The 57,391-nt window shown below is 40.9% G+C and overlaps 2 protein-coding genes across 2 annotated transcripts; one reads left to right on the top strand and one right to left on the bottom strand.

The window, feature by feature from the left end:
• Nucleotides 1–3,046: 3,046 nt before the first annotated feature.
• On the bottom strand, nucleotides 3,047–9,302 carry commd8 (COMM domain containing 8). Its single transcript, XM_086273702.1, has 5 exons — nucleotides 9,202–9,302; nucleotides 8,007–8,162; nucleotides 7,188–7,340; nucleotides 3,760–3,915; nucleotides 3,047–3,308 (listed from the first exon to the last, which is right to left on the bottom strand). Exons 1-5 carry the CDS (start codon nucleotides 9,265–9,267, stop codon nucleotides 3,288–3,290), a joined length of 552 nt encoding a protein of 183 aa, XP_086129828.1. The 5' UTR covers nucleotides 9,268–9,302; the 3' UTR covers nucleotides 3,047–3,287.
• A 104-nt stretch (nucleotides 9,303–9,406) lies between these two features.
• Nucleotides 9,407–51,528, top strand: atp10d (ATPase phospholipid transporting 10D). The gene is made up of 23 exons (XM_086273701.1): nucleotides 9,407–9,835; nucleotides 15,613–15,998; nucleotides 16,467–16,661; nucleotides 22,512–22,716; nucleotides 23,749–23,834; nucleotides 24,206–24,312; nucleotides 26,957–27,088; nucleotides 27,242–27,354; nucleotides 27,511–27,763; nucleotides 30,586–30,800; nucleotides 32,324–32,497; nucleotides 34,588–35,233; nucleotides 35,370–35,467; nucleotides 38,212–38,338; nucleotides 38,420–38,604; nucleotides 40,942–41,221; nucleotides 41,419–41,495; nucleotides 41,817–41,942; nucleotides 42,828–43,028; nucleotides 43,854–43,934; nucleotides 44,067–44,171; nucleotides 44,930–45,117; nucleotides 51,099–51,528. Exons 2-23 carry the CDS (start codon nucleotides 15,718–15,720, stop codon nucleotides 51,280–51,282), a joined length of 4,059 nt encoding a protein of 1,352 aa, XP_086129827.1. The 5' UTR covers nucleotides 9,407–9,835; nucleotides 15,613–15,717; the 3' UTR covers nucleotides 51,283–51,528.
• Nucleotides 51,529–57,391: the final 5,863 nt, after the last annotated feature.

Here is a 57,391-nt window from a genome sequence, read left to right as displayed (position 1 = left end):
CTTCATCAGATGAGAAGTAAAGGCAACAGGCCTGAAGTGGTTGGGCTCCCTGGGGTGTGCGATTTTTGGCACCGGAACGACACAGGAAGTCTTCCACAGTTCAGGAACCCTCTCCAGGCTCAGGCTCAGGTTGAAGATGTACAGGGCCACCTGACAGAGCTGGTCTGCACAGTCCCTGAGCAGTCTGGAGCAGATTCCATTCGGACCTGCTGCCTTCCTTGCCTTCGTCCTCTTGAGCTGATTTCTCACCTGATCAGCTGTGAAGTAGATGTGAGGCTGGGCTGGAGTGGGGGGTGGGGCTCGCTTTGTTGTGGATAGATGTGTGGATAGGGGTGAAGCAGGGTTGTGGTGAGAGGAGAGCTCAGGTGACAATGGCATTGCATCCGGAGGGGGGGGGGGGCGGCAAATGGAGGGGGGGGGGGGGGTTAATGGAACCTGGGGGGTGGGAGAGGTGATCAGTGGCCGGAGGCGGAGGGCTTTTACTTTGGTGGCCTCAAAATCTCATCTCTGCTTTTTGCGGATGATGTGGTTCTGTTGGCTTCATCGGGTGGGGGCCCCCAGCACGGTTTGCAGCCGAGTGTGAAGCAGCGGGAATGAGGATCAGCACCTCCAAATCTGAGGCCATGATTCTCAGCCGGAAAAGGGTGGAGTGCCCACTCCGGGTCGGGGATGAGTTCCTGCCCCAAGTGGAGGAGTTCAAGTATCTCGGGGTCTTGTTCGCGAGTGATGGGAGAAGGGAGCCGGAGATCGACAGACGGATTGGGGCTGCAGCTGCAGTAATGCGGACGCTGCACCGGTCCGTCGTGGTGAAGAGGGAGCTGAGTGTAAAAGCGAAGCTCTCAATTTACCGGTCGATCTACGTCCCTACCCTCGCCTATGGCCACGAGCTGTGGGTAGTGACCGAAAGAACGAGATCGCGGATACAAGCGGCAGAAATGAGCTTCCTCCGAAGGGTGGCTGGCCTCTCCCTTAGAGATAGGGTGAGAAGTTCGGCCATCCGGGAGGGGCTCAGAGTAGAGCCGCTGCTGCTCCACATCGAAAGGAGCCAGCTGAGGTGGTTCGGGCATCTGACAAGGATGCCTCCTGGGCGCCTCCTGGGTGAGGTGTTCCGGGCATGTCCCACTGGGAGGAGGCCCTGGGGCAGACCCAGGACACGCTGGAGAGATTATATCTCTTGGCTGGCCGGGGGAACGCCTTGGTATTCCCCCGGCCAGCCGAGAGATATAAGCTGGAGGAGGTGGCTGGGGAGAGGGAGGTCTGGGCCTCTCTGCTTAGGCTGCTGCCCCCGCGACCCGGCCTCGGATAAAGTGGATGAAGATGGATGGATGGAATTGGAAATGAGAGCACATAGATTAGCAATTTTCACTGTGATATCAAAATGAAATCTTACCTTCAAACAATCCAAATCACGAACCTTTCCAATCTTTATATCTTTATATCCTAATTCTTAAGCCTTCCAAGTTTACCATTCCTACTAAATATGATAAATTAGTCAGTGTTCCTGCTGTGTATATGTTTAGTTTAGTTCTGTGTCTTTGTTCCTCTATTTAGTTATTGCTTCTCATTTCCTGACATTGCTTCTCACTGTGCCATTTATCTCTTGTCCAGTCTGTTTGGTTTTACTTCCTCCCCTGCTTCTTTGTGTTGTCTGCACCTGTGTTAGTTTGCCCCAGCTGTCTGCACTTCCCTCCTACCTTATGTGCATAAGCAGTCTGCTGGTTAATTACAGAACAATCACCTACTAAAGAAGTACAGGTGAATGAGCTTGTCCCTTACTGCCTCGCTTCAAACCAAGACATTCTGCTCGAAAAGGTAGTTGAGCTCAATGCAATGACGCAATTCATTTGTTGTCAAAATGAGTTTTCATCTGCAGCTCCTCACACTGTAGAGGGCCCAGATGTCCCCTCTGCTCACTCTATCTCCTCCACACAGAGCCCTCTGAAACAGCTCTGCCTTCACCTGAAATCTTCGCCGCTGAGCTGGAAAAAATTCAAGGTTTTTTAACGAATGTATGTTAGTTTCCAAGCAGCTTCACTGAACGTGTGAACCTCAGATTTTGCTAAACTAACCTATAACCTATACAATCTCTTGACAGGCAGAATCCTACAATGAGCACAGGTTGTCATAAACTCAAATTCTGAGTTGTCGTATGCCAAATTTATTAACAAAGGGTGTGTTTGTTAAAACACCTACTTTGATGTAACTGCTCACTGCATGTACAATTTGCTGCAGCAAAAGCAAATTGTGGTGCATTATTCAGTGGACTGAAGGGTGGAAGGAAAAAACACTTGTGATGCTTTCTTCCATGGCTTGAGTAACCTGCAAAACATTTACCTGTTGCCCTTGATTAGCTTGTTTCTTTGTATGTCAGGCTTGATGACAACCTCCGAGAACTGCTGCTCCCAAGCCGCTTCCTTAAGAGCAACGAACCAGTAGAGACCACCCGGTGGATGCCTTTAATTGTCTATGTTAGATATATTGCTAAGATTTGCAACTGATAACAAATGAGTGTTCTATGTCTTGTGTTTATTATTATTATTACTTACTATTAGTTACTGTTGCCTTTCTATCATATCAAAGCAATTTGACTATTCTCCTCTGACCTCGGGCATCAATAAGGCCCAGAGAACTACTATTCAGTGAATATTTTTCTTTACTTTGGTGATTCTCTGTAAACCTGAAAGAAATCCCAGTTTCTGAAATATTTAGACCATTTAGCACCAGCAACCATGACACACTGAAAGTCACTTAAATCACCTTCCCTCCCATTACGGAGCTTGGTGTGAACTTCAGCAGGTGGTTTTGATGTAAAACATTTCTTAAAATGTATTTTCACTTTTGTTACATTTTAGATACCAAATGTAGATTAGTAATGTGTGAATATGGGAGTGCCAATTTCATGAAAAATGAAATTAAACAGACTGTAAAATACACATAAAAGTGAAAATTTCCCTCGTGAAGGGAAAACTAGTTTATCTCTACTTTGGATTTACATGTCAGTTAATACTGCTGCTAAAATCAATAAACACCACTTAATTCAACAGTACAAAATGCAAAATAAACATTTATTGAACATGGTGCAAAAAACTAAAAACAAAAGGAAAACAAAGTGTAGGTATCCAACTGCTCCAGCACATGACGGAACATTCATCACATCATTATGGCTGGAACCTACAGGACCCTGTCCAAAATATGGGAGCTCCTCTTTCACACACTTGAGGAACATAATATTCCTCCTCTGGATGCTCTGTGGTCTTCAAGGAGATTAGTAATCCACAATTTTTCCATCATTTCAGCTGCAACACTACCTGCAAGACATGAAGACCATTAAATCATTACGACTGGGTTGGGGACTGTGTCAACTTTCCCTGTGCCTGGGTGCGTTCTTCTTGGTTTGTCCCACAGGCCAAAGACAAGCGTGTTATGTTAACTAATGATCCTAAACTGGCAGTAGATGTGAATGTGAACACAAACTGACCACATGTCGAGGGTGTATCTGGCCTTGTGAGCTGTGTGAGGCTCTAGCCCTCTCGTGACACTGAATTCGATCAAGCAGTTAAGGAAATGGATGAACGAATGGAAGTGCAAATATTTACTGTTTGCACAAATACTTTGGAAATAATTTCACACCCAAGATACTTGCATATGTTTAAATAGATGCTGCAAAGGGCTATACTACCATATGCGCTCCTAAGAAAACTGTATATAGTAGTGTTATAGTAGTGTGTATATATCTCTAATGCATTTAATATGTTTTACCTTATTAGCAGACTCTAATGAACTGATGAGCATGCCTAGCTCATCTCTGTTCATCTCCAAAGTGACAGGCCGCAGGACTCCATTTTCTCGCACATCTAGACTGAGACTGAGCAGAGGCGTGTGGAGAGATGATATCTTATCACTGGACAGAGCTAACTGAAGGAATAGACGAGAAAAACAACATAGAAGAGATGAAATGTCTGTGCTTACAAGGAAATCTGACAATGAGTATGATCTTTGTCAAACCGATGCTACCAGAATAAACAACAATGTTAAGAATTCAGCTCACTGACTCATGCGGCTGTCTTTGACCAGTCAGTGGGATAAAAATTGCCTTCTACAAACACAAATGAAACATGAGCTACAAATGATCCCAGTGTTGCTGACAGGTCGACAGGCCACTGTGCTCTGCCAATGTTTGTTTAGAATTATTTTTGCTTGCCGGAATTTGTGATTGCATAAAATTATCCATATAATCCCTTATCAGTAAAGTTTTATATGGTGGTAGTCATGAACAAGAACAACTATCTGGAAAGGTTAAGATTTCATATTATCATTTGAAATAGTGATAACCACCTCTGCGGGAAAAAAACTTCTGATTTCTATATGATCGAAAACCTCAAAGCAAAACTACTAAAGTTTGGACACACCTACTCAATCAAAACTAAGATGTCAAAACTACAAAATAAAGACAAAACATTTAGCTGATTTATTTGAAACGTAATATTTCAGATTCTAGATGACCCGGTTCACGAGGCTGGGTTTTTTCAGTAACTAAAACATGTTAAGTTTTAGAGCCTCTGCCATTCTCAGTGTAGTTAAGGCTATCACTTGTGTTTTGTAGAGGGAGTGTTGGTACACATCACTAACAACAACTACTACAGAAAGCCATGACTACACTACCAGTAACATGTTTGTTGGAATTTAACAAATATTTTATACAATCTGTAGAAGAATTAATGCAAAATTTCAGCTCTCCAGTTGTAACTATTAAAAATAGCCCTATCGATTCATCAGACTCATTTTTTATTGAAGAGGTTAATGAAGCAGAGGTCACAGAGGCTATTAAGAAATTATCAGATTCTAGGGCAAAGGATGTTTATGGCTTGGATTCTTGTTTTATTAAAAAATATAGAGATTTCATGACAAAACCATTGACACATCTTATAAATTTATCAATAAGAAATAGGACATCCCCAACTGACTGGAAAAGGGCTGCAGTTACTCCGGTCTTTAAAGGAGGCGAGCGTGATTTGATATGTAATTATCGTCCAATTTCCATACTCCCTGTTCTTTCGAAGGTGCTTGAGAAGGTTGTGGCAGCACAGTTAATTGATTACTTAGAGACTAATCAACTGCTTCATCCAATGCAGTTTGGTTTTAGACCAAAATTTTCCACAGAAATGGCAAATTGCTGTTTTGTTGAAAATATTAAGTGTAATCTGGATAATGGTAGTGTTGTGGGTGCAGTGTTCAACCATGACATACTTCTTTCTAAGTTGATAAAATTTGACTTTTCAAAGAAAGCAGTTGATTGGTTTGAGTCCTATCTCCACAAAAGAGAGCAGTGTGTGAGGGCTGATAAAGAAGAGTCGTCCATGTTGGAAAACAGAATGGGTATTCCCCAAGGATCTGTTCTTGGCCCGTTGCTGTTTAGTTTGTTTATAAATGATTTGCCTACCAGCTGCCCAAAAGCCAACTGCCAACTTTATGCAGATGATGCAGTTATACACGTAGCACCTGGTGAAGCAGCAGACACCTTAACGGTACATCTAAATGGTGTCCAGCAATGGCTGGAACAAAATCATCTTGTACTGAATTTAAAAAAAAAAAAAAAACAGTTTCTATGTGTTTTTCGATTAGGAAACGAAATTCATCTGATGATTTTAAAATCAACCCAGGGAACGAAGAAATAAAGGAGGTCAAAGATTTTAAGTTTTTAGGAATAATTTTAGATTCACATCTTAAACTTGACAAGCATGTAAAGAAGATCTCTAAGACGGTCAACGCTAATCTGAATTGTTTCAAGTTAATTCGGCACTATATACCCACTTCAGCAGCTCAGTTATTCATGCATTCTATGATATTTTCGCATTTTTCATATTGTATGACAGTTTGGACCCAAGCAGCACCATCTACACTTCAGCCTGTGGTTTCCTTATATAATCAAACCTTAAAAATAATGGATAAAAAAAAATCGGTTCGGTGGCATCACTGTCACATTTTACAGAAATATAACTTACTTAGTTTTAAGAGTTTTAATCATTGGTGTTATCTTAAATTAGTTTTTAAATGTATAAATAGGATGGCCCCAGAGTGTCTCAGTAGATACATTCAGAGACAAGACAGTAATCGTGTTACTAGGAGTAAGGTGAACGGCAACTGCAAGATATTATATCGCAGATCTACATTCGGTCAGTCAGCTTTTTCTATAAAGGCTTGCCACCCGTGGAACACACTTCCAACCAATATCAAACTGATTACAGACATTAGATCCTTTACATTGAAGGTCAAAGTGTGGTTAAAGGGAAACCAAAGTTGTAGTCATTTTATCTGATGATTTTAATTTTATTTTAAATTATTGTCTATCAATTGTAATTGTATTTGATGTAATTTGGTTTTATGAAAATATATGTTTTATTGTAATATGTATTTATTTAGATTGTGAGCCCAACAAGGGACAATTGTTGTAAATTAGCAGTAGCTATAAACCTGTGTGCGGTACATCAGTCTCATGTCTTGCACTTGAACTATGTATAACTGCACTGTCCCTTTTAAATAAATAAATTCTAAACTATGAATGAACACATATGGAAATATGTAGTAAAAGTGTGAAATAACTCAAAAAATGTTTTATATTTTAGACTGAGAAGCAGTTACAGCTGAACGAGTCTCCTCCTCCTCTACTGCGTAGTACTCACAGGAATCAGACTTTTTAAACAGAGAGCTGATTCCAGACATTCCTGTGCTGGGAGTGCCAGGTCGAGATCCACAGCTGTAAATATTCAGATGCTTTTGCTTCTTTTCATTCAGTTTTGAATGTTAAGCTACGATGTGATATTTAAATTAGAACGATATCTGCAGTAAACAGTAAGTCAGTTTCACTAGCTGGCACCACATCCTGGCTAACGATGGGCGATGAGGAAGTGTGACTGGTGCTGTGGTTTGGGGAAGGCCTCGAAGGGGACTGGCGACGGCTCTCGGGCCGGGCAGATCCCCATGTACTAACGAGAAATGAATGAAGGAAAGGAAGAGAGGAGAAGACAGGGAAAAATGGGGGGGCAGGGTGGGGCATGAAAATGAGAACAGCAGGTATTGGAGAAGGGGGGCTTTTATAGCCTGAGGCCGGAGGGGGCATGAAGGAGGAGTGGTCCCGCTCCTGAAATTCAGATGATATCTCCACTACATGCTGAAAAATAACGAGTCACCTTAAGTTGCCAATCAAAGTCCTGCAGAGTAGCAGAGGAGATGGAGTTGGTTCTGTCCAGCAGGGCGCAGCGGATCTCCTCTTCTCTTGCTCTGAGCACACTCAACACAACCTCAGCTTGGCTGCTGCTCACATCTGACAACTGGGACAGCACCTGCAACACAATCGGCCAGAGAAGACCTGAAAATCTCACCTAAAAGAACCCCACTCACCATGCATCGAGCTGGACTGTACCTATTATTAAAAGTAAAGACAATTTCTTCCTATATTAAACTAGGGTCACGCTGATGGTTGAAACCAAACATTCAAAGTCTCCGTTTCATAAAAGCTGACTCGTGACATGTAACATTTGTAAAATCTGAACAGAACCAGCTGTTTAAAATAGATTAGTTCTGACATAGTGCTTGTCTAACCTACATGAGCTTTATACAACATGCTTCAATTTCATATTCACCTTTCTCGCTTTTGATCCAGTGACTGCATCAGAGAGAGCAACTTGGGGTTCAGCACCTTCCCCAAGGATACTTTAGCACGTAGACCGAAGCAGCCAATCACCAACCTTCTCTACTTCCTGACTACAGCTCACTCCCACACCTGCTATTCCCACCTGGTCATTCGTCATGTTTTTTTAGCAGCAACTTTGATCACAAATGGCTGTATTATCATGTTGGATGGATGGTAATGCTGAGTGAATGACCAATCGACTGCATGCAGCAAACTGTGGCTAGTTTGTTCAGTCCCTATGTACTCAGAAACTATCATTGCACCAGAAACCACACACTCCAGTTCATATCCTTTCCAACCTGTTTCACTTTCTCACCACTTCATCAGAGATGTTGTTGACCACTGCCAAACGGAACAGAGCTGTCAGCGAGTCCAGCAGCTGCAGCCACTCCTGCAGGCTCCAGGTGGCGCTGTAATCCCCCCTGTGAGGAGGCTCCCGCCCACACAGACTATCCACCACCCTGTGGCACAGCTAAACACAAGGAAATACTGTGAGGATCCTAGTTTGGCGCTTGGTAGTGCGACACATGAAACATTCTACTAGGCCTATTAATTTACATATTTGACATTATTGTGTTGTTCTTTTGACTGCTTCCCTGTAGGGGTTGCCGCAGGAGATCATGTGCCTCGGTTTCACCCCATCCCTAACCTAATCCTGTCCTCTGAGGTCCTTCTGTTTGGTAGTGTGTCATCAGTCACAGTAAGTAGGAAGGATGGAAATGCCCTTCATTTTCTTTGCACTAATAAACACTGCCATCTGTAAGCTGCAACCACCAACGAGTTTTATTTTTTTATATTCAGACATATCATCATTATTGCAAATTTCTTTGAAATATTGCGATATGATTTTGTGGCTGTATTGCCAACCCTTATATAACAACCCTCATGTAATAATAATAATAATATTACTTTGTACTTTCTTACTTTGAGCCTGCACTTTTTCACTTTTACTTTAAAGTAAAAACGTTGTTCAAGTACTTTAGGTCTTACTGAGTGTTTTTTCACCCAGGCATCTGCACTTCTGCTGAAGTAAAGAAAGTTTGTACTTTTGTCACCTCTGGTGACATTAACAGCACCAAAGAGCCTCCTCTGTTCCTCTCAGCTCGGATGCAAATGAGTCGAAAGTTGCACTTCCCCATAAATATAATTTGACACCTTATCACCAGCTACATCAGTCATGTGACTTTTCCTCCAGCAATCCACCCACGGGCTTTCACCCCATTCTGTCGGGGATACCTACCTTGTCACGACACCTGTCTCTAATTCCTAAACTGCAGCCACCCCATTATTAGTATGGTGCTAGAGGTATAGATGCTCATTCAGATAACACGATGTAGCGAGAACATTCAAGAGCAATATGTGGGCAATGGATGGGCTGCTAAACAAATGCCTTCGCTGAAATATCGGAGCTCTCATGGAGAAATCTAAAACATATCTTAGTATTTACCGAGGTACAATCGCCCGTGGCTCTGGTGGACATTTAGAAAACTAAATCACATTTCACGACTTACTTTTCGGCAGTCCTTGTTAGCTAATGCACTCAGTAAAACCACCATGTTTTCAGTTAGTTCCGCCATCAGCACTACTGATCAGCTGATGTCAGTCACGTGACTTACATGGATGCGTTCAGAACGCTTCGGGAAAAATAAACCCAAACATCGCAATCGCCTCCAAAGAGTTCAAGCAAATAGTTAATAGACAGAAAACCCAGGAGAAATGTTTTATGCGGATATATATCAAGAGTAAAACTGTCACACTGATGACAGCCTAATAATGTAGTGTAGCCGCGACCGCTGAAAATGTGGAAACATTTTCAGGGAATTCCCACAGTACTTCCGTCAGATCATTTGGATGAAAAAACGGAAACCCCCTGGTTCATAGATTAAAGATGGTTCGCAGACTATTTCAGTTAAAGCTACTAACATGCTCCTGCCATTGAAGACAATATGACATTTGTGCCTTTGCATTGGGAATTCGGTTGGACGACACTCCGCTGTAGAGCGAAAGGTTTCGTGGCTGAGCGACTATTTCTCACATCCTGCTTTGTTTCTCGGTACTGTCTGTCGACGATGTGACCGAATCTACAGGCTGCATTTACTGCTGGTAGTAACTTAAAATTGGGCGGCGTGAGGAAATAAACAGCAGGTACGTGTTTTCTGTCGATAACTGCTGGAGAAAAATGTCTGTTTCTCAGATAGAGGCGTGAACGCACTCGGGGACTTTGTCCATTCATTACAGTAGCAACGAACAACTGTAGGCCTCTAAGTTGCTGGACGGAGACACTTTCTTTTGTAGTTGGCCGAGTATCGATACCTCTGTGTAATCGCTTAACACAGCTTGAGTGTACAGCTGATTGTGGTAGCTTAAAGCTGTTTCCACAACTTCGAGTATGGAGTCGTTTAAAGTCTTTACAGTCTCTTTCACTTCTAAGCAGAGGCAGACATTGATACACCCGGGGCTTAGCCTTAAATGGTAGTATGCATGTGTGATGGGGGGATTAATGAAAAGAAAAGAAAGATTAATTGGCTCTGTTGTGAGTTTTGTTCAAAAAAGAATGACTTCATATAGGGAAAAATATATATCACATCTGCAGGACACCTTAAACTAGTTTTTTAATTAAGCAGCAAGGCAGAACAAAGTCGGGGCTGTATCAAGACACAAGGACTAAACCCCAGTTCAACCAGACCCAGAACTGATCCGGAATTAAAACAGGACTACAACAGTTCAAAATCAGGACTACTGAGGACTTAACCAAGACAGAACCAGAATCAGAACTAGATGATAGTAGCACTAAAAATCATCATAGACCTGCACTACACTTATTTTTTAATTCTACCAAAGTCCAATATTTAGATTGAGAAAAGTTTATATAATTATTTATCCTTGTTGTGCAAACAAGCTGCAAAACTTAATAAATGTAGAAGTTGAAAACTAACAAACCTAAAAAGAAACACTAGGTACGAGATACATGAGGACCTGTGATACGGTGATACTTTTGGTAAACAACCATTTGACTAACATGTGTGTCTCACCTGCTCTTGTTCATCTCTCTCTCTGTGCTGACAATCATCAAATATACAGATATTTACAGACTCTTCGGATAAAAACACTTTTTTAATTGTAACATCAAATCAGACTAAATGTTTATTTTTTAGATAAATATAAAACACATTTGTTAACTTTAAGAGTAAAGAGATAAACTGTCTGTATTTCTTAATTGCAAATGGCACCAAATTGTATTCAAACTTGAGCCACACTTATGGAGCTCCACAGTTCTTCTCCTGGTGTTTTGGTTGACATCTCTTGATGTTCCCATGTCACAGAAACAGCCTCTGTGTTTTGCCTTATATGCATCCACAGCTGTGCCACCAGTTTACTCACATGGACTCTACTAACCAATCAGAAGCTTCTTCAGCTCAGAATGGAATCGTCTGGAGTTTTTCTTATTAATTAAGAATAAACTTAGTGTACATGTGCTCCTACATTTGATGAAAGTGATAAAATAGAAGCTCTGTCTCTCTTTATTCTGACATTTAACTAATTCAAAAGATATTTCAATATTTATTTATCCAAAACAAAACAAGTTTACTCTAAATTGATGTTGTGCAGTAAAAAAATGTTCTTGTGTTTTCCATAAAGTGTAAATATCTGGTTTCAGCTGTGAATATACTGCTGTGTATTGAAGTTCCTCTTGTTTTGCATAGAAATATACTGAACAACATACAAAGCATAATATATAAAATAACATCTACCAGAGTTTTTTCTTTGAAAGAAGCTCCTTATGTCCATTCTTGTATATCAGTGCATTACTGAAACCGATTTATTTAGCCGTGGAGGGAAACAACTGAAAATATGAAATAAACACACGTGTAAGCTAAGACTCTCTAAAGAAACAGCATTGTTGTTGTTCGGCTTTTCATTTGTTGATTCACTTGAAGAGCAAGTAACGTAACATGGGTCAAGTGATCACTTTGATATCTTTCATGATTCACCGTCATATTTACATTATTTGTACAGTACGAATGATTTGCTTTGGTACCTGGTCGAACTTCAGTTCTCCTCTGTCTGCCTGGCTGCGTTTCTCCAACAGCTCACTCGCAGGCAGCAGCTGCCCCGCCCCCTCGCTCAGTCACTTAGTGTCTGAGCTCGGATCATACCAATATTAGGGGGGATTTACGCACAGTCGTAAATTCCCACAGTGTGCACTATGTGCTTCGAATATTGTGTGTAGTTTTTGTTTTATACACATGTCAGCCAGGCATCTAACTATGAAAAAATTACACTCCAAAAGACCCCGGGCTTCTGAAAAAACAACCCGGGCTAAGTTGTGCAAACAGGCGTGGCTTAACGGTGCCGTGCAGTAAACGTTCGTTTTCTATTTGAGGTGCTGTAAAGACTTAAATGGGGACTTAATTAATCTGTGGTGTAAAGGTTATTAGTCGTAAAACCGATGGTCATTAGGGTCAATTGTTTAAAACAATTACCACAACTCATGTTCTGGAAAGGCCGCAAACGGGTCAGTTATTTTTGCAGAAGTAGTGTAGAAAAACCGCTGTATGGTTCGCACCAGGACGTGCACACCATAGTAAGCTGAAGCTTGATTTAGACTTCTGCGGGAAATCGACGTCCTAACTCCGTAACCGGAAACTGCTCCGTACACCGCAACCTTCCACGCCTTTAAAGTCATTTTTGTGTGCTGTGACCCGACGTGTAGCTACATTTCTGTGGAGGTGCACGTCAGGTCACGTAGAAGGTTGCAGTGTAGGGTTTAAATGAGTTACAGTTACAGTGAAAGTTACGACGTGAGAGTAATAATAACACGTGTGCCTTCTGTGCCTCACCGGCCTTTTGTTTTTCATTTGGCGTGTACAGCAAAATGTGCCATAAAACCCTCACACAACAAATCAATTAAACTGAGCCCTTTTCAAAGTGATCAAACATTAAATTATTTTCAGGATTGTAACCATTTAAATGCCAGTTTAAGCATTTGAATTGTTAGTATTTTATTGAAAAAACTCACAAAATCCAAAATATTTTCCATATAATAAATAGTTTGGTGATGGGGTATTGGTGGCGACTAGAGTCTTGGACATGTCAAAGATGAGCAACACAATTAATTTGGTTGCATTACTATTTTTTTGTCTAGTGCTCTCCACACGTTTCTGGACAAAAACGCTCCATTCACTCCTGTTCAGTATAAAACCATGCATTCTGTCATGTCAGGGTTTCATTTCAAAGAAAAGTGGTGATGTTTGACATTTTTACTGCGTTCCACCAGTTTCAATCATTTCCCCTGGTGGGCCAATGTATGACATTCTTGTATTTTTGCCAGTCATATTACGGAGCCGTGTGACCACCAGGGAGCCCCGAGAGTGATTTGGAAAGATTTATTGTGCAAACCACAACAACACTGATAACTTCAATAACAGAACCTGTGAAGTGTGAACAAATTTGATGGGCTTTGAATATGTGTGTGTTTGAGAGAAACAGATAAATGGATTGAGAGAGGATGTGTGTGTCTGTGTGTGAGTGTTTGTAGAAAAAATATTGCTATATGAGGATTTTATGGTAGATTTTGTGTGTGTACATTTTTCTTCAGGAAGGTGTGGAAAGGATGCAGAATTTAAGGATGACACAAGGATTAATAATAATAATTCACAATAATCCTTAACATGCCCGGATCATCCAGTTAACTTCAGTAATTAACTTTCTCCAAACCATCAACGTGTATTTCAGACCCCATTCCTACAAGACTGCTCAAAGGAGTTCTACCATTAATTAATCCTTCAATCTTAAATATGACCTATTTATATCTATTAATGGGCAACATACCACAGACCATTCACTTAATAAGCCATAACGTTACCCAGCAGCCTTGGCCCAATTAAATTCTTGAAAGAGTAGTTATCAAACAGCTTAATGATTATCTGCAGAGGTTTTAGAACTCATTAGAGTACAAAAAGCATTAGTGAATGTTAATATGATCTTATGGGCAAGAACAGTGGACTCATCTCTATGCTTATCTCGGTAGACCTCAGTACAGCATTTATTACTGTTGACCATCATATTTTATTACAGAGACCAGAGCATATTAAAGGTCATTAGCTAACGTGTTTGAATCATATCTGGCTAACAGATGGCTAATATCTAATCCAGTTTGTTCATGTAAAGGAGGAGTCTCCTCCAGACACTAAGTTTAATTATAGAGGGTGCTGCGCTAGGCCTAATTCCTAATAATGTACATTACACATGCTCCCCTTAGGCAGTATCATTCAAACGCATAGCACACATTTTCATTGCTATGCAGATGACACCCAGCTTTGTCTGGTGACACACACTGATTGAACTGGAAACATGTCTGAAACACATTAAGGCCTGGATGACGACCTGCTTATAAGAACTAACAATCTGTGATGTTGAAGCAATAACGTGCAACTAAAAGCGTGCTTTTGAGGTGAGTCCACTTAGAAAAGGAATAAAAACATTTCAACATATTTAAAATGCATTAATAAGTAAATAAACACACATTTTCTCTGTCGGGGCAGCAGGGGCTCTGCTGCTGGTGGCAGCCCGGCTTCTTCACTTACAATCAGCCAAAGTCGCTCCTACAGTTAACCTCTGGAGTAGCTTGCACATCATCTTGCTGTACATTGTCTCAACAAATTTTTCAGTGTTTTCCTGAATTGGCTGAACCAAAAAAAGAAAGAAAAAAAATTATATTGCTTATTTGTTTGTTTTCATTTTTCGCTATCATTGCGAACCCTCCTTCAGCTTGTTTTATTTGTTTTGTATCATTTTGCTGTTGTGAGGAGGAATGCTTCCAGCTTTACATCCAGGTACAGAGTGTAGATGTGCCAGTCATTCCACTCAAAAGTGTTATTTAATGTTTCATACTTTTTTATACAGCAAATGGGGAACTGAGATCCTCTGCTGTTCAGAAGAAAGGGTTTTATTGCCAAATGTTGAGCAGGTTTACAACATTAGGAAATTGCTGCGGTGCTTCAGTGCAAACATACTGTCATAAAAATATAAAAATAAGAATTAAAAGTACTAAGTGGATAGATATATACATGATATATACATGAGTGCAGGTGGTGATCAGTGCCAAACATGGAATGATGCAGTGGCAATAAATGGCAATAAATCTGCCATTCAGATGTGCTACTAGCACGTCAGGCCTCCTCTTAGATGCTCAGAGTTTCCGTGTATTTCCAAACTGACATTGTATCATCATGAAACATAAGGGGAACTTCTTTAATGGCAGGATTCTCGTGGTGTCACATCGTTGGCATTATGCTTTTACCCCATTGATAAGAAATAGTTTTCCTTTATCATCTATATTTTTACTCAGTCAATATGTGAACGTCTGTATTTATCAACACAATACACTCAAAATTGACTTCATCTGGTTATCATGCATAAGGAACCTAAAATCTTTACACACACACACACACACACACACACACACACACACACACACACACACACACACACACACACACACACAGGTTTGAATGGTTTAAACATCAGAATTATTAAATTCTAACGCTTATATTCTTATTCAGTTTTACTGAGTCTTGATTAGATTCCTGATTTGATTAAAGCAGGATTAACTATCGGTAGAAACTCACACAGTCACAGCACTCCGTGTTACGTTACACCCACAAAATCTGGATTTGATCAGAATCAGAATACTTTAATAATCCCTAAGGAAATGATGCATGTTACAGTTGCTCCAAGACAACAACAGTAACACACTAAACAAATTAAACAATACAATATATTACAAAGTTTAGAGCGAATTCTTATATTTTGTAATATATATAAACAAGTAGTTCAATATAAATATCAAGAATATTACATAGGCAATTGACATTTAACTCTAATCTGTAAAATAATAATTTTGTCGTTTCTCCTTCTAGGATGGTGACTTTGTAAAAGATCATCGTGAAGCACACAGAAGCCAAAGGCCATAAAAAGCCTGGCCTCGGTACCCTCACAGCCTACCTAGCACATCTGCTGCATAGATGGAGCGGCTGCGCTGGGTGCAGCAATGCTGTCGGCAGCTGCTAGCAGGAGACTCAAGGCGGGGTTGGTACTCCAATGGGCTGCCCAACAGCAGCTTGCTGGACACCCACAGCCCTCGGGGGAGGGTCTGTGGGAAGCAGAGGACGGTATTTCCCCGCAATGGGCGTCACCAACAGGATTATGAACGTGTATCCAGAAACTACAAAAGCAATGCAATCTCCACTACCAAATACACCTTCCTGACTTTCATTCCCATGAATCTGTTCGAGCAGTTTCACAGGTCAGACCTGACAGTTATTTTGTTTTTCAAACATACATATATATATATATATATATATATAACCATTTTTGCTTATCAGCACTGTACTTTTCATTTCTTTGATTTCCTGACTTTTAACAATTTTAGTTACTACAGAGGTTGAATTTAAATTCTTTACAATTTGAGATTTAGATAATGTCGAGCTTCTGGGAGGCTCACCTCTTTGTTAGCTGTGTGATATGTTTTGTCTATTACACATCTTTTCAATGTAGTCTTTGTGGATTAAATTGAGTCAACTGTTGTTGGTGCCATATAAATAAAATTGAATGAAACTGAACTGAATTGATATGTAAACTGGATTAACAGAAGATCCGTACTGGTTATCCAGTACAGCACATCCATTATAACTGGTCACCACTCATTTGGCTTCACTACTGCAGTGACTATATTTTGTTACTTCCATGTACTAATTTGCTCCTCTCTCTGTAGGGCTGCAAACCTCTATTTCCTGTTCTTGACATTGCTAAACTGGGTGCCAGTGGTTGAAGCCTTTCAGAAGGAAATTACTATGATTCCTCTGCTGGTGGTTCTCATAATTATCGCCATCAAAGATGCCCTGGAAGACTTCAGACGCTACTTGTTTGACAAGAAGGTTAACAACAATGTAGTTCGAGTATTCTGTGGGTAAGTGAACCTTTTAGTTTAAGGACCAGTTCATCAGGAAATGCAATTTTCTTACTTGCATTAATATAGATAAGAATAATCCGTGGACTAGAATAGAATAGAATAGAATAGGCCTTTATTGTCATTGTACATTTACAGCGAAATAGTGGGTGCCCCACACCAGCTGTGCTGGAATAAAATATAAATAGCAATCAGGAGAAATCTTTACAATCAAGAGGGATATGTGAGGCACACATTAGAGAAAAAGTTGCATACTGCTTGGAAGTAGTGCAACAAAAAGGAGTCCTTATGTGAGCGGCCTGAGTGATGAGGGTAACTCAGATCATCAGGATTCAGATTGGTGAGACGAGTGGGCAGGGGTGGGGAGTGGGGGGATAGTGTTTGGTAACCAGAGGAAGAAGCTGTTAGTGAGTCTGGAGCTATGGGACCTGATTGACCTGAGGCGCCGACCGGAGTCCAGCAGATCAAACAGGTGGTGGGCGGGGTGTGAGGGTCGCCTGTGATGGCGCTGGTTTTCCTGAGACAAGAGGAGCTGGCGATGGCCTCAGTTGTGGCTCCTGCGTAACAAACATCCAGGCACCCTAGGAGGAGAGCACGCTCTCTCCACTGAAGAGCCGTAGAAAGCCAGCAGCAGCTCCTGGTCCAGGTTACTCCTCCTCAGGACACGGAGGAAGTGCAGCCACTGCTGGGTCTTCTTTACCAGGGCGATGGTGTTTGTGGGTCCACCTAAGCTCTGTGGAGATGTGGGTGCCCAGAATCCTGAAGGTGGAGACAGATTCCACCCGTTCTCAGGAGCACAGATTGCAAAAGTACAGACTTTGTTTAGTTAAGTAGAAGTACAGATACCTGTGTTAGAAAATACTCCAGTAAAAGGTCCTCATCATTGAAAGAGTGTCCACTGGCCTGTAGGTGTAAATAGACTGCAGAGTCCTGGCCTGACGAGGTGGCTCTTCTGTGTTGGGCCATCCTCTTAGCCAGAGGTTGTTTGGTTTCCCCGATGTATAAATCCTGGCAATCCTCCTGCACTTAACAACTATGTTACTCTGTTTGTGTCGGGGGACCTGATCTTTGGGGTGGACCAATTTTTGGCGCAGTGTGTTTTGGGGTTTAAAAGCCACAGAGACCCGGTGTTTAGAAAAAATGCGTCTCAACTGCTCCGATACTCCTGACACGTACGGGATCACTACAGGTTTTCTCTTGGGCAGCGGTTGTCTGTCTCTCCTGGATCATCTGCAGCTTTCTTTAGGAGCCTTCCCAGCTTTGACAAAAGTCCAGCTGGGATAACCACATTTACTCAGGGCCTTCTTGATGTTCTTCTGCCTCCCTGGCTGCTGTGTCTGTGGGGATGGTGTTCACTCTGTGTTGTAGCGTCCTGATGACTCCCAGTTTGTGCTCCAGTGGATGATGAGAGTCAAACCTTAAATACTGATCTGTATGTGTAGGTTTACTGTACACGCCAGCTTTAGATGTCCCCCATTACTGATGGAAATCTCACAGTCTAAGAAGGCTAACCTGCCACTTTTCATATCCTCCCTTTGATGTCTTGGTCCACCAAGTTAATGTGATCAGTGAATTGTGCAAATGTCCTGTTTATCAGGTTGGGGAAACCTGCAGTCAGCTGAGATTGAAGAAGTCCCATTGATGTATCAGTCTTTACTTTGAATTCTCTGCATTATTGCTGAGTACTTCTGAGTACTTTCATGCAACATTTCAATAACACAAGTTTGTATATTTTGGTATGCAGGACATTTCACAATATGAAAAATGATCAAAACAGATAATAAACAAATCCCACGTATGATCCATCTCTGAGTGAAGTTAGCGCTCTTTCTTTTCTCTCCCTGTCAAATACAGCAACTGGACCTTTACCTAGCAACACACCGTGCGACAAACTGCAGACAGTTTGTGTGTTTGCTGATGTTTGTTGAGCTGATAGAAACGGTGAATTTAAAATGACCTGACACTTAAAAAGAACATCACTCCCCTCATACTTCTTCCTCTTCTATCCCGCTAGCTAGATTTTGTAGTTCCGCAAACACAACAGGACACCTGCACTCATTCTGGCCCTCTAACTCCAGGGTATAAACACTGTAAGTGATGCAGCTGAACCAAAAGTAACCAGTCTGTTTTGAAGTAGAAAGTACAGATATTTGTTTCAAAATGTAGGCAGTAAAAGTAAAAAGGTAGCAGAAAAAAGTAAAGTACAGATGGCTCAAAATTTTATGTACGTACAGTAACCAAGTATTTATACTTTGTTGCTTCCCACCTGTCTGTGCCTCATGAAGTCCGTTAGGAGTTCTTTTGTTTTAAGGACATTCAGCTATACTAAATGAATGAACTTGTTAAAGTGCTGCCTGTAAAGGTGTGAGCTGGGCAGGAAGTGAAGCTTTCTGTATTCTAATGCTCATCTGGTCGAGCCTTCCTGTGTGGAGTTTGCATGTTTGCTCTGCCCACAATCAGCCGTTTTTGCAGCAGTATTAATTTGTGCAAATCTTATAAAGCTAAGCAGTGACAGTGCTCAAGCCCTCTGACTGCTTTCTTAATCCTGTGCTCATGGCAACCACAGCATTCATCGCTGAAAGCTTTCACTGCACTCTCATCAGTCAAATGAAGACATGCTCAGTCTCTTATATAACCAAGGTCTGAAAAAGCTGAGCCTGGCTCTCAGTCACAATATACATTTAAAAAATAGATGGTTTCTGTAACCTCTGCCAATGGGGACATGGGTGCTGCCAGTGACTGCACTGTAGATCTCACATTTTACAGTCAAACATAGAAAAACAATGTAAAACTCCTTCTGCTCAGTGGACAAGGACTCATCTGATCTTAAGGGGACTGTCAGGAAACAATCTTTGCTTTGTGACTCTGCTGTCTGGTGTATCTGATCTGTGTTTTCTGGCAGTTGTAAAACTTGAACTTTGAGTTTCTTTACAGCACTGCTTCCCTTTAGAGGAGTGGCAGTGAATTCTGTAAGACTGTCAGCTGTCTTTTGATCATTCCCACCTTGCCTTCCACAGCCGTGATAGGTATGATAGGAAAAGGAAAACAGTTCTACAGCAGGATGAGTAAGAAGAAAGAACAGAATAAAAGCTGAAGGAGAATATTTTTCAGATTAGAGCTGTATGCAGTCATGGAAAATTAAGGCTTACGATTAGGGACAAATTGACAAACATTATCGGCTGCAACAGTGGACTCATGAACAGCACGGAGCAACCATCCTGCCCTCATGCTACCAAGGAGCACCACCGGATGAAGAGGACCGTGGTACCTTCCTTCACAGAGAATGAGGAACTGAAGGAGCTCCTACAGCTGTATAAAAGCAACAAGATCCGGACAACAAAGTATTCCTTTCTGTCCTTTCTGCCCAAGAATGTTTTTGAGCAGCTCCACCGGTTCGCTAACGTCTACTTCATTTTCCTTGCTGCACTAAACTTTGTCCCTGTTGTGGAAGCCTTTCAGCCAGAGATCGCTCTGGTTCCTATTGTACTGGTGCTGTCATTAACAGCTCTGAAGGATATCTGCGAAGATTCCCGCAGGTTTAAGACTGATCGTTTGATCAATGGGCTTCTGTGTCGTGTTTACAGCAGGTAGGGTCAATTTTATTATAATGGCCCTGAATATACTGGTCCCTTTAAAGATGGTATGTTTTGTCATGTCAAGCACTTCAGTCACTTAGCTGTAATATATTCGTAGGTAATATAGTATTAATTAATTTTTTTACAGTTCCTATGGTCACAGATGAACCTTGAAATATCACAGCATTGGCTAAAAACATGTACATATCAACTATATTGTAGTCTACAGGGAAATTATGCATTAGTGTATTTCACCCTGCTCTGTGCTGTTAAACCAGATGTGGTCAAAGGTGGGTCAAGACTTCCACTAAAGCAGGTTCCACAAAACAGGAACTGACAAGTCCAACAACTCTTTGGATGTTTAACTTTTCAGAAATATTCATAAGTAACTTCTAACAATGTAACTTATATTTGACAAAAAACATGACAGTGGGTTTTACAGAAAGCAGCGTTTACAGTATTCACAAATAAACTCAACTTTGTTACTCACTTCTGCTGATTACTAAGTATTAATACTAATTTTCAAGTATTTGCACTTTACTTGAGTATTTATGTTTCTGACAACTTTTTACTTTCACTCCCCACATTTCTACACAAGTATCTGTACTTTCTACTCCTCACACTTACAAAACAAGTCATTACTTTAAGTTCAGCTGTATCATTTATAGTTTATACTCAGGGCTTAAAGTGGGGCAAAGGTGTTGTAGTCAGAAGTACTCGTCTAAAATAAAGAAAAGAAAAAAGTTGTGATTGCTGCACTTCAGCATCTAGCCCCACAGAAGAAGAGTGAGCTTGGAGGGAGCAACATTTAGTTTTTTAACTGTTAGAACATTTCAAATGCAACATTTCTAATATTAGCTCAACATCACCAAACGACGAATTGTCTGTGTGCAGTTTGCTGCACAGTGTGTTGCTAGCTAAAGGTCTAGCTGCTGTATTTCTAAGGAGAGAAGAGGGATTACTTCACTAACAGATGGACAAAGTTGCAAGAAAGACATTGCAGGAAAGAAGAGAGATCAGATTTAAAGCTAACGGCTGCTCAGTGACAATTAATAAACCGCAGATTTAAAGAGTGCATGTAAAATAATCATTTTTCATTACACATATATATTAGGGGTGCAACGATACACTAAATTCACGGTTCGATATCTTTTCGATAAAAAAAAAGTTCATGCCTTTTTAATTTGTCATTTATTAAAATTATAAATATGTATTTTAACTCATAAGTACAGTTTTTAAATTTAATGTTGCTGAAACAAAAAAATAATGAGAAAAAAAAATCGGATCGAGAAATCCCTCATCTTTGGAAAAGAGAGTTTATTACAGAGAAATGTCTCCTTCCAAAATAAAAGCTATACTATACGCTTCTTCTGGGCTATATTCTCAGCAGCATATTAAACATATCAGGTCCCCATAAGGAGAATCCTGTGCTAACGGCTGTCTAAATGACTCGGGTAAAGTTTGTAGCATGCGTGCTTGTTGTTTTTGTCTGCTTCCACTTGTCTTCGCACTAGGATGATGTCGGAGTAAATGTGCAGTCATATTCGTTGTGTTCCCACTAGTGCTGTCAGCGTTAATCTGAAATGACCTTAACGCCACAACACGGCAAATCTCCGTTAACGAGCTACCGCGGATCGCCCCGTGCCTGGGGCTGGACGGCGTCAACACGTTAACGAGCTAACTGCGCTAACGCACTAGTTTCCAAGAATTGAGCATTGCGTGGCAGATCCAACATACTGTTTTACTTTAGTCCATGACAGCTTACCTTCAGGGTCATACGTCACATGAAAACCAAGATACTTCCAAACGCCAGATCTGAATGAGATCCTGTGCAGCCTAGACGCAGTAGTTGAACGCAGATCCACTGAGCACTCACAGACGGCATCGTCGGAAGAAAAGTTGATAAAATAAATTTAAAATTTTGTATTGTTCGATACACATGCGTACCGAACCGAAAGCACTGTATCGAACGGTTCAATGTTGTGTTTAGAATACCCCTCCTGACTTGACTGACAGTTTGGCAGAACTGCTTTAAGCCAACCAAAAAGTCTTCTGCCATCATCTGGCCGAAGGTTTTTGCCAGAGATGCTGTCTTGCTTGGCCTGCTGGTACCTGTCAGCAGGGTGCTGGAGCCTCTGGGTACTCATTGGCACGGCTTCTTTAATCTCCGGTGTCCACCACCTGGTTCTGGGATTACAGCCACAAGAGGTGCCAACAAACTTGTTTTCTTTGATTGATACTTAATTCTCTCTCTCTCTCTCTCTTTGTCCCATAGCACACAGCAATCCTACGTTGACCAGTGCTGGAAAAATGTTCAAGTTGGGGACTTTGTTCATTTGTCCTGTAATGAAATTATCCCAGCTGACATGTTGCTGCTGTATTCCTCTGACCCTCATGGGGTTTGTTACATTGAAACTGCCAACCTAGATGGGGAGACCAACCTGAAACAGAGACAAGTCGTTTCAGACTTCCCACTGCAGGTAATACATTTGACACGTCTGACAGATTTTTTTTTTTTTGGTGAAAGTTTTTTTTTTAAATAACTCAAAAACCGTAGAAGGTGTCACAGTCTGGCAGAGGCAGACTGTATGGAGTGATGCAGAGGACCCAAAATGCAGACAAAATGGAACAAAACTTGAATTAACAACGAGCCGTTTAATGAGGCTGGTAAAAAAGGTACAAACAAAGGGCAAGGCAAACTGAAATAAAACTAACATTAACCTAATCTGGGAGAACTAAACAAACAACATGAAAAACCTGGACATGAAACATGGCGTGAATAACAGACAACCTGACAAAGAATGAACCGAAACACACAGACTAAATACACACAAGGGTGATTAGGGGAAGTGGAAACACATGGGGAAACAGCTGACACTAACGAGACAAAGGAAGCAAAGCTGACTACACTGACGTAGGACATGGACCTTCAAAATAAAAGAGGAAACATGAGACGCAGACATGACAATACAAACTTGACAACATAAGACAAACAGCATGAAACACAAAGGGCAAAGGGAGGCTAAAACACAGGGGTAGAAGACTCAAGGGGAATGAACAAATGAACTTAGATAACCTAATGAACTTAAACATAAACATAAAAAGAAAAACTAAAAGTCAAAATGCTGGGTCAGAAGACCCAGGATCGTGACAGAAGGTGGTTTTGTAGGCACACTCATGCTGCTCAGTTTGGTGTGACAACAATGTCTGCAGGACAAATGGTGTGGGAGAAATTCAGCCTAAAGGGAAGAGAGGTTGGTCTCTCCATTCAAAGTCAATGTGACTCTATCAATAGAAAAAGTGGAACATTTCAGAAACTATCAAATCTCAACAGTCTGAATAGAAGCTCGCAGCACACAAAGGAGCTGTTGCTTTGCAGCAATGCCACTAATAAGAGGGACTCTTACACAACAGTGTGTGCTAGTCTTTTCTTTTGTGTGTTTGTGTCTTCGCTTACTTGACTTTCTACATGTATTTATTTGCATGTTTGATAGAAAGTGTCTGTGTTGCAGGGAGAAGAGTTCACTCCTGAGAGTTTCCACAGTCGTATTGAGTGTGAGAACCCCAACAATGACCTCAGCAGGTTTAGAGGTTACATGTGAGTCTCTTTTTATTCGAGTGTTTTAACACATTTGTTTATTTGTCTGTTTGGAGTTGATGTCACCTTGTCGTGGAAACACGGTGACGATCAAAAATAGACTTTTGTCAGCTGCCTGGCTGGATTATTTAGGAACACATTGTACGGCAAATATTTTAATTTGACAAGTGAGTGTCTTTTTTTATTATTTGATGTCAGCCCTTTTTACTTTTCCCGGAGTCAATATCCATGTGTCAGGGTTTCCTCAGACCGCCTTTTAGTTTCCAGTTCAAGTGGTCAAAATGAGCACTGCTCATAGAGAGGCTGGTATTCACTGTATTGCCAACTGTTTTTGTCTTTGTATGAGTTTGTGTGTGTATTTTGTTTCACAGGGAGCACTCAAATGGGGTTCGTGTAGGCCTCCATAGTGGCAACCTGTTGCTCAGGAGCTGCACCATACGCAACACTGAAACGGTGGTAGGCATCGTAGTCTATGCTGGTAAGCTTGCAGTTTTATTTTGTCACATCTGAACATTAACAGTTACACTGGCTTTTTTCCAAAGTTTAAAACAAATTACATCCATAAAAGAAATGGAATTTCTTTTCATAAGAAAAACTGAAAATGTTGTTTCAACACAACATTTTACTCGTTAATTTGCGCATATTGGCCTCTTACTTTGTTTTTGTTTTTTTTCCCATATATTTTTATTGAAATTTTTTATAGTGCAATACAAACAAATGCTGAACACCCTCACATTCACACACCCATCCATACATCAAACCTGCCTACATCACATTCAAATGTAGAAATGAGCATCGTTCTCACAGTAATACAAAAATACAATGGGTTAGGATGGACAACATTTTCCCTTCCTTCCCTTCTTTTTCATAAATGTCCTTCATCCCCACTCCCTAAAATATCCATATATGGCTTCCACATATTCACAAAGTCCCAGTGTTTGCCCTTGGCAATATATGTTAGTCTTTCCAGGCCTAGAGAGATTGCAATTTCCTTCTTCCAGAGTCCCATGGAGGGAGCATCCATACTCTTCCAACATAGCGCAGTGGCTTGAAGTAATCCATAGTCCAGTAATTTAGTTTTTTCCCCCGATTGCTTAAATTCCCTTGGATATATTCCAAGTACACAGAGTTTTCCTTTTAAAGGGATTTTTACCCTAAACACTTCGGACAGATATTTGATAACATCTTTTTAGGACACTCCCATAGACAATGAAGAAGAGTCCCTTTTTCAACTAAACATTTAGTACAGATCCGGAATATCATTGGACATATGATGAAGCTTGACAGGTGTTATATAGGTTCTCATGAGAAATTTATATTGCAGTAGTTTAAAGCGTGTGTTTGTTTGTTTTTGTGCTTTTAAGCAAGCCTGGTTCCAGTTGTTTTCATCTATGTCCTCTTGGATCTCGCTTCTCCAAGCATCCAGTTTATCTGCTGCTGAGTCTTTGGAGGAAAGCATCAGTAAATTATAATATACAGAGAGAAAACCTTTCCCTTTTGTGTTCTTAATGCATGCCTCCTCTATTTTTGTTAATGGTGGAAGTTCAGCAATCCTTTGCAGTTTTGATGACAAATAGTTTTTCAATTGTAAATATTTAAAAAAGTGCTTTGGGGGTATTAAATATTTTATACATAACTGATCAAATGTGAGCAGCATGCCGTCTGCATATAGGTCTTTCATTTTTTGAATGCCTTTATTTTTCCAAATTTTAAATCCTCCATCACTTTTACCTGGTGTGAACTTTCAGCCACAGGAGACCAATAATACACAACCAACTGGCTGCAACAGTTTACAGGAACATCTGCACCTCGTATGCACTAAATTTCCCACTGAGAGTCAACACCAAAGGTAGTTGAGAACAACAGGGCTAACGTCCTGACGATGGAAAAACTGGAGAAGTGTGGCTCAAGCAGATTTCGAGATATCATAAACTCTTTTTATTTGAAAAACTTGTATGTTTAGTTATAGTAAGTTTTTATGTGGTAAAAGCGGTTTAGCTATCTCTTTTACTTGAACCTTATGTGCTCGAAGTCATACTAAACAGAACATTAAGTTATGCTCATTCTAAATGGAGAATTTCCCACTTACAAGTTGTTATCCATGAGACTGCAGTTTCGATAGCAGATCCGTCCCTGGCTCATCACATTCAGCTTTAAAACACCAAGACTGGGACAGAGAAAACGTCCAGCTCGAGGCTTTATATGGGAACCGTACCAGTGCCTCCATCTGTCTTTTCATACTTATTGTCCATGGTAACCCCACGCCCAGGAATCATCACTGTTTATTACTTTGTGAAATATAAATATATAAATAGGGTTAGGGTCAACGTTCTGTTGATCTGTATTCTTAAACTGTTCCAGGAAAAGACAATTATAAATAGCCACTGTTCATAATAAGTCTCATCTTGGCTTCTCGATGCCATACATGATCAAAGAAAAGCCAGAGACCAGAAAATCTTTGCCAAAGATTTGGCGAAAATGTCCACTGGTAATGACTCGATTCAATTTTGACTGTTGGAAGTTGCTCTGTCTTGTAGAGTAACAGGAAGTGAAGACATTTACAGTTGTGTGAAAAAATGTTTGCCCGAGTTCCTGTTTTGTTTTGTTTTTTTTACGTTTTTTACACTTGAATGGACATGTTTATTATTAAGGGGAAAAAACCCAAACCCACATGGCCCTGTGTAAAAACCTACAGTAATAACTGTAAGGCCTGATTACAGCCATGCCCGTTCTCAATCAAGAAATCGCTTAAATAGGACCTGCCTGACAAAGTGTAGTAGACCAAAAGCTCCTCAAAACGTCCTTATTAATGGTTTTTAAACACACAAATTACCTGATTTCCCACTTTAGAATTTCATGAATTTTAGTTAATAAAAAGCTGCCATGTCTCAATATTAAAAACTATTTACAGCAAAAACAATGTTATTAGTTGTACATGCTTATCACTTATTACTTTGCAGAGTTTGACCAAAGCGACTGAGGAAGCTGCGTTAAAAGATTTAGAGGCTGTAAAACATGTTGACTTGTGTATGAATAAAGAGTGCTGTTCCCGTCTTGCTTATGTAGTTTCAACAGATTAAGTCTTCATAGATGGCTGTGTTCTTCTCTTGTTATGGACTCAGGTCATGAGACTAAAGCCATGATGAACAACAGCGGGCCGAGGTATAAGCGCAGTAAGCTGGAGAAGCACCTGAATACAGACATCCTTTGGTGTGTGGTCCTACTCTTCGTTATGTGCCTGACTGCTGCTATAGGTCTGTACTGACACTGCTGTATCACAGCTCTCACTTGACAACAGCTTTGACTGGTCACAGTATTCTTCTGATGGAAACTTTGTAATAGTGCACATTGTATGTTGCCGATAAGAGCAGCGAGGAATGGCCAGTAAGGATTTCATTTGTGTTCAGGCCACGGCCTCTGGATGAACAGCTTTAAAGAATCCATCTTCCAGGTCGATACTGAGACGCCTCCTGCCCTGGCTGGATTCTATATATTCTGGACTATGGTCATTGTGTTGCAGGTATGTTAACTTCAGACTTGGGCCTCTCATTTGCTGCTAGTGTGGTCTTTTCTAGGATAACCAAAACAATTTTAAAATGACACAAACTTGATGGTGTAAAATCACAGGAACCTGTGCTTGAATTTTTTAGAAGGATTAATGCTTTTTGTTCAACAGGTGCTGATCCCAATTTCTCTATACGTGTCCATTGAGATTGTGAAACTAGGCCAGATCTACTTCATCCACAACGACCTATCCTTGTACAACAAACAGCTGGACTCTAGGATCCAGTGCCGTGCTCTCAACATTACCGAGGACCTCGGTCAGATTCAGTACCTGTTCTCTGATAAAACAGGAACGCTGACAGAAAATAAGATGGTGTTTCGCCGCTGCAGTATCTTTGGAGTTGAATATCCTCATGAGGAAAATGGTAGAAACCGCTATTATTGCTAGAATGCTTTGAATTTCATTGACTTCTGTTGTTAACATATTTTCAGCATTGAAGGGAATTCTGTAATTACAGTAGGAATGCAGCTAGGACGATGAGTGCTTACACAACAGCATTTATACAGACAAGATGTTCACCTTGTCTTTAGTGCCTTAAACTTTTGTACAATGTTGTCTTTAGTTGAGGTCATTGTCTAGAATATCGTTGTCACTCAATATCACAAACTAAACTTCTTCATGGAATTCCACAGACACAAAGGAGTAAAACAAAGAACAGCATGAAACAAAAACATTTTCATCTGAATGTTTTTGCTTCTCCGTAGTGTATTTGTTTTTGATCATTATCCCTCTGTGAAAACCACCTTACTGTCGTAGAGGACTGTGTGTCTTGGAGCTGTGTTGTCAGGGGCTTTGTTTTCTGTAAGGTCTCACTAGGCAAAGTTGTCCTGGGTGAAGGCCAGGTGAAAAGCAATTCATTGACTCCTGTGAAATGAAGAAAACCAAGCAATCAGTTCACGCTGGCCAGGATACAGTTGCCACACCCCCACCCTGAGGCCAAGTTTGGGTTGGGGGCCCAGGGAGAGTGCCTGGTAGGCGGCCTTTAGCCTGTGGGGCCCGGTCAGGTGTAGCCTGAGGAAACAACAAGGGTCTGTCTATCCCCCGGCCTGCTGCCTGGTTTTCCCAGAGGACAAGAGGGTTGCTTTCCGGCACCCTTGGGTTGTTGAATGGGAGTGGACTGTCAAGCTGAAGGAGTTTTATTCAGCTTGGTTAGCCTGTGAGACTCTGGAGGCAGCTAACAATTAAAAGCAGGCCAGGTTTGGCAATGGCTGAAATTGCTGAACTCAGGTGTGGGAGTAGTTACCGGTCACCTCAAAGCAATTCTTTGAGGTGACTAAGGAGGCGAAAGCAGTGCTCTGCTCAAACATGCATAATGCAGTTAAGGTCCTGCCAACTTCAGCTGAGGATATAGTCAGGCAGTGGAAAGACGAGTTTGAACATATCCTCCGTCCCACAGACAACCTTCTATAGAAGAAACAGACTTTGGGGACTAGGGGCCTATGCCAGGATACTGGAGAAGAGAGGCTGTCCATTACTCTAACTTCAGATTCAGGGCAACAGTCGGTTTATGTCCTGCTTGTAGAACACTAGACCAGAACTTTATCCTCTCAAAGGTATGTAGTAGGAGTTACACTTTGTGGTCCTAGAGAAAGCATATGACCATGTCCTGTGGAAAGTGCTGTGGGTATATGGGGAATCCCACTCCCCTAATGCACCTTCCACATGCGTACAATCACACTGAGAACTTGGTCTACATTGCTGGTAATATTTCTGACTTGTTGTGGGTTTTGGACTTCACCATTGATTGAGTTGATCATTTTTATCAGTGAGGGGAGGTAGACCCAAGACACACTGGAGATTATCTCTCTCAGCCGACCTGGAAAAGCCTCGACATTCTGAGGAGCTGGAGGAGTTGTTGGTTTATAAGCTACTCCCCCTAGTGGCCGGGATGGATGGATGGATATTCATTATAATTTATTGGCGATTTCAGTTAAGCATTAAATAGAGCTGTTCTTCTAATTTAATGACATACGTCAAGTTTCAGTCTGCTGCTGTTGCTCCATGGTCTATGCTCTATTGTTGTTTAATACAATGAAAGAAAGAAGGTCTAAATGGTATCAGCAGAGATTTGAAGCACTTTGAGGTGACAGTTGTTGTTTTTTGGCACTATAATGAAACTATACTAAACTAAAAAACAAACAAACTTAATTTAATTAAATTAACATCAAAATGCTTGAACTGGAGGAGAATAACATCCAGTAAATAAAACATTCTGACATCTGATCATAAATAAGATAAGATAAGATAACCTTTATTAGTCCCACACGTGGGAAATTTGTTTTGTCACAGCAGGAAGTGGACAGTGCAAAAGTTATGAGGCAAAAATTAGAATACAATAAGAATAAATACAGTACACAGCTGTACAGAATAGAATAAAATAAAATACTATATACAGTAGAATAAAATAAAATAAATATACAATAAGATAAAAATAGAATACAAATACAAATACTATATACAACTGAGTAAAAATACAACGATGACAGAAAGGATTATTGCACTTAGTATTATTGCATATGTATGGATGTGTGTGCTTGATCAGTTAAAGTCTTTATTATGGAGTCTGACAGCAGTGGGGAGGAAAGACCTGCGAAATCTCTCCGTCCCACACCGTGGGTGCCGCAGTCTCCCACTGAAGGAGCTGCTCAGTGCTGTCACAGTCTGCTGCATGGGGTGGGAGATGTTGTCCAACAGGGATGACAGCTTAGCCGCCGTTCTCCTGTCACTCACCACCTCCACTGGGTCCAGAGGGCATCCTAGAACAGAGCTGGCCCTTCGGATCACCCTGTTCAGTCTCTTCCTGTCCCCAGCAGAGATGCTGCCGCCCCAGCAGACCACACCATAAAAGATAGCAGAAGCCACAACAGAGTCATAGAAGGTCTTCAGGAGTGGGCCCTCCACTCCAAACGACCTGAGTCTCTGCAGCAGGTACAGCCTGCTCTGCCCTTTCCTGTAGAGGGCGTCTGAGTTATGAGTCCAGTCCAGTCTGTTGTTCAGATGAACACCAAGGTACCTGTAGCTGTCCACAGCCTCTATGTCCATACCTTGGATGTTCAGTGGTTGCAGTGGAGAATGTATAAAGATTTATTAGATTTTAGACAATACAGCACACATTATCCTTAAACTACAGGCATGCTAATGACAGCCTGCATGGTATCATTGTTGATGTGTTGTTATGTGTGTCAGCTCGAAGGCTTGAGGTGTACGAATCAGAAAACACCGAGACGGCTGTTTGCTCTGTGACTCTGAAGTCAGGCTACAGTGGGAAATCTCTGAGCTGTCGCTCTCTCAGCTGCAACCGCAGCTCTGTGTCTCTTCACACGCTTACTGCTGAGCCAATGGAGGAGGATCAACTGTCGGGTCACGTCCAGCCCAGGACCGGCGCCTTCTGCAGCCGCATGGTCAGATTCTCTCACACACATCAGACATCATGTTTGCATTCTTTGTATTGTTAAAATAATACTCATGTTAAAAGATGTTTTTATAAAACAAACATTTTGTAATTTTATAATTTATGGACCCTGGGGTATATAATCAGAGGCCATGTCTACTCCAAACACAATGCCAGCTAAAAGTCTGAACAAATCTAGTCAGTCCTTTTTTAACTGTGACGTTATCAAAACTTTGAAATGGCACATGTTGAGACTTGTGTTACAGTAATACAAAGTAGTTACTGTTTACTATAACAACACACACTGGCACACTGCTTAACCAGGTGCGTGAGGATCCCCTAGGCCGGCGATTTTGGGCAAGTGTTGGTTCACTACCCAACGACACCAACATTCTCTGCTATCACAGAGAAGACAAACACCTTACAAATGTGGTGACAGTAGTGCATGTGGTCAAACAGTGTTGTTACCTGAAATGACTTCTAATTAAAAGATGAGCCTCATCACAAGTCATCTCCTTATGCTGCAAACCTAACTCATGGTCATGGTCCAGATTAGAGATTAGCAGGTATGACATCATCACCGTCTGACTAATCACTTACCAGAAAATGTCTAAATCTAATGTCTTTGTGTTATATAATCTATAAAATCTGGATCCTTAGCTTTATTCCTTAAATTCTTTTTTCCTACTGGCTGCAGTTTTATTCTTCTGTCGGTATTAATATACAATTCTAGGATTGGACACCTATTTGTACTTGTTGACCTAAAATATAATAAAACATAGTCTAGTCCTATCTTTGTGCTTATATTACTTCTTTACTTTCAAACTCTTAAAAAACACCACAAGCCTGTCCTTTAAACATTCTTTTAATGAAATACTGATCGCATCACATCCTGTTTGTGAAAGACAAATATTACATTTTGATAAGTCTGTTACACAGTCAGCACCTTTGCCAGCTTTCCTTCCTGTCCTCAGATAGACTTTAATCTACACCATCTGTAGCTGTTATGCTGCTGCAGTTAAAACAGCGCAGAGTGTTTAACTGCTTTTTGCCGATTGAACAGTTTCTCTTCATTTGTAAATTCAGTTGCTCTGCTGTCAGGACATCCGTCCATGTCTTGTGATTGGTCAGATGTTGGAAGTGGCAGTTCTTTAATTTGAATGTGGGAGAATCCCTGAGTAAATATGTAATAATCAGCTCTGTGTGATCATTTCTCCTGACTGCAAATATTACTGTAAGTGAATCCTGATAATCAGAAGATTCCCTCGGTATGCTGACTTCACTTCATAGTTACGGTTTCAAAAGCAGACAGTTCAACATTTATGGAATGCACATCAAAAACTCGGCTTGGAGACCTTATAAAAAGTTGGTTTTATTAATTAATAAATATAGTGCTGTTTTTGCCCCCTTTTTGAATTCTTAGTTTTTTGCATATTTCTCACACTACATTTTGCATGTAGTGAACTCCACTGCTTTTACATATTATTCCTATTGTTGGCATGTTGGGTAAGCACCTGCCGCTCCTGTGTTCAGGCAAAGGAGGTGGTACCAGACCCCGCACTTGGCAGGAAGCTGAACTGGCTGACAAACCACTCCTCATCCGAGACTCCATCCAGCATGGAACTCACCTACATAACTGACTTCTTCCTGGCTCTGGCCATCTGTAACAGTGTGGTGGTTTCTTCGCCCAACCAGCCTCGACATGTGGTGAGTAAATAACACATAAAAGATGTTTCCAACATTTGTTTTGATTTACAATGAAATGACTTACATGGTGTTGTTGGAACAATTTGCTCTTTTGTCTGTACTGACGAGCCTATTTAAACATTTTGCTTAGTTTAGTCTGTAGAGTGATGTCATTCAGTGTGATGTTTAGAGGTCCTCGTAATCTTTAGAATATCAGTGTGAAAGGACTTGATATTTCCTGACTTGGATTAAAATGTTGTTCAGACATTTTGGATAGAAAAACAAATGTGTGTCAGGACTGTGATGATAAAAGAACTGATTCCCAGTAGTTCAGTTCCTTGACATTGTTGTCTGCCTGCCTATTGAATCCGTTTACCCATTCCACTTGCACTTGTGCTACAATCAGCAGATTTCAGATTGTATGCTAGAGGAGGAAAACAGTGGCACGGTCTACAGTGTAGATATAGACATGATAATAAAGTGGAAACTGCATCCACGACAGAAACAACTGCATTACGCTGCTAACACAACTTCAGCTCTTTACAAGTCCCTGCACAGACAGCACAGACTAAACCTAAGCTAGCCAAGAACCCAGATTTATGTTAAAGCTGAACAAACACCAACAGTCAAGCTGCCAGACCCTGGTGTTAAACAGGTAATAAAGGTAATAAATGGATGAGCAGTCAGGCTGCAGCCTTGGTTTCCAACATGTTTCTACAGTAGAATCACTGTGGCAGTTAAAGGCTCTTTGTCCTGTTTTCATCTTTGCTTTGTGCTGCCGGCTTTGTGTTCATATCTAAATACCAGTGGCTTTCCATCAGGACTTGTCAAATATAAACATTATTGACAATATTTAAAATGTACCAAAGTAAAGTGATTTCTCTCTTTGATGACAAACAGCGCTGCCATAAAGCTCCTCGCCTGTCGATTAGAATGTGTATCCATCATTAACATTACTGTCATCTTGTGGCTGCAGTTATTTATACAGCGCCAAATCGCAACAGCAGTCACCTCAAGGGGCTTAATATTGTAACATAAAGACCAATAATCCAGAGAAAGCCCAACAATCAGACGACCCCTATGAGCAAGCACTTTGGCGACTGTGGGGAGGAAAAACTCCATTTTAACAGGAAGAAGCTGAAGGCTGTGGCTCTGACCGTGTCTGGTCTATAATAAAACAGGGAAGTTGAGCAGGTGCAGGGTCAGCAGCACTTTTATCTGTTTTCATCTTTTTTCTGTAAAAGTCACTGCATGCCACTGCTAAGAGAAAGATAATATGCGTGTCCTGCATGTATATATGAGACAATGCGTTTCACCATTTTATGGAAAAATGCAAAAATAATGTTACAAGTAGTGTAACAGATTACTTACATCCCTTTAAAGAAAGGTGTTCTGCGTAATACATTATGTTTTTTGAGTAATGACCCAAACACTGACCATAACAAGCATTTGACGATACTACATGCTGTTAATATTCACGGATGTAAAGTCTTTGATACGCTGCTTACAGATGATGGTGACCCTCAAACAGAGACAGCGAGAACTGATAAGGAATCAAATATATAAGTTACATCAATAATGGAATGATAACTCGACTGAAGACGAGTGTGGACATGACTTCAGAGTCCAGACTCAAAGTAGTTCAACATGATTTTTTTGACTCCAGACGATCGGACGTGTTCTGACAATACGGCACGCTGAAATATGTTTGCATATTAAAATAGTCCTTACTTTCTCTTAATCATCATATAAATAACTTAAAGAGCCTAAATGCCTAAAAATGTAAAGGTTGAACATGATTTTGAACATGAAAATCACGAGACATGATTTTCCACTTTACATCACCACAATATCTATTTTTGAGTCTAATGGATATTTATTCCTCGTCAGTTGACACAAAATACTCCACAGTAACAAAGCTGTAGCTGGTTTTCACTTTGTGCAGAGATTCGACTAATGGGAAAGATTCTGGCTTGATTCATTTACATTTTAATTAAAAATACAGTAAAGTGTTCAGTAGTGTAAAAATTCAAAGAATAATTTCAGGGGAAACCGTCTTGACTTTTTTAGCACGAGTTCCAGCAGCTGACTCTGTTTTCTTGTTCCTACAGATACCTGAAGAACGGACACCTCTAAAGTCTCTGGAAGAAGTTAAGTTGATGTTTCAGCGTTTCAGTTTCTCTCCCTTCTCCGCTCTCTCCCCTTCCCAAATCAAAGGCAGCCCTCACAGCTTAAAAAGCAGGCTATTTATTAGGGGGAAGAGAGGCTCTCTCACTCTCTCCACTCCCGTGAGCAACACCACAGACGTGTCAGGCTCAAGCCAGGAAAATGACTCTAAACCAGACTTATCTGCCAGAGAGGAGGAAGAACAAGATGTGGAGGACCAAGAGACAGAGGATGACTTAAAGGATACACAGACAAACCCTGATGAGGCAAGACAGAGCATGCAAGACCTGACCAAACAAGTGGAAGAGATAACCGATGAACTGGTGTATGAGGCAGAGAGTCCAGATGAGGCAGCTTTGGTCCATGCAGCACGAGCATACCGCTGTACCCTGAGGGGTCGCTCTGCAGAGAGCCTGCTCGTGGATCTGCCAGGAATCGGCTCCCTGGCTATCCAGCTGCTCCACATCCTGCCCTTTGACTCCAACAGGAAAAGGATGTCCGTAGTGGTTCGCCACCCTCTGACGGGACAGGTGGTGGTTTTCACCAAGGGTGCGGACTCAGTCATCATGGATCTGGCTGAAAGCCCCACAGGTAATTAAAAGGAATATTTAAGATTGATTTCCTACTGATTGATGATTTTAGAACAAATGACATTTATAATAAGAGCAATGTCTTTCATCAGTGTTCCTTTGTGTTTTATATGTGTGTTTGTTGTTCTCCGGTGCAGATCAGACGGAGGTATACAGTCACATCAAAGAAAAAACCCAAAAACATTTGGATGCTTATGCCAGAGAAGGCCTCCGCACACTCTGCATCGCTAAAAAGGTAACATCTCTGAGAAGTGAAATCAAATAGCTTTGTACAGAATGTCCATGAATACACTCTTTCACAATGTAGTATTTAATTTAATGGTTTCTCACTTTAGCTGGATGCAAAGATCTTTGATGCACAGACAGCCATAAATCAGTTTGAAGATTTAACACTTTCCTGATCTTTTGTCCTCAAGCTCCTTGTAAATTATCAAGGAAAGACATGATGGAGAACTGATAAAGCAAAAGAGAATTGCAGTGCTTAGAGAATCCAGTTAAACTTACTACACAGGTCACATGTGATGTTGAGATTTTTAACATGGATCTGCTCTTCTGAAACTGTGTTTTGGACGTGGACATCAGAATGCAAAAAAACATTGGATACGTTGCCCCGTGCATTCTTGTTGTTTGAAGCAGGTCACATAAAAGAGACTTGTGAAAAGGGAAGGTAAATGCTTTTAAATTTAGCATTTAAATTTGTTACTAATCTTGTCCAGTCATAACTTAATATCTGATCCTTCAGTGTAACTGAAGTTTTCATTTCAATTATATTTTATTTATTTAGCACAGAATCGCAACAACAGTCGCCTCAAGGTGCTTTATATTGTAAGGTAGACCCTACAATAATAGATACAGAGAAAACCCAACAATCATATGACTCCCTATGAGCAAGCACTTTGGTGACAGTGGGAAGGAAAAACTCCCTTTTAACAGGAAGAAACCTCCGGCAGAACCAGGCTCAGGGAGGGGCGGGGCCATCAGCTGTGATTGGTTGGGGTGAAAGAAGGAAGACAGGATAAAGACATGCCATGGAAGAGAGACAGAGGTGAATAACAGATATGATTCGATGCAGAGAGGTCTGTTAACACATAGTGAGTGAGAAAGGTGACTGGAAAGGAAAAACCCAGTGCATCATGGGAATCCCCCGGCAGCCTACGTCTATTGCAGCATAACTAAGGGAGGATTCAGGGTCACCTGGTCCAGCCCTAACTATATGCTTTAGCAAAAAGGAAAGTTTTTAACAAATGACAGTCGTCCAGCCTGGAAGTAATAAATGCATGAACTAGTTTTTCAGCGTCACTCTGAGACAGGATATTTCTAACTTTAGAGATGTTGCACAAATGGAAGAACGCAGTCTTACATATTTGTTTAATACGTGCGTTGAAGGACATGTCCTGGTCAAAAATGTGTGTTATCTGGCTTCATGGACAGATAGAGCTGGGTGTCATCTGCATAGCAGTGTAAATGTATGCTATGTCTTCTAATGATACTGCCTAAGGGAAGCATGTATAATGTAAACAGAATTGGTCCTAGCACTGAACCCTGTGGAACTCCATAATTAACCTCAGTGTGTGAAGAGGACTCTCCATTTACATGCACAAACTGGAGTCTATTAGATAGATATGATACAAACCACTGCAGTGCAGTACCTGTAATACCTACAGCATGTTCTAATCACTCTAATAGGATATTATGGTCGACAGTATCGAACGCTGCACTGAGGTCTAGCAGGACAAGCACAGAGATGAGTCCACTGTCAGAGGCCATAAGAAGATCATTTGTAACCTTCACTAAAGCTGTTTCTGTGCTGTGCTGAGCTCTGAAACCTGACTGAAACTCTTCAAATAAACCTCTGCAGATGATCTGTTAGCTGTTTGACAACTACTCTTTCAAGGATGTTTGATATGAAAGGAAGGTTGGAGATTGGCCTATAATTAGCTAAGACTGCTGGGTCTAGAGATGCTTTTTGAGTAAAGGTTTAACTACAGCCAGCTTGAAGGCCTGTGGTACATAGCCGATTATTAGAGATAGGTTGATCATATTTAAGATCGAAGAATTAATTAATGGCAGGACTTCTTTGAGCAGTTTTGTAGGAATGGGGTCTAAAAGACACGTTGATGGTTTGGAGGAAGTAATTATTGAAGTTAACTCAGAAAGATCAATTAGAGAAAAAGAGTCTAACTTATCAATGGTACTAAGAGTAGCTGTAGATAATATTACATCTGTGGGATGATTATTGGTAATTTTTCCTCTAATGATAAGAATTTTATTTGTGAAGTTCATGAAGTCATTACTAGTTACCGTTAAAGGGATGGTTGGCTCAACAGAGCTCTGACTGTTTGTCAGCCTGGCTACAGTGCTGAAGAGAAACCTGGGGTTGTTCTTATTTTCTTCAATCAGTGATGAATAGTAAGATGTTCTGGCTCTGTGGAGGGCTTTCTTATAAAGCAGCAAACTATTTCTCCAGGCTAAATGATCATCTTGTAATTTTTCTGTTGAAGGTTAAAATTTTCCTGTAACACTAATGATTTTAACTAAGCTAACACAAGACGAAGGCTAAGTTTATTTATATAGCACATTTAAAACAACAGAGTTGACCAAATTGCTGTACATTCAGACTGTGTCACTGCACAGTCTGAAGAGGATGGAGGAGATTCCAGGAGACAAGCAGTTAATCTAGTAAAGCTGCACAGGGCCTCCTTGCACTATCTGTTCCCTCGTGCAAGGAGGAACAGGATGATAGCACCGCCAGAGGCCTTAGAAACGAGCTCCAGCAGACCACTGGTGTGAAAATCTTTGACCCAACTGAACTGTCTGTCTGAACTGGAGCTTTGTGATTCTGTTCCCCACTGTTGCTTCTTGGTCTCATTTCCCATTCATATTGAAAGATCCCACAGTCGGTTTGAATACATGACAGACAGCCAACTACTGACTTTGTAGTTACTAATATTTGCTTGATCTGTTATTGATTACCTGCAGGTTCTGAAGGAGGATGAGTATGACTTGTGGCTGAAAGCACACATGCTGGCAGAGAGCAGCATAGAGAACAGAGAGGAGCTTCTTCTGGAGTCAGCTCAGAGGCTTGAGACCAACCTCACTCTGTTGGGTAGTCACTGCAGCTCAGACTTAAATCATTCGATATCAGAGCTGAAATACCAGCACTTAAAGCGTATGCGTGTGTTTTCAGGTACCACAGGGATTGTAGACAGACTCCAGGAGGAGGTTCCAGAGACCATTGCTGCTCTTCAGAGGGCTGGGATTAAAGTTTGGGTTCTCACTGGAGACAAACAGGAAACAGCCATCAACATCGCTTATGCCTGCAAACTTCTATGTGCCAGTGACAAACTGCTGACAGCTAACTGTGGAAGCAAGGTCAGTGAGTGAAAAAATCTTTGTTATTTTACTGTAGAGCATGTGCAAAAGGGTGTAAGGTCTTCTTCACACACTGTGCCCTTTGCATTAGATGGAGGAGTTGTACAGGGAGATGGGTGCGTTTGGCTCATCTCAGTCTCTCACTAAACATGCTCCTGTGACTACCCAGCAGTCACACCATGACACCCCAAGTATGACGGATGGAGTGTTGAGTGCGAGAGAAACTGACCTGAAAGATAGGATCATGGTAAAGCTGGACCCTCCGTAGTGGGTTACATAGAATATGTTAAGTACCCTCTGAAGGTCTACTAGAAGATGTAAATGCACCATAATGGAGAGTCCGTACTGCAACCATCACCAAAAAGAACCAGCTGATCTACACCACAGCAGCAGTGATCACGGAGATGCTTGGCTATATGATGAACAGCCCAAAGGAGCAGCGCAGTTCATGGAGAAGGAGTCGAGAGGCCAAGATCAAGGTAGCACGGAGGGAAGTTGAAAGTAGAAAGTTGAAGAAAGAGGTACCTAAGAGCTGCCCGTGCCTTGGAAACTCCCAAACAAAGACTTACAGCCTTGGCCAGCCACTTGAAGAAGCATACCACAGAGACAGAAGGCAGGAGCGTAAACCAGCTGTACTGTAGTGATAGCTGTAGCTATACCAAGTGACAGCAACATCAGGAAGAAGGAAAACCAGAAGCTGGAGAAGTGCCACGGGCTGAGAGAAGAGCTCGAGAAGATGTTGAGGGTGAAGGTGACGGTGGTCCCCGTGGTAATCAGAGTACTCGGTGCGGTGACTCCCAAGCTAGGCGAGTGGCTCCAGCAGATCCCGGGAACAACATCAGAGATCTCTGTCCAGAAGAGCGCAGTCCTGGGAACAGCTAAGATACTGCGCAGGACCCTCAGGCAGAGGACCCGAGCTTGAAGGATAGACCACCCACAGGGCTAGAGGGAAACTTTTCAGATGATTATTTTATTATTTTTATATATTTCAGTCATGAAACCCTCAAAAACCTTTCTTATAAATCCTGTCTACACTCTTATAAATGCTTATTAAAAACTCATTTGTTCGTGTACACAGTGAATCAATTGTGTGTGAGATGAATGTAGTGTACAGCAAAGAAGAGCATTAGAGCATGTCCTCTTTCTTTTTGTTGGTGAGGAACATAGTGATGGGTTGTTTCTTCTGGACAAGGTTTCTATAGACATTTGTAGACTCATCCATCGACCAGTACTTTTACCAGTGCTAATGAACGTGTTCTATTTTTATTTATATTGTTATTCATTGTTTTAGGAAAGAAAATGCTTCTTTTACTGCATAAAATAATAAAAATCTAAACAAATACAAGTACCAATACGCAGCAGAAACCGCTTTCTGCAACTCGGATAGTTAGCCAATCATTGGAGCTGCTGAAAGATTCGAATTACAGCAAGCTGTCCATGCCTGAGGGCTTGCTTAGTGATAGGTTTGTAGCATAAACCTATTCGCTGGAACGTTCAAGACAATTTACTACACAGCGAAAGCAAGACACTTGCAGCCTCAGGAGTAGGAGTGGGTTTAAGAACATCAATTTCCAGATTCAAATTGATTTTATATTGAATAAAGCGATATCGATTCATTAAATCCTGACATCGATTTTTAAATATAAATGTATTTTGCCAGAAACACCAGAATCTCAGCTTAAAGCTCACAAAACTATTTCAACAACCGCCAAACAGCTAAAAGAGCAAAAGAGCAGGTAAACGAATTCACAGTGAATTTCAACTTTTACATATTATGCCAAATTACAAAACGCTTAGCTGTGTCTCTAACAAAACCTCTGTAACGACGCTCGGCTTCACTTCACTGGGGGTTATCTACTATAAAAATCCAGCCCAGGAAAATCTCCTTCATATTTTTCTGTGTTTTATCTTCACTTTGTTTGACATAAATGTGCTGTGATGCTTGCACCTCTGGTGAAGTCTCACAAGACTGAGATGCTCTAGCGTGACCTTAAAAAGGCGGTTCATGCTCAGAAACCCTCCAGTGTCACTGAATTGCAACAATTCTGCAAAGACAAGTGGGCCCAAATTCCTCCACAGTGCTGTAAAAGACTCGTGGCCAGTTATCGTAAGTGCTTGATTGTAGTTGTTGCTGCTAAGGGTGGCCCAACCAGTTATTAGGTTTAGGGGGCATTCACTTTTTCACACAGAGCCATGTAGGTTTGGATTTTTCCCCCTTATTAAAAAACACCAACAATCAATCAAATCCAATAAAACACTGGGCAGGAGAAGCCATGTCTGAACTCACTCGCAGCTACGCTCCGCTCAGGCACATAACGGTCCTTTCTTTTCCTTCAGGATGCTTGTGCAGCTTTATTTGAGGATCTCATACTGGAAGTCCAGGGTGGTGAGAGTTTGACTGCCCTTACTGGAAATGGGGAATCCATGTCCAGCAGCTTCATTCTGGTCACAGATGGCCGGACGCTGGGTTGGGCCTTGGAGGACGAATTGAGGAGCAACTTCCTGGAGCTGAGCCGGCGATGCAAGGCAGTGATCTGCTGCCGTTCCACTCCACTGCAGAAAAGCCAAGTGGTCCAGCTGATCCGGGACCATCTTGGTGTCATGACCCTGGCTGTGGGTAAGAACTCAGCCAACAGAAAAGCAGCTTGGAGCTGATTGTTTATTATTCCATAAAGACATTTCATAACCCTTTGTCTGTTAAACATTTGAAATACAGATGATCTGTCATTGCATGAGTACTGTCAGCTTTATTTATCACATCACTGCTTGAAATAATTTGACACGAACTAGTGGAAAACAATGCTGCTGTTTCAGGTGATGGAGCCAATGACGTAAGCATGATTCAGGTGGCTGATGTGGGCATTGGGATATCTGGACAGGAGGGAATGCAGGTATTAACAAAGAAAAGAAATGACAATAATACTAGTAATAACAAAAAATACTGTCAAACCGAGGTCTTTACAGAATACTATGAAGCTACTGTTTGTTAGTATCGGTTTAGTTCAGCCTCCCATCCAAGACCATGACAGAGAACTCTTTGAGAGCTGTAGCTTTCTGTGGTTATATTAGACTCAGTGTGATATTGCATTCGCCCGTATCATCTGGTTTCACTCACCAGCAGGCGCTAAATGAGGCTAACGCTTGCGTTTTTTCTTCTTCTTTTCATTATTTTGCTCTGTGGTCATTTTTTGTTGTTTTAAATCTTTCTCCAGGCTGTGATGTCCAGTGACTTTGCTATTTCACGGTTTAAACACCTCAGCAAGCTGCTGCTGGTTCACGGCCACTGGTGTTACTCTCGTCTTGCAAACATGATTCAATACTTCATCTACAAGAATGTGGTAAGAGTCTTTTTTGACAGCTTTATAAAAAAGGTTATAAACGGCTTGACTGACGTTTCGCATTAAGGCGGGTGTTGAACTCACAGCAGTTACACTGTCATCCCTAAACTCACCTGCTCACAAGAAAACAACAGCAAATCATTGTTTTAGTCTTACAGCAGTTTTGTCTCTGTCATGTTGCTGCATCCAAATATTTGTTTCCGGTTTATTCTGCCTATTATACTAACGACTACATTTAATAAGACTTAATATGACTTTGGAGGGTTCCTGTTGTGGGACAGGTCTTCTCCCCGGCCACTGAGTCCAGCATGTCTCAAATCTGTCCTGAGGTCAACACTAGTCTGACAAACCCAAAACACCTCACACAGGTTTGAGGCACCCAGCAGCCTTCCTACTCTAGCTTGCAATGATGCAGAGGACTTGTTGATATTGAGCTTTGTCTGTGCAGAGATTAGTAATGACACCTTAAAGTAAGAAGGTTCCTGATTAGAAAGAGAGCTGGGGGCCTTTTATATGTGGACTTTGCATGTTTTCCTTACGTGTGAGCCAAAAGGACACATTATTAGCTTAAATCAAACATACGATCAATGAACAATCATTTATCATCGTATCACTGAAAGGATAAAGAGCTGGTGCAGTGATTTACGACCACGACAAAGCCGTGGTTCTCTGTGTCAGCATGGAGCATGGTTGTTCACTGAGCTCCTTCCCTCCTTGCACCAAAGCTGCTCATGTTCTGCCTGAAACTAAAGAATCTCCCAGAAATGGCACTTATTCGTTACAAAACACAGAAGATTTTAGAGCAATTCGTTGTTCTCACAAGGATAAAAAAAAGTATTAAGTAAGGAAATTCCTCACTGCTGACTGTGTGTTTCTTACCTGCAGATGTATGTGAATCTGCTGTTCTGGTATCAGTTCTTCTGTGGTTTTTCTGGGAGTGTCATGACCAACTCCTGGGTGCTCATCCTCTTCAATCTAATCTTCACATCAGCTCCTCCGCTCATTTACGGCATTCTCAACCAAGATTTACCTGCTGACACTCTGATGGAGCTGCCCGAGCTCTACCAGGATGCACAAACTTCCAAGGTCACTGCAAACACATACATGCCACAGAAATGACGTACAAACTCTACAAAAGGCAGTTGCTGTTTAAGGATTTCATTTGTTTTTTCATTTTTGTCAAACATTTTCTAGAGTATGGTCATTGCTCCTAACAAATGTATTTTCTGAAACAGAGCAGCTTATGAACACAAAACCTTAGCGGACACAGTTAGCATCATGAAGTCTCAGCAGGTCGATGAAAAAAGAAAACTGCTTAAATTATGAAAAGTTTATTGATCGCTACATTTATTTGGCTTTCAAAGTATTTTAAATTACTGAATGTAAACTGGTTCTGCACTTGCTATGATGAAACTCTAATACCTACTAATGTAGGCTTCACACTAACCGGGCTGCTAACTCATAATGTGCATACACATGATCACAGCAGTCCTGTATAACAGGAAAACACATAAATTCACTTTAATTAATATGTCAACAGCTACATTTCTGCGATCATTTTATTATTTGCACAGAAAGAGGAAACAGAAGATGGAAAATGGGGCACTATCATAGCCATACATGTGTACATTACATATAGTAGAAAAATCACAATGCACAAAAAGAAATGCATACCGACACCACCTGCTGGTTCATATGATCATGTCCCAACATACTTCTGTTGGTCCTTTTATCTGTGTGCTACCGCTGACCTCTGGCCTAGCTCATTACCTCATTATCGTTAAGCATGGGTCATTTGTTTTTCATTGAAGTGTCGTGGCCTGTGTTAGCCAAACAAGTATTGCATGTGTGACATCAGTAACACTCATATTTGTTTAGAAAGTGTAACAGATGATTGTGATGTCTTCACAGACGTTTGTTCCATACATGTTCTGGATCACGGTCCTGGATGCTTTTTACCAAAGCCTCGTTTGCTTTTTTGTGCCTTACTTTGTAAGTACACCATGCAAATCGTTACTTATCACATTCCTTCTATTTACATGCACGTGGGTCTGTCTGTCTTCTCCTCATGTTCTAAGATTTTCATGTGAGAGTGTTTTAGGGGACTTTTTTCTGTTTTCACAGGCATACGCAGGATCAGATGTTGGGGTGCTGTCCTTTGGCTCACCGATCAACGCATCAGCACTTTTCATTATTCTGCTGCACCAAGTGATCGAGAGCAACACGCTGGTCAGACTCACCACCACCACTCAAAATCATTTATACTTCAGCTGGGCTGTGTCTCAGCTACTTTGCCTTTACAATAACAAGTGTGTAGCTTAAAGGTTATGTGTGTTATATTAGGGGGTACAGCAGGGGTCTCAAACTCACGGCACAGGTCACCACTACTTGTTGACCTGATGAAATCTAATGCAGTTTGTCCCTTGAAGATTTGTTTGCTGTTGTGTGCAATCTTAAAATAAATTCTTTAAATGATTTAATATGAAGGCAAGATGAGCAGAGAGCACGAACATGCTGAGGGATTGGCTGTGTTAGTTCAGTGAGAGTCGCACACTAATGTGTACACTTATGTCTGCACTTTGATTTGTTACATACGAACAAAATTAGTGCTGCACGTGTCTGTCCGCAAAGACAGGACCAATGTGTTTATCTGGTAGTTCAATGAAAGGCTTCAGTTAGTTAAGAGTGCGAAACAAGAATCTGCATTCACGTTTGCAGTTTGTTGTACAATATTTGAAATTTAAAAAACAAAAGAAAAACTACACTTTTTGTTGTTTGATTGTTTTTTGTACGACTTGAACACTAAAGTGGCCCTCACATGAGATGACAGTGGCAGCAGTGGCCCTCAGCTCATTTAGGTTTGCGACCTTTGGTGTAGAGCGTGAGGAAAAATGTAATCCAAGTCAGAACTGAAAATGGAAAGATTCAGGAGCAGCTCTCTCTCTTTAGTTGTGCTCTGGAGTTTTGAATCTTTTTCTTTTTTGCAGACATGGATTCATATGGTCGTGTTGGTGCTCAGCTGCACTTCCTATTTTGGTTTTGTACTGCTCCTCAGTGGCTTCTGTGTGACCTGCAGCCCCCCTGTCAACCCTCTGGGGATTGAGTTACTCCAAATGTCCCACTCTCTTTTCTACATCACATGTGTTCTCACTACTGTGGCAGCTCTGTTACCCAGGTACGCGCACACACACACACTGCAAAAACTCATGTACAGGTAGTGTATTTCCTTTGGGGGCACTTCATAACTCATTAATAATAAAGAGCTTTACTCTAATGACACCTGGAGGTGCCAATGTCGTCATCACCGACACAGCTATACACTGAATTTGTTTTGTCACTCCAGTGGTTTCCATATTTCAATTAAACAATGTGGCAGAGTGGACTCAAACGCAGGACTCGCAGGCTGGTTGAGGATGTTTATTGTGAAGGCAGGATGAGCAGGACATGAGACGACTGGCTGACTGAATGCACACAGACAGAGGCGAACACAAGAAAACCGGACGCACGTGGAAAATAAACAGAGACAAAGTACAAACTGAAAACACTGAGTCAACAGCCCAGGAAACCTGACATCACTTTCATTGCTAAAACATTACCCAGATATCCAGGATCGTTTTTAAATACAAATATTTTAATTTGTTTATGACCAGACATATGCTTCAGGTAAAATAGTGCTGGTTACCATGGTTTCCAGGGGTCTTTTGGAGTCTCCAATTTTCTATTTTTGGAAACACTAATTTTAATTGGACCAATCAAAATTAATACATAATTAAAATATTGCAGTATTTTTAAAGAAACATATATAATAAGCTGTAGGCAACAGCACTTTAAGGGATCCTGTTAGGAAAAGGTTTAAATATTAACCTTTAATTATATGGTTTTAAAACTGAAATCATACAATTCCATGTATTATATATATGTGTAAATAGTAAACAGCCCGACACACATAACTACAGTTGTAAACAAAAAAAAAGATTCTCACAGGACTGGTTTTGGCAGTCCGACAGCTAGATGCAGTTCACCTTTTAATATTAAAGTTCATTACAGTGAAATTAGGCAAAGACTGAAATAGGGCTACAACAATTCACTGAGTAATAAAATCACAAAAAATTCTTTGCTACAATGTTTCGTTTCACACGAGGCCCTGTAGTGTGTCGACGTGTTAAACGACACGACCGCGAGTGCTTTACCCGCATTTGCTACTAAAAACAGACCTGCACTATAACGTTTTGACAACATGAAGCCCACACAGCCTTCAGTTTGAAACAGAAACGCTGCTAGCAGCCGCAGTGATGATGACTCTGGGACAGTTTAACATGGAGCCGGTGTTCTGAGAAACCATCCTACTCTGGCAAAACGTCCTACCCGTATTATAATTTGACGGTGACCTGCGACTAACCATAACCTTAAGAAGTATTCCGGATGGGTGAGAGAAAAGGAAGTTAATTCGGCGTTGGTGTTGTGCGCATGCGCCGCGTCTGCGCAAAAACATTGGGTAGGATGTTTTTCCTGGTAGGATGGATTCCCGGAATCCATCTGTTTACTGCGGAGCCCCTCTGATGACATGGTCCAAAAAATAAATATATTGAGGCCACAAAATACTATTTCAAGGGCACCAAATAGGTATAACGTGCGCATGAAATGCTAATTTGTGCCCATGAAACACTTGACCGATAACCGTGATCCTTCCCTTGCAGTTGGTTGACAATAAAATCTATCCCGGCGTCCAGGTCCTACTTACGTCTGTAAAGCAACTGGGCTCTCGATGTCCTGTTTAAATGTCTCTCCGTAATAATGGTTCCTTGCATTGCAGGCTTTTCAGAATGCATTTGTAGCTCATTCCCAGCCTAAAATAAAACTCAATCATACCGTCTCTGTCCACGGTGCATAGGTTTAGCCTACTTATGCTTATGTCTCTACGCAGCTGTCCAGGAATTGTATCAATATGTTGTGCGCACGTTATCTATTTCGTTGCCACAAATGCATAATTCGTTGCCACGTTATATCCAATTCATGGCCACAAAAAGTATTTCGAGGGCACAAAGTAGAATTTTGTGGCCACAATTTATTTATGTTTTGGACCATGTCATCAGAGGGGCTCCGTAGTTTACACACCACGAAGAGGCGGAGGCGTTACCGAGAAACCGAGCTCAGGTTGAGTGAAAGAAAACGTGTTTCTGGCGTCCAAAACAGGAGCACAGTTCCAGTGATGACCATTAAAACCTTTACTGGGAAAAATCTAGAGTGCCGAGTCCTTCATCAAAGCACCTGATCAACTCCAACGTGAAGAAAAACGAACTTTGTAGCTGCTCCATTCACACACAGAGAGTAATCTGCAGTAAGCCTCAGAAGTTATGCAGATGACCTGTTAATTTAATAGGTCATTAAGTTAATAGGTCATCCAAAGAGTTAAAAGCCAGAGAATAAAAATAGGCTTTTAATCTGGACTTAAAAACGGCACTGATGTAGCCTGTCTAATATTAAGAGGAAGATTGTTCCAAAGCAACGGGGCCACAGCAGAGAACGCCCGGTCTCCTCTGAGTTTCAGCCGTGACTTAGGGACTGAAAGCAGCAGTTGCTCAGCTGACCAGAGGGAACGAGTGGGAACATAAGGCTTTCAACAAATCAGACAAATAAACGGGTGCCAAACCATTTAAAGATTTAAAAACCAATAAAAGAAGTTTAAAACGGATCCTAAATTTGATTGGAAGCCGATGTAGGAGGCCAAAACCGGAGTGATGCGGTCGAATTTCCTTCTACCAGTTAAAAATCGAGCCGCAGCATTGTGCACTAATTGTAAGTGTGACAAAGTGCCCAGCTCCTATTAAAATGGAATTACAGTAATCCAGGCGTGATGTAATAAAAGCATGAATTACAGTTTCTAATGTTAAACATTGTGTTAATTCAGTTGCATTAGAATTTAAAAATATGAAAATAAGAGCTTTTTTTCATAAGCTACATTTTTTTTACACATGCCATTAAACTCGTTGTTGTTAGATTGGGCCCGGGCATTTTGACTAGAGACCGGCCCACCAGGTAGTAAAGCCATAAAGCCTTTGAATGAAAACAGACGCTGTTGTGACAGTGATGTACAGTCTTGTTGGTATATGTACGATTTCTATACATTTTACATCAGATAAAAACTTTGTTCGCAAGATTCAGATAATTATTTAATAACAGCGAGACATTTTAAATGAGAATAAGAAAGTCTTTCTTTGTGCCCCCCTCTCCCTGTTAATGCCCTACCTGCCCCCCTGGCAACACTTTCCTAGACCCGCCCCTGCACAGTTACCAGCTGTCAGCTACCTAAAAAAGGATCCTGGTGTTATTTATCTCTCAGAAACAGTTCATAACTTCAACTCATCCATGTCACCTAAAAGGTAAACCTGTTTCTCCATCACCTGTTCAGCTCTGATGATTCAGTAAGGACATCTCCTGGTTTCACGTTTCCCTCTCACCACATATCCAAACAGACATCATGACCAGCAGCTTTACAGCTGTGGCTCCAGCAAACATCAGCTGATACTAGAAATTAATATTAAATAAATTCTAACAACAGCTGATCAAGCTTAAACGTGCTGCTGTTGTTTAGCGCGACATCCGCTGGTTTCCTGTTTCTGGCGCAAAGTGGGCGATAGACAAACGAGAGAGAAAAGCCGATCAGCTGATCATTGATCAGTTTCATGATAAGTAGCAACAGGAGAGGGAGGGGAGAGGATGAGAGGAGAAGAAACAGCTGTGCACAGAATAATTCCAGCTTTGTGTCTTTTCCATTGTAGCTGAAGTCCGGGACAAACTGTTCCTTTTCACCTCAACACGAAACGCGTAATATTTTCTCTGAATGCGAGACGATTCAGTTTTTTACGGAATGGTTGGAAACTCTAATAATTAACCTTATGAACAAAATAAAGTTCACTATCAGTAACATCATAGCACCCACCCAGCTGTATAGAAACTCCGTCAAGCTGGCTAGAACGCAGTACGAGTTATTGTAACTGACAGTAAAAAAGTCAGCATAACGAAAATAAACTCCACCTAAACTTGGTTTATATCTGACCCAGAGAGACTGCAGGTCATAACTTCTTACCTGAAGTTCAGTTCACCTGACACTCAGACCGGCGGCCGCCTCGGGTCTCTGCTCCTCCTGCCTCCCCTTCCCTCATCCACCTGCTGGCCTCTGTGGAAGCTCCGCCATAGCCACCACCAAACAACTGAGTTATTTTTACATTTTACACATCTGCCAGCATCTGGCCAATCCACCACATTTTATTGTTTATATAGTTACAAAAAAACAAACAAACAAAAAAACATCGGCCCATAAAAACGAAAAATCACCATCGGCCCAAATGCCCAGTATGCCCAGTATGCCCGATGGCCAGTCCAGCTACGGGTTGAATACTTAAATATTATTTACATTACTTAATGTGTTCATCATCATTGCATCTGTTTTCAGCAGCACAAAAACTTGCTCCCTAATTTGAAAGTTTTTCAGGCAGACAGAGCAAAGGTACATTTATCTTATTTGATTTGACCTTTGACAGTACATGAGATTATTTATATAATTTTGCATTTAAGAAAAAGTTTTCTTTAAAAGTTTAATTTAAATATGGTACGTACATACATACAATCAAAGGGTTGAGGGGTTTTTGACAGGTGTTGTATGCAGTTCAACTTTCTCTTTTGAATAGTTACTATTTCTCATTAATAAGACAAAAGTATTTCTTATCTGATTACTTGATTAAACAGTGGAATAATAAATGGATTACTTGATTACTAAAATAATTGATAGCTGCACCCCCTACTGGTGCTGAGCAAGTGTGGCTTGCTTGTAAGAGTTTTCAGGAGAAAGTCTGTTCATGTAAAGAGAACAGCAGTATGGTTTAGGTTGCATCCGAGCAAACGAGAACAGTTTGTTATGCTGCAGCTACAGGACCTGGGCACTTTGCTGTCACTGACGCTGTGCAACAGGACAGTGACCTCAAGTAAATCAGCAACTCTACTGAGTGGCTGAAAAAGAAAAGAAACAAGGAACTGAAATTGAAATGCTGCGGTTGGATGTTGAGAGAGCGCTGCAGAAACAAATGCCTGGAAATCTCAACAACTGAAGAAACAAAGAGAAGAGTGCAGCAGAATTCCTCCCCAGTGATGATACAGAGTGTTAAAGGACTTTCTATAAGCCACTGAATCATGAGTTGTACTCAGTTTTTCACAGGAACAAATAAAACTATTTTAATGTGACTTTATATGATTAAAAACATACTTTACATAGTGTGTGTAGTAAGTAACATATGCATGATGCATGATTTTACACTGATAGCCAGAAGGCCACCTATTCTGTGTTTATTTATTGCATATACGTCCAAGCCCAGCTAACCAGCTGGATTTCATGGTTTTGGGGTTTCAGTAGGGGCTCAGCCCATTCACTCCGTCTAACACAAACATATTTATATCCTCCTCACTTAGTAAGTCTAAGGGTAGGCTAAACAAACGGCTGCATCAGGAGTTCGTTCCAACAGCGGACCAGGAGTGGCCTACCTCGAACGGCCTGGTCTATTTGTTTAAAGAGAAGAAGAAGTGATAAAATGTCATATATTGTGCATATTTTGTTTGGAAGGGCCAAACTTCCTTCTTTTGGTCCGCATTTTTAAAAAACCCAGAGGGGTTTTTTGGTGTGTGTTCCTAAAACTGACTGGAATGAAATGGGGGTTGATCAAACTTAGAGTGGGTTAGTTTTATTTTCCCTTATCAGTGAGTGAGAGTACCTTAAGGTGACGTGTTGTTGTGATGTGTTTTTGTCTTGAGTATAGTTCTTTACTCACAAACTAACTGAGCTGTTTTCAGTCAATGTTGAGGGTGTAAGGTTTGACGTTACTTAATTGTAAGGCAACAAACGTGTAACAGCACCATCATATATGTCAGGAGCCAGACTTGGCTGGCACTCCACAAGGAACCGCTTGCTTGTTAAAGTCTAATCAAAATGTCACGTTACATATTGTTTTCTAAATTAGGACTTTTATCAGCATGAAGCAGAGTCTAAACCGAACCACTGCTTTAGAGCGAAGTCGTTAATAGAAAAAAAGGCGAAATCAATGAAGTTTGAAAATGTCACGTGCAGCCACAGCTCTAGAGGACTGACTGATGTGCTCTTCTCTACAGGCTGTTTTTTCAAGCTTTATGCAACACACTGCACCCATCTACAGTTTTGAAATCAGCTCACATGGATACAGTGGACTCTGAAAATTACCGCAGGAGAATGCAGCGCTGGAACATGACCCACTCCAAAACCAACAGGCTCTCGGCGGGTGCCGACAACGCTGGCCTGGAGCCCAGCTTAGCGTGAGAGCTACGCACATGCAGAGAGTTGCACTTGATACCTCTACTGATGCACAATCTCCCCTGAGAAAAGTATACCTGAAACTGAAGGAAAGGTTTCTGTTGATGTGCCGCACTGAAGTGTACATCACAGCCAGAACAGAAGTTTTGGTTCAGTAAAAGACTTTGACTCCAAAGAACACTGAATATAACTGGCTGCGTTTTGTATGAATGAGAAGTATGCATCTGTGATTTTATGAATAAAGTATGTGAAAGTAATCCATCCATGTGATTCATTCAGCGTCTGTTTAAAAATCACACCCAATGTTTATCTTTATATAATCTTTCTTGAACAAACGCACTGGTGTCGTGCTTGGGACGGGATTGGAGCTCACACACGGTTCATGTGTAAGCTGTGGTGACGCGTTATCTTGTATGTCAGTTGGATTCTGATGAGATTTGGCAGAGTGCGAGAATCCTGTGAACCTGTGCGGCACATCATTTGACGTAAGAAGTTAGGTGTGTAGGCAAAAAATGGCACCAAATTTGACCACGGTCTGGAGAAATTACTGACGGCTGCTTTTGCAGCAGAGCGTGAAGTATTTATCTGTCAAGACTTAATACTAGACCGTCCCGTTATTTTCTTTTCTTATGATGCTCAGCATTCAACAAAGGCTCTAATTAACCTCTGTACTTGAATGACAGTAAGACAAACACTGATCAGTTTCTCAGGTTTGACTGATCAATATTTAAACATTTATTCTATTTTTTCGTCATAGCTTTCAGCTCCTTGTTTTTATGCTTTGGATTATGTTTGTAATGAATCCAACCAGGTTTTCATCTGTCCTGCAGTTTAAACAGAAGCCCTCGTTTAAAATCACAGTATTGATGTAAGTAATTGCTGTGCCACTAAATGAATAGATACACAGCCTGGAAACAGAAAAATAGATTTACATGTTTCAAAACCAAATTTCAAAAACATATTAAGGATTTTTATCGTGAAGACTTGTCTGAACCAAACTGAATTTAACCAGATAAACACGCACACATGCACACACAAACATAGTAACTTACATATAAAATGATATATAACTTATAAAAATAAAATATAAAACAAGCAAACACAGAAGTCAAAATAAGACGTACATAAAACAATTATTATACTAAATAAGATTAAAAGGCAGATCCAGTTTAAATACGCACTCTCCTCTTCACCTCTCCTGTGCACATTGGATGGATTCAGGTATTTAAAGTTACCTGCCTTCACTACCTCTGCTCCTTGCATCTTCACTGAATGTTTGCCTCTCATTCACATGCATGTATGCTGTCGTGCTTCTGACTCATTCCTCCTCTTTCATACCTCGACCTTGTCAGACTGTCTTCCTGCTCCCAAATCTCAAGCATCAAGGAGACAGTAAACGTAGGCTTTCTTGCAAGAGGGTGGAATAATCCATGTGTTTCAGTATAATTTAAATCCATTAAATTATGTTAACAACAATATCACATAAAAATATTATTAATAATATTACATTGTTATATGAGTAAATTAAAGTTAGATTTGTAGAAATGCCACTTTTTCACATTTGATTGGCCCAATTTCGCTGATTAGCTGCCCTGTTTTATCTAAACACTTCTCAAAAATGTGGGACAGCTGATGTTTCAGTTGCTGTATGGCCTCAACAGATCAGAGCGACCTTCTGATATTCAAATTAGGCACCGAATGGGAAATGAAAAAAAAGGGACTTTGAAAGTGGCATGACTGTTGGTGCCATGCAGACTGGTCTGAGTGGTTTAGAAACTACTGTCATTTTTCTATGGTTTACATTGGATTGTAAAGAAAGAGAGAATATATTCAGTTGGTGGCAGTTCTCTGGGCAAAAATGCTTAGTTGATGCTAAGGGATGGGGAGAATGGACAGTTTGTTTCAAGCCCAAAGGAAGGCAACAGCTAACAAATATATGAATATATGAAATGAAAATAGGATATTCAAGACCTTGTATGTGATGACAAAGGTTTTAAATTCAATTCTGGATTTGACAGGGAGCCAGTTCCTCACAGTTTTACTGGAGACTGGAGGAAGATAACGAAGAGGAGTCTCCATTTACATGAACAAAGTCTACAAAGTCAGAGTCTATTATATAGATATGATTCAACCCACTGCAGCACAGTACCATTAATATCTACAACATGCTATAATCACTGTAATAAAACATTATGGTCGACAGTGTCGAACGCTGCTGTCTAGCAGGACAAGCACAGAGATGAGTCCACTGTCAGAGGCCATAAGAAGATCATTTGTAACCTTGGTTGGATTTTAGACTTTTTAACTGACAGATCTCAGTGTGTGTGAGAGTAAACGGCTGTTTTTCCAATCAGCTGAATTCTTCCACTGGTTCACCACAGCTTTGTTTTCTCTCTCCCCTGCTATATATTTTGTACACTAATGACTGTCATAGTACACAGGCTGAAAGGCATTTCATTAAATATGCAGATGACACAGTCATTGTACGCGTCCTTCATGGTGAAGAGTATTCCCATGGACCTGCTGTGGATGAGTTTGCTTCTTGGTGTGATCAGTCCTTAAAGATCAAAACCTTACAAACTAAGGACATGGTAATTTACTTCAGGAAGCCCCCCTCCAACAGTAGTAAATGGTGCAGCCATTGAACTGGTGGATAGTCATAAGTATTTGGAGGTTGCTCTTGATAAGGCTCTGTCCTTTGAGTCACATTTTGACTCTACAGGGAAAAAAAGGTAAAACAACGATTGTACTTTTTAAGGAGATTTTAACGTTTCACCTCAGATGATTACCTTTTTTATAAAAGTTTTATTGAATCTGTTTTAATCAGCCCAGTGCTGAGGAAGGCAACCTCTGTCATGTCATGTTCAGACCATCCTCTCTTTAGAGACTTTCACCTGTTTCCCTCAGGTCGCTGGTATAAAGTGCCGCAGGGAAGACCGAGAGACATAGAGTGTCTTTTATACCTGCTGCTATTGTTATGCTCAATAACACTAAGCCATAAGTGTTGTTGCCATCACTACTGCACATTGCACTTTGTTGCTACAGATAAAATTTGGGATGTTCTTCCTCTTTTGCTTGTTTGGGGGTTTTGTGTTGTTCGGTGTGTGGACAAACTGCAAATCAATTTCCCACTGGGGACAATAAGTTTCCTTTAACGCTGACCTTCACTAAAAGTGTTTAGGTTTTGTGATGAGCTCTGAAACCTGACCCAAACTCTTCAAATAAACCATTCATCCACAGATGATCAGTTAGCTTACAACTGCTGTTTTAAGGATTTGGAAGATAAAAGGAAGGCTGGAGATTGGCCTACAATTAGTTAAAACAGCTGGGTCTTTTACGTTATGGTTCAACTAATACCAGCTTGAAGGCCTGTGGTACATGTCTGCTTAATAGAGATCATATTTAAGATTAAAACATTAATTAATTGAATGACTTCCTTTAGCAGTCTTGTAGGAATGAATGGATGCCTTTATTTTGTCGGTTGCAGTTGCCTGCATCTGAAATTGACCTTGCCGACCGTACATACAATACACCAGGGGTCAGCAACCTTTCTTTTTTTTTTTTTGTGATCAACATTTTATTGATTTAAAACGGGGTTGGGGGGGGGGGGGGGGTACAGACATATACAGCACAACTGTAAACTGCAGTAGCAAAGCAAACATTAGCAAACAAGGCATAGGGACAGCAAAGAAAAGACACAAAAACACAAAGTTAAAACCAATTATTGCCTCTTCCAGGAGATAACTCTGGATGAGAAGATTTTCCAAGCGTCAACAGTCGTGGGTCGAGCTTTATTTAATTTTGCTGTGGTATGTTCAAAACCAATAACACGGATAAGACATCGTCTCCAGAATGATTCCATACAAATGTCAGGACAGAACCATTGCTTTGTAATAGTCTTCTTTGCGGATGTAAATCCAGCGAACAACATTTTGCATTGCATTTGTTTTAAGGAGATTTCAGAGGTATCATTAAGGAGACAAAGACCAGGATTGGGAACATAAAAAACTTCCAGTACCTCAGATGGTCAGCAACCTTTCTGATGATGAGTGCCATCTAAAATTTCCTCAGAGGTCAGTGTGCCATATGACTGCATTAGCAATAAATGTAATAACAGTTACACACTATATAGAAGAACTTCATAGAATTATATTTGTTCGTAGATGCTGGCAAAAAAAAGACACTTTTTATCCATATGAATATGGATAATATGGCATGTTTGCTACAGTTTTTCTCGATTGGTTTGGCTCATTTCTTGAAACAGAAATGACATTCTCAAAATAACACAGACAAACCTCCAAACCTCTTGGCAAATGTTCACAACAGAATGGCATTTCTCATTCATTTTATCAAATGGCAAATGCCTTAGTACATGTCTCAGTTGTCTCAGTGCATCTTTGCAAATGATTAAGTACACGTAGCCTACAGTTATACAGTTAGCCCACATTTAGCACATTTTCCAAATGAATAGATCCTGTAGATCTAAACTGATTAGTTGATTCTCAGTCTAATGATTATTCCTCCAAAACATGTCAGCATGATGTCATTGTATAAGTACTCGCATGCACAACTGTCTGTTCAATTGTCAAAATTGGTCAAGAACATAATACCATGAATACCATACATGAATTTCTTTGAATATTTGATAAATTGATGACAGTCATTGACAGTCAGGTGAAACTAGACTAACGAAGGGGGAGCGTCACACACAGGTGTGTTCCATGATTGTGTGCTGCCAAACACAGATATATAGAGCTTGACCAGAGCCAGTCCGAGGCTCTGAACATGGATAGACAAGGCCAAGCAAACGGACAAGGGGAAGCTCTTCCTCAAGGAAGAGGAGGAGGAGGAGGACTGAGAATGCGTGGTGGAGGAATAGGGGGAAGAGCCCGAGGAGCGCGAAGACACTGTGCTGTCCCGAATGAAATTCGGGCCACGATTATAGACCATGTCATAAACCATGGCCTCACAATGGCAGAGGCAGGTCGTCGAGTGCAGCCGAATGTGCCTCGCTCTACAGTCTCCTCCATCATCCAAACCTTTCGCAGGGAAAACAGGTATGTACTCTATGTAATCTATGATGGAGTTACATGCTGTATAGGACAGGGCACTGTGCGTGAGGCAAAGAATGTATAACTTACTGTAGAGATTTTGTGTGCATCTGCCTACAGTAGTAGGTCTATACTAGCAGGTGGAGAGGACTAGTGGAATGTTGTGATACTAAATATGACAAGAAATATATTGAACTAATTACTGTAAACTATGGAATTACATCATTTATACAGTTTAGAGTAGTATTCCAGTCACTGTGCAATGTTGCATTAGGATTGTGGTGAAGTTACTGTGAGTAAAACAATAACACAATTACACTGGTAACTTACTGTATTCTGTTCTTTGTGTAGGATTGGACGACAACCTCACGTGGGTGGCAGAGGACAACTGCTCAATGAACAACAGGAAAGACAGATTTGTAGCATGGTGATGGCAAATAATGCCATCACACTGAGACAGATCCGAGATGCCATCCTTCAGGACGATCATATATTCCAGAATATAAACACAATAAGCATAAGTTATTCAGCAGTTCTTGGAGAGTGTTTGGGATATAATATGTCACATGTAACAATTCTGGATGATATCCAACAATTTTGAAGCAGAAACATTGTTTCAGTGACAAGTTATAGGTGGCAATCACTTTTTGGCAGGCTTAAAATGGCATATTATGGGTATTAATGATCCTTTAAAAGTTATTCAGCATTTCTTAGAGACTGTTTTGGGATATGATGTGCCACATATAACCCTTTTGGATGATACCCAACAAGTGTGATGCAGAAATATTGTTTCAGTGACAAGATATAGGCCACAATCACTTTTTGGCAGGTTGGAAATTGCATATTATCAGTTTTATTGTTCCTGTAAAAGTTATTCGGCAGTTCTTGGAGAGTTTTTGGGATATAATATATCACATGTAACCCTTCTGGAATATATCCAACAAGTTTGAAGCCGAAATATTGTTTCAGTGACAAGTTATAGGCCACAATCACTTTTTGGTAGCGCTAAAATGCCATGTTCTCAGTCGTTATTCTGAACAAACAAGAAAGAGTCATGGTGATAC

The sequence above is a fragment of the Aulonocara sp. 'chitande type north' Nkhata Bay genome, linkage group LG19, assembly GCF_057382095.1.
Source record: "Aulonocara sp. 'chitande type north' Nkhata Bay isolate Kocher_YH1m ecotype deep benthic linkage group LG19, A_spYH_male_GT1.1, whole genome shotgun sequence".
In the NCBI taxonomy this organism is placed as follows: Eukaryota; Metazoa; Chordata; class Actinopteri; order Cichliformes; family Cichlidae; genus Aulonocara; species Aulonocara sp. 'chitande type north' Nkhata Bay.
This window is presented reverse-complemented; position numbering and strand designations above follow the sequence as displayed.

Bases quoted from the DNA above. Each gene is read 5' to 3' on its own strand.
- commd8 (XM_086273702.1), bottom strand. From the start codon at position 9,267: ATGGCGGAACTAACTGAAAACATGGTGGTTTTACTGAGTGCATTAGCT. The intron at 3,916-7,187 runs GTGACTCGTTAT...CTATTCCTTCAG, and splicing joins ACTTTGATTGGCAACTTAAG to TTAGCTCTGTCCAGTGATAA. The intron at 3,309-3,759 runs GTAAAACATATT...CATGTCTTGCAG, and splicing joins CATTAGAGTCTGCTAATAAG to GTAGTGTTGCAGCTGAAATG.
- atp10d (XM_086273701.1), top strand. From the start codon at position 15,718: ATGGAGCGGCTGCGCTGGGTGCAGCAATGCTGTCGGCAGCTGCTAGCA. The intron at 16,662-22,511 runs GTAAGTGAACCT...TTTGTCCCATAG, and splicing joins GTAGTTCGAGTATTCTGTGG to CACACAGCAATCCTACGTTG. The intron at 35,234-35,369 runs GTAATTAAAAGG...TCTCCGGTGCAG, and splicing joins TCTGGCTGAAAGCCCCACAG to ATCAGACGGAGGTATACAGT.